The sequence below is a fragment of the Syngnathus scovelli genome, chromosome 7, assembly GCF_024217435.2.
Source record: "Syngnathus scovelli strain Florida chromosome 7, RoL_Ssco_1.2, whole genome shotgun sequence".
Classification (NCBI taxonomy): Eukaryota; Metazoa; Chordata; class Actinopteri; order Syngnathiformes; family Syngnathidae; genus Syngnathus; species Syngnathus scovelli.
This window is the reverse complement of record NC_090853.1, coordinates 12,426,188-12,492,500: the sequence shown is the minus strand read 5'-3', so window position 1 is coordinate 12,492,500 and position 66,313 is coordinate 12,426,188. Positions and strand designations below refer to the sequence as shown.

Genomic DNA, 66,313 nt, shown 5'->3' with positions numbered 1-66,313 from the left:
CCCACCTCCCACAGTCCGCGGAGGCGGAGGGGGCGCAGGATCTGGCACCAACGGACTGTCCACCACCGGCTTGACCTTCCCAACGTGAAAGGTGGGGTGGACTGCAAGGGACCTGGGCAAGCGGAGACGCACCGCGGCCGGGTGCACGACCTTGGCGATGGGGAACGGACCCACGAAGCGAGGCGCCAGTTTCCTGGAGTCCCCCCGGTGGGGAAGATCCTTGGCGGATAGCCAGACACGTTGACCTCGCTGGTACACGGGCGCCGGACGTCTCCTCCGGTCAGCCATCCGCTTGACCCGGTCCCCCTGTCGGACCAGCGTGGCCCGAGCCGCCGACCAGACGCGACGACAGCGGCGCACCAAGGCGTGGGCTGAAGACACCGTCACCTCCGGCTCACTGTCAGGGAAGACAGGGGGCTGGTAGCCATACACACACTTGAAGGGGGACATACCTGTAGCCGTGGTGGGCAGGGAGTTGTGGGCATACTCCACCCAGGAGAGGTTCTTGCTCCACGAGGAGGGGTTCTGGGAGACCAGGCAGCGGAGACTTGTCTCCAACTGCTGGTTAATACGTTCCGTCTGTCCGTTTGCCTCCGGGTGATAGCCTGACGTGAGACTCACGGTTGCCCCTATGAGCCTGCAAAACTCCCGCCAAAACCTGGATACGAATTGGGGCCCTCTATCGGAAACAATGTCTTTCGGGAACCCATGAACCCGGAATATGTGGTCCATCATCACGGTGGCCGTTCGTTTAGCGGACGGGAGCTTGGGCAAGGCGATAAAGTGAGCCATCTTTGAAAATCTGTCCACCACTGTGAATATGGTGGTTCGCCCATGCGAGGTCGGAAGCCCGGTGACGAAGTCCATGGATATCTCCGCCCATGGGCGCGAAGGAATGGGTAGGGGATGCAGCAACCCCATACGGGCGCCGTGGGAGTTCTTATTCCGGGCGCAGACGGGACAGGCTGCAACGTATTCATTGACGTCTGCCCTCATGGAGGGCCACCAGAATCGCTGCTGGATTACAAACAGCGTTCGGCGCATGCCCGGATGGCAGGAGAGTCTGGAGGTGTGAGCCCAATGGATGACTTGGGATCGTAATTGAGCAGGGACAAATAGTCGGTTCTCAGGGCAACCACTAGGGGGTGGCTTGTTACCATTGGCCCGCTGTACCCGGCCTTCGATAGGCCAGGTCACTGCTCTAACCAGGCAATGAGGAGGCAAGGATGGTTTCGGGCTTCTTAATTTCTGGATCCGAGTTGAAAACACGGGAGAGGGCGTCAGGCTTGGTGTTCTTGGTTCCCGGTCTGTAGGACAGAGTGAAGTTAAAACGATTGAAAAAAAGTGACCAGCGGGCTTGGCGTGAATTCAGTCTCTTAGCTGACTTTATGTATTCTAAATTTTTATGGTCTGTCCAGACCAAAAAAGGCTGCTGTGCTCCCTCTAACCAATGTCTCCATTCTTCCAATGCCAGCTTTATTGCCAACAGTTCGCGATCCCCCACATCATAATTCTGTTCGGCTGGCGTCAGCCGTCGAGACAGGAACGCGCACGGATGGAGCTTGTTGTCGCTCTTGGCTCTCTGTGAAAGGATGGCGCCTACTCCTTGATTGGAGGCGTCCACCTCCACCACAAACTGCCGCGACGAATCAGGAAGCGTGAGGATGGGAGCGGTGCTGAAGCGGTTCTTTAGCTCCTGGAAGGCCGCCTCCGCCTCCGCCGACCAGTGGAAGGGAACCTTAGGAGACGTGAGCGCGTGCAAGGGAGCCGCTGTGGCACTGAAGCCCTTGATGAACCGCCGATAAAAATTGGCAAAGCCCAGGAATTGCTGCACCTTCCTGCGTGAGTCAGGGGTAGGCCATTCCGTTACCGCGCTTACTTTCGCCGGGTCCATCTCAACCTTGCCCGGGGCTACGATGAAGCCGAGAAAAGAAACAGTGCTCTTGTGGAATTCACTTTTCTCGGCCTTTACGTATAGTTGGTGTTCAAGGAGTCGTTGCAACACCGTCTCGACGTGAACCCTATGGGTCTTCAGATCTGGGGAATAAATCAAAATATCGTCCAAATATACGTACACAAACCGGTCCAAACAGTCTCTCAAAACATCGTTTATCATGGCCTGAAACACAGCGGGAGCATTGGTGAGGCCAAATGGCATGACGAGGTATTCAAAATGTCCTCGATGGGTGTTGAACCCTGTCTTCCATTCGTCCCCTTCCCGGATGCGCACCAGATGGTAGGCGTTGCGCAGATCTAACTTTGTGAACACCCGGGCTTGCTGTAATTGGTCGAACACGGTCGACATCAGTGGGAGCGGATACCGATTCTTGATGGTGATCTGATTGAGGGGGACTATAATCAATGCAGGGACGTAGGGTGCCGTCCTTCTTGCCCACGAAAAAGAACCCCGCCCCCGCAGGCGACGACGATGGTCGAATCAGTCCTGCTTGCAGGGAGGAGTCTATATATTCATTCAAGGTTTGCTTCTCAGGTCCCGAAAGAGAATAAAGCCTCCCCTTGGGTATAGTTGAACCCGGCAGGAGGTCAATGGCGCAATCATACGGACGGTGGGGAGGCAGAGAGGTAGCCTTGGCCTTGCTGAATACCTCGGCCCATTGGTGGTAACACGCAGGGACCCCGGTTAAGTCTGGGGTTGGCGCGTCTGGAGCAGGAGGCACAGGGCGCGGGTTAGACTTGATACAGGAATCATGACAGTCGGACCCCCATCCCGTTATTTCCCCTGATCCCCAGTCTATAGCGGGGTTGTGGCGTTGAAGCCATGGATACCCGAGAATGAGAGGGTTCATTGGGGAGGTCACGACATGTAGCCGTATGTTCTCCTGGTGGGGACCAATTGACAGCGAGACTGGTTCTGTTATGTGAGTTATCTCAAAGAGTGCCTGTCCATTGAGTGCCTTAGCTTTCACGGGAGTGTTCAGTAGCTCAGTCTTTACCCCCCACCGGCGAGCAAATGCCCAGTCTATCAAGCTTTCGTCTGCTCCTGAGTCTATTAATACTTCGAGTTCTATTTCTCTTCCCAACTGTGTGATCCTGCCCTTGGGGAGCACTCGCCCCGGGGACAGAGCCGCCGAGAAGGCGCTTACCTTCAGGGTCCTCCTCACTGGACAGGAGAGAAGGAGGTGTCCGAGCTCACCGCAGTAGTAGCATCTTCCCTCTCGGCGCCGCCGTAACTTCTCCTCCTCCGTTAACTTAGCTCTGCCCAACTGCATCGGTTCTGGCTCCTGGCGCTGCCGATCCCCGTACAGCCTGGAGTGGTGAACGTCAGGGCCGGCTACTGGGACGAAGGCGGGGGCGTTGCTGCTTCGGTGCTTCCTCCACTCTTGCAGCCGATTGTCAGTGCGGATAGCCAGAGCGATGAGGGCGTCGAGGTCGGTGGGAAGGTCTAAGGGGATTAGCTGATCCTGTATGGGTCCAGACAGGCCCCGGAGGAAGATGTCATATAGTGCCGCCGCGTTCCAACCGCACACCGCGGCCAGCGTGCGGAACCGGATGGCGTAGTCTCCGACGGTGTCTTGTCCCTGGACTATCTGACAGAGTTGGCGAGCCTTGTCTCGGTCAGCGGAGATTGGATCGAACACCGTTCGCAGGGCCTGGATGAAAGCGGGGAGAGAGCGACAGGAGGTGGAATCCCTGGCCCATTCCGCGGTGGCCCACGTGCGGGCCCTTCCCGTCAGGTATGATACCATGTAGGCCACCTTGGAGCGCTCGGTGGGGAAATCTGCTGGGGAACTCTCAAAATGCATCTCGCATTCTGTAATAAAGGCCCGGCTAAGGCCGGGTTCTCCGGAGTAGCGCTCTGGAGGAGCCAGTCTGGCACCGCCAGTCATGGGAGCTATTGCAAGGGGAGTAACGGGGGAAGCAACGGGTGTACTGGAGGTCGCTGCTGGTCCCGCGTTTAAGAACGAGAGCACTTCCTGCATTTGCTGACCCAGCTTTGCTACTTGGGTGGCGACCGCTCCTCTGAAATCTTCTTGATTCTTAGCGAGTCCTCGGATCTCTTCTCCCAAGTCGCCCACTTCCCTCTGGTGCTGGGCGAGCAGTGAGGCATGGGAGCGCACTGCGGCGCACAGGTGCTCCGACTCTGCCGAGTCCATGTCTGGCCAGTGTGTACTGTCAGGCAGGGGACAAGGCGAAGGACTCGGATGCAGAGTCGTTTCTTTCTTGGATTTATTCCAGCAAGCACACTGATCAAAAGTACAAAGTAAAACGCCTCTTGCGAGGGAAAACGCGTGGCAAAAAGTACAAACAGAAGGCGTCGCACTGAGGCGAGAAAAAAGGCTAAAAGTACAAATCAAAACGCCTCTTACGAGGGATAACACGCGGCAAAAAGTACAAACAAAAGCGTCGCTCGGTGGCGAGACAGAGAGGAGGGGTCTTACTGAGAACTTGGACATCAAGGAATCGCTGGTGGTCGGGACGAGGCAAGACACACTGGCACAGGAAAAGGGGAAGACACGGACTAAATACACACAAAAGGGCGTGGACACAGGTGCTGACCATTATTGTCAATTACACAGGTGCACACAATCGGAATCAGGGAAGACAAGACAACCAACACCGAGGAAGGAAACACAAACTGAAACGGAAGGGACGACAAAATAAAACCGGAAGTAAAATTACGACATCGACGAGACAGAAACCCGGAAAAATAAACGCGACCGCATGACAGTATTTACATATTTTATTACTGTTATTTGAGTTATGTTTTAAAATGTTAATAGAATTTTGTTAAGCAGGGCTCCATGATCCAGTATTATAAAGGTCTCTGCTTTCAGAAATTATCTTTAAACATGTACTGTATAATGTATTTTGAAAGAATTATATGAATTCACTTTACATCTACCTGGAGTGAAATACCCTTTCATTCACGCTTTATTTTCATGTAAATATGCAATGCCAGCATACGGGGATGATTTGTTGTTTTATAGGTGAGGTGCTCCAGCCTCTTTGGAAAGCGTTAAAAAGTTAGGAACTAGGCAGATTGAGGGATGCTTGTGCGACATCAGACGCACATGTAGGGAAAGCGCACTGATGCAAGAATTTAATCAAAAAGCAGTGTGTGCAGAGGAGTGACATATAAACCCCTTGACGGGAGTAAAACGTGAGTGAGGGAAGGAGGAAAAATAAAGTTGTGCGCTCGCTTGTTGTTTTTACAATAACACTATGTACACAACTAATGTGCACGCAAGTCTATTAGCTTACTTACCAAATCCGAATTTACAAAAACCTCCACAGTGCAAAGTAAAAGAGACGTTGTGTAAAGGTGATGAGTCACCCTATTCGAGCACATGGTTACGACTGTGACTAAAAACAAAATGCTTGCATTCTTCAATGGGCGCGCTAATCTCTAAAATATTACACTTCAGCATTGGGGAAACGTGTCTCTTGTGTCTGACCTAATCAGCTTTTAGCATAAATCAATAGGGTAATTTGCTGCTCGCCTGCTTACCGAAGTTTTTTCACCCTTAACCAAATCACAATAGACAACTATTAGTCCCTTATGGTTGCACATCACATTAAATCTACACCCAAGCCATTGTTTGTAAATATGACTAAGTATATCTGCACCATTGATTGATGGAGAGAACTAAAATTATAAAAAGAATAAACAGTTTATATTTACACATATAATTTAGTCTTTAAAATACCATGCATGAAGTTTTTGTAATGTAGGGGAAACAGTTGTTAAACTCATTCCCGTTAAGCATGTCGTAGTAACAGATGTACGCCTGCGCAGTGGTGATGGTCACATGACGGCAAAATCGAAACCAAAGATCGACAGAAACAAAGAACATTTTAGAAGCAAGATAAGTACTTCCTTACTCGCAACATCTGTAGTTGCTGCAACATAGCTCGCGACGCTAAAAAATGACATAATGAAGAAGACCCGACAAACTATAAGCGGATCACTTGTAAATATTCGTTATTTGACGATAGACGATAAACTCTTGTTTAATGACACATTTGGTGGCTCGTTGCTAGCTACTTCCGCGCACACAAACAGATTAAAATCTTGACCAACTATCTTTGTTTCGTAAAAAAAAAAAAAAAAGTTTTACCATACTAAAATTAGGTCGTGCTGTAAAAGAGGAATGGGAAAGAGAAGTTAACTTGCTCAACTTTGCATGCGTGTCACCTTGTCAAGATGAAGCTGAGTGGCGTCTTGGCGTGTGTGTTTGCGATTTGTTTTGGGGTGTGTTGGGCGGACACCCCGGCCAACTGCACCTACGAGGACCTGTTGGGGACATGGGTGTTCCAGGTTTCCCGTGGGGGCCACGACAAGACCATCAACTGCTCCGCTGAAGGTAAACTACAAAGGTTCTCAAAATTAGGGCCAAAGTCTTGACAGCACATCGGAGTTAGAACTATTTGACGTGCTTATTTTCAGCTTGAAGTAGCACGTTCATATAATCACTGTGATGAAATGCGTGCCGTAAGACGACACTGTTCATATTTTACTTGTTTCCTAGTTTATTTTGCTTTAAATATGGCATCATCAAGTATTGCCATACTTTAGAACGCACTCTTGCCCATGTCAGGTTTCATATTCTTTCTTTGAGAAGCAAGAAAAAAGACATTTACAGCAGCAGACGCTGGCAAATGCAACCAGCCCCATCCTCCACAAACATTATAAGTAGTTGCATACTGTACAAAAAGTGTGAAGGAGCTCGACGAGCTGGGCCTCAGTACCTCCCTCTGCAACTGGCTACTGGACTTCCTTTGTCAGAGGCCTCAGGTGGTGCGTGTTGGCGACAAAATCTCCGCCAGCATCACGCTGAGCACGGGGGCCCCCCAGGGCTGCGTGCTCAGTCCATTGCTCTTCACCCTGCTGACGCATGACTGCACTGCGACCTACAGCGACAACCGCATAGTGAAGTTTGCTGACGACACGACTCTGGTGGGTCTCATCACGAAGGTCGACGAGACTCGGTACAGGTCGGAAGTTGACCTTCTGACCACGTGGTGCAGGGACAACAACCTCCTGCTGAACGTCAATAAGACCAAGGAAATCATTGTTGGCTTCCGGAAGGGTCACACAACACACCTGCCGCTGATCATCGACGGTGCTGTGGTGGAGAGGGTGAGCTGCACCAAGTTCCTGGGGGTGCACATCAGTGAGGACCTCTCCTGGTCCGCAAACACCTCGTCACTGGCAAAGAAAGCTCAGCGCCGCCTGTACTTCCTGCGGAAGCTCAGGCGTGCATGTGCTCCTCAGGCAGTCCTGTCTACATTCTACCGTGGCACCATTGAGAGCGTCCTCACCAGTTGCATCGCTGTCTGGGGTGGTAACTGCACTGAACAGAACTTGAAGGCCCTGCAGCGCATAGTGAATACGGCTGGTAAGATTATTGGTGCTTCGCTCCCCTCCCTGAAGGACATTTACACCTCCCATCTCGCCCGCAAGGCAACCTCGATTGCCAGAGATGTGAGTCACCCGGCTCACTCTTTGTTTGACCTTCTGCCCTCTGGGAAGAGGTACAGGAGCCTGCGCTCCCGCACCACCAGACTCGCCAACAGCTTCTTTCTCCAGGCTGTTAGGGCCCTGAACTCGCTACCCCCTTCTGCGTAGCGTGCGGCACTGTTGCGCTATTTTCGGGAATGTCTGCTGTACGCGCACTTGCTCCTTTTTTTTCTGCTCCTCTTATTTATTTATTTATTGTTGTGTTATTTATTCATTATTTATTCAGCACGCTTTTGTTATACTTTCTTACTTGTTTGTCTGTTGTGAGCCATGTCTTGTCACCGTGGGATAGGGGGGAACGAAATTTCGGTTTCTTTGTGTGTCTTTGGCATGTGGAGAAATTGACAATAAAGCTGACTTTGACTTTGACTTTGACAAAAAAAGTATGTGCACGTATATATGCATGTGTAAACCATATTCTGAAAATATTAGAATGAAAGTGGCAATATTTTACGAAGAAACATAGGATGACTAAATTCTCAGATGAAAGATGAGAAAAAAAATCTTGAAGTTTCCAACCTTGTGCATTGATAGATTTCATAATAGACTAACTTTCCAAAATGGATGGATGAATGCCATAACGGAAGTCAGGATGGTGGTTTTGGCAAGCCATTTGACACCTTTCCCCCTTTTCAGGCACAGGTGAGAGCATGGTGACAGTGACCCTTGAGAAGCTGTCTGTGGCCAAAGACGAGCTGGGAAACAGCGGCTTCTTCACCCTAATCTACAACCAGGGTTTTGAAGTCATCATCAATGGCTACAAATGGTTTGCATTCTTCAAGGTAAAAGTAGCATTTGTGTTATTGTATTTGAATGTTTTCTTATAGTGTTGTTGAGTTTATGTTGATGGAGTCGAGCCAAATGTCCAGGTTGACCAAGGTTGAACCTGGTCTTCATCCAATATTTTGTTCATGAAATATGTTGGTCCTCATCATTCAGCAAGTTGACAACACCTTAGTGTTTCTGCTTTCTCTCACATGACACATGATGCATGTGTAGAGGAAGCAGTGTGCCCCTTTGGGCTTCAAAACCCATGTGATTCTGTAACGTCCTCATCTGCTATTTCTTTCCTTTGGACATTTTAAGACATTTTGCTCTTATCAATCTCTCCCAAATCTGCCTCGGGGAAATCACAAACGTTTTATTCTCTTTATTTTTTTTTAGTACACTGAAGAAGGCCCGAAGGTGACCAGCTATTGCGACCATACGCTACCAGGATGGGTGCATGATGTCCTGGGCAACAACTGGGGCTGTTTTGTTGGGAAGAAAATGAAACCAGTACCAGCACAGGTTTACAATAAACCAGTCTTGAGCTCCAGGTACTTTACCGAACTAAACCTGTGTCAACCTGCGTCAACATTATGACCACTAACTCGCAATACAGTGATATGCGATACAAATTCTGTATCCATTATTTTTAATACTCTTTTCTTTTTAAATGCGGCTTTACCACAAGAGGCAACAATCTTGAGAATCTGAATCCTTCAGCTCAATGTACAGTAATTAACTGCAGTATTATTCAAATAGAATTTTTTTTTTCCTTAGAAGTAGTTAGGTTCCTCCTTTGACTCGTGACAATTTTAAGAATTTATATCCTCCACCACATTAGTCAACGATACACAAATGGTCACTGTATTGTAAGACGCAGATCACGAGAATCAGAGGAAGCTTTATTCCTTACCAAATGTCAGTAAATATTTACGCTCATTGTTCAAGTACATTTGAAGTCTTCCGCGCAGCCTGGTGATGCAGCCCTCTGCATGATTAATGTAATATTTCCTTCGGCGACTGTGCGGCAGATCTGTAAAGATTTCATATAATCCTCTCTCCCATGCCTCACCATGCTGTTTATTGTTGTGTTTTTTTTGTGTACCAGATCAGTGGCCTAGTAGTAGAGTGTCTGCCCTGAGACTGGAAGGTTGTGGGTTCAAACCACAGCCGGGTCACACCAAAGACTATAAAAATGGGGCCCATTGCCTCCCTGCTTGGCACTCAGCATTAAGGGTTGGAATTCGGGGGTTAGATCACCAAATGATTCCCGAGCGTGGCACCGCTGCTGCTCACTGCTCCCCTCTCCCCCAGGGGATGGATCAAAATCACATGGGGATGGGTTAAATGCAGAGGACAAATTTCACCACACCCAGATGTGTGTGTGACAATGATCATTGGGACTTTAACTTTAGTACATCAAAACTACTTTTGTTTTTGTCAGAAGTGCATTGAGCGGAATATGGATCTTTTTGTCTCATGGGCCATTAGAGTTTGAGGAGGATTTGCATAAGAGTTATTTGCTGCTATATCAAAACTCTGCTTTCAATTTAAGATATGATCAAGACATAATCAAGCCTCAGATGACCGACCGGCTGCTACTTTGTTTCACATGAGAGCCGAGTGCTTGCAGCAGTACAGGCCCTGACAGTTGTTTCATCACCTTGGGCTCCTCAACAGGCCTTTTACACCGAACCACGGCGTCATTGAGTTCATTAACTCGGCCCAGAACTCTTGGAAGGCTGTCTCCTACCCAGAATATAAGATGTACTCGCTGCAGGAGCTGCACTACAGAGCAGGAGGACCCGCCTCCCGCATTCCTGTGTACGTTTTTAAAATGATGTACTTTGAAACTTTGCAGACACCCTGTATTTAAACTATATGTATTTTTTTTTCTGCCATGCTTCAGCCATGTTCGCCCGACACCCGTAACAGCCCAAGTAGCTAAGCTGGCAGCAGCTCTGCCAAAGCACTGGGACTGGAGGAACGTCGATGGCGTGAACTTTGTCAGCCCTGTGCGAAACCAAGGTGACATTCACTTTCTCTTGTTTCTTAATCGGGGGGGAGTCTAAACATATACATTATTCATCTTTGAAGAATGAAAAAAAATATATAATTTTTGGGAAAAATGAACTAGGAGAAGATACGTTTGACCGATGCAGGATGAAATCTTGCACATTGACGTGCGCAGCATGGCAAGCAGCAGACACTGAGCGGCAGCTTGCTTGCATCCCTCCTGGCAGGCCTGACTCGTCTGGTCGCTCTCTTGTGTTTCCGCACAGCCTGTTGTGTGAGTGGAAGGATTAAGCGTGCTGAGTAGTTGGAGTGTCTGAGAGCAACTCTGCAGGGCTGTGCTTTAGGATCTGGAGAGGGCTGGAGTGTTTGACTAGAAGCCCTTTAAGCTGCTGTTACACTGTGGCGCTCAAGCCTGTACAGTCAGGTGGAGGCCCATTGACACTTTGCTTCGATTCTCAAAGGAATATGAATGTTTCTGAACATCCTGTTTTTGGCGCTACGAGTCACTGCAGAGATTACTTTGATCGATTTTTTATTTTTTTTTCCTGCCAACTATTTTCTTATGGACAGCGAGCACGGGCACTGGTTTTATACTTTTACATTTCCCCTTTTTTCTAGCTTCATGCGGTAGCTGCTATTCCTTCGCCACCATGGGCATGTTAGAGGCTCGCATCCGAATCCTAACCAACAACAGTGAGGCACCCGTACTCAGCCCCCAACAAGTGGTCTCCTGCTCCGAATTTTCCCAAGGTATGGAAACTTTCACAAGCCGATTGAAAAACCGCGTTACCAAGGACCACTGGAGTAATATGTTCACTATTGGCAAATTGCAGTGTTGTTGACACAAACAAATGAAGTTATTTAATTTGGGATTGCTTTGGTAGGCTGTGTTCCAGTTTTGTATTACTTCTGGGCAGCTATTATTAAATGTCAAATTTTTGACCTAATTGTGATTTTAACTCTTTCTCCTTGTAGGTTGTGATGGTGGATTTCCATATCTGCTGGGAAAGTACGTCCAGGACTTTGGTATTGTGGATGAATCTTGTTTTCCATATGTTGGAAAGAACACTCCCTGCGGCCTCCCTAAAAACTGTGGTCGCACCTACGTAGCGGAGTACAGCTATGTGGGAGGATTTTATGGTGGCTGCAGTGAGGCTGCCATGATGCTGGAACTGGTCCAGAACGGCCCTATGGCGGTGTCCTTTGAGGTATAAACTACTGGTATTCGATCAAGTATAATATTCTTTAATTGAGCGCCAGATGATGTGGAATGGTACAATACTGTCTATAACTTTTCCTTTGCAGGTATACCCAGACTTCATGCATTACAAGGAGGGCATCTACCACCACATGGGCATCTCCGACTCCTTCAACCCTTTTGAGCTGACCAACCACGCCGTGCTGCTGGTTGGCTACGGCCGCTGTCACATGACTGGCCAGAAGTACTGGCTTGTTAAGAATAGCTGGGGCACCAGCTGGGGAGAGGGTGGCTACTTCCGAATCCGCCGGGGAAGCGATGAGTGTTCCATCGAAAGCATCGCGGTTGCAGCCAAGCCTATACCCAAACTCTAGAGGCCTTCTTTTTTTATTTTTTTAGGATGCACTGTAAGGGAGCTCTCATTTGATCTGCATTTTCAAACCCACACATTGTTTTTTAGTGCATGCGTGGGTTGACACTTTAATGACTTAACAGTATTCTAAAATGGTAATCACAAGTATGCTGGTTAGTTTCGGTTTCAGGTCCACTTGCAAAAAGCACCTTCACAAGTGGGTTATGATTTTAAAATTGCATGTGATGTTTTTAAAATGCAATTGATTTCTCCTCAGTGATTGACGATTTTTAGTGTAGGTTGTACCCACCGATTTGAAGCTGTACCTGTGTAAAAAGATTGGTCAGGTGAGATTAGTTTGTAAATTCTGCCTGTCAGGGTCTTGTTTGTCTCAGGGAAACCCAATGCATGTTCTTTTGTTAATGTGTCAGTTTGAAAACATTTACTGTACGTGTGCTTTTAATACTAGTAAAGGGAGACCATAATTGAAAGAAAAAGTCTGTGAAAAAAATATGCGCAATGCTTTGATGTGATGATGTGAACAATCAAACTGCTGTTAACAAATTACAGGAACACTTGGAAGCAGCCCACTCACACACACACACTTTGGTAAGAGTTACATTACATCTTTTTGTGGCTTCTTCTGACCTTAAAGCTAAACAGCTGACCAGGTTTTTACCCACTTTAAACTTGTGATTGTTTCATGCTTTCAAACATATCAAAATAACTTGGAAATGCGTGTTAAGTTGGGGGGGGCGGGTTAACAAAAGCAACAGTGTCAATATGCAAGTGTTTTTGCAAAAGCATGCTCAGTTTCGATTGACATTAGTGTGAAAGTAAAAGTTGTCGACAAAATGTTCAAGTACAGACTGAAATATCAGTACAGTAACAACGTTTTAAAACTTCATCATTTCTAGTGTATATGATCACCTGCGTGTTCCCATATGGGAACAAATTTTGATAGCATATAGGTTGTGCCAATTGCTTTGCGTTTATAAAATGTTTATTATTATTATTATTATTAAGTTTTTTTGTTTTTTGAATTTTTTATTTTAATCTATTAAGCATGTACTATCTAATAATTTTGTCTGACTTTTCTGTGCTGCAGCCCGCCTCTCCGCGTCAGTCACAAGGTCTAGTAAACCAACCCCCCCCCCCCCCCCCTCCACACACACACACACGCGCACACACGCACACACACACACACACACACACACACTCACAGTTGATCATTCCAAGTTCACCTCCCCTTTTCTCACAAGCTCACTCCCGGACTCTCCAGCTCAGTTCTTCGTCCCGCGGCCACTTCCACTCGAGTGGATTCATGCTCGGCCCTCACCCTATTTGCCCGCCATGCAGAACAACCACGCCAAAGAACACCTCTACAAAATCCTGGTCATTGGAGACCTGGGCGTGGGCAAGACCAGCATCATCAAGCGATATGTGCACCACAACTTCAGCCCAAACTACAGAGCCACCATCGGCGTGGACTTTGCCCTCAAAGTGCTCAACTTGGACCAGGAGACTGTGCGCCTCCAACTCTGGGACATTGCAGGTACCACTTTTTCAATTGGAGCTACTTTTCAACACACTCTGTCTGGGGACGGGGGCAACTGTTAGTGCTGTTAGAAATAATGTGGCTTATATACTGTAGCAATTTAACAGCTGATCAAGTGCTTTAAAATAAATTGATTTGCACATTGAGATAAAATGTATGTCCACAGAAAATAAAATAAGTAGATAATATAAATAGCGTGATGGGGGAATTTAATTTTTAATTTTATTTCAAATTAAATCTATGTTAACCCATAAGCAGTCTACTTGGAAATGGGATTTGGGGCACAAGGTGTATCCTTGATGATAGTGCAGCGGTACAGTATTTGCAAATGACATTACAGTATCCTGATGTATGCTGCACATGTGATGCCCAAGGGAGTGTGTGTGTGTGTGTGGGGGGGGGGGGGGGGGGGGGGGGCTATCAACATGTGACTGTCACCTTGCATGTTTACAGTTGTTTCACACATAAATGACATCTTTACTGTGGAAAATCAACAATTCTTGGCAGTTATCCCAATAAAACTAACATAGTGAGATGAAACTGTGAAACAGCGTTTGTCTGCCTTAATAATTGATTCAATCTTTTAATTTTCTTGTTTTAATCTTGCTTTGACCTCTTTTTTTTTATGCAGCAACTCTCCCTACAACTACAACAACACAAACAATTGACTAGTGAAGTCCTTAGTTCTTAACAAATGTTGAAGTTAGTTGTTCAGATAATGAATGATGGTTTGTGGCTGAGAGAGCAGAACCAAAAGTTCCGCTAGCAGGCCCATCTCATGTGAGTATCGGCTGAAGTTGACTTGCTGCTCACAGTCCTCTGTTGCACTTTCTCCAATAAGTACAAGCGGTCATGTGTCTCTACCTCATGTGAGCCAGATTTGAGGCCCAGCCCGTTTATAGCAAGAGTGTTTATTGTGGCCCTCTTAGAAAGAACTGTAAATGTTCTGCCAAGCCTTTTATCAGGTTATGCAATTAGTTGAGTAAGAACAAGTGGGAATGTTGCTGTGATAAGGTCCTTCGCTTTGGCGGGATCATCTTTTAGAACATAGGTGTTTACATTTTTACATCCAGATCCAAATAAAAAAAATGCAAGAGCTCCTTCATTTTCTTCAATTTTAATTGAATAAAAACGTTGAAACCAATCTATGCAGCAATTATGTTATTGTTTATTTTAAAGAACTGCGATATCACAACTTTCTGTACCTGCGGTGCTGTATCCCCATCAAAATGATTCACCCCCATACTGAGCAGCAATAAAATGACACCTCCACATTTAGAACCAGAAAAAGAGCAATCTGTAGTAAGAACAATCGTTAAATCAGTGTTTACGTGAGCTCAAAAAAGCGAAACGCTCACAATTAATAAAGTTGAGTCTAAGTCTAAGTCTAATATTGACTATTCATTATACGTTGAATCATTATAAAGATACATTTTGTAACCAATTTTGCCAGTTGTAAATAGTTCCTTTGTGTCTTTGCATATCTAGAAAAGATTTTTATGAATAAATTCACTTGATAGTGGTAGTTGTAGCATCACAACCATGGTTGAGTGTATGCGACACACTGTGTTAAGTGCATTCCACATTAAAGACATGGACTCAGTGAGGGAAATGCTTGACTAATGAGAATACAGCTAACTGGATTGTTCACGTTTCCACAGTTTTCTACATAAGTCAATTGTTTTAATGATTTTTTTAGATATGATTTGAATGAATGAGCCATTGATTACAGTATGTAAAATGGCGTCGGCCATTGATGACAATTCATCACTCTCTGACTGGCTGCTAACAAGTGAATCAGTGAGACAGAAGTAGGCAATGAAATACTAAGTAAAACTTGTTCCTGTTGTTAGGGTAAGTGTGTTGGGCTAGGTTCTGTATATGTGCGTGTTTTAGTCCATAAAATACTGACCATGGCTGCTATGATAAACAGCGAGTACTCAGTTACAGAGGTGGTTTCAAGGACACATTGCACATTTGTATATGGCCATCACTCACTGACGTGTTGTGTCACCCTGGCCACCCCACTGAAAAAAATCCTGGCGATGTCCCTGGAGCAATGAGTAGCAGTTGTTTCATGCAAATCCACATCTTGTGTCAGCATTATGTAACCTTATATGCATAGTCCAGTTGGGATGGATATGAATCTAAAAGGTGAAAAGAGCTGCTCGAGAATTAGTCGACCGGAGGTTCTTGCCACCTATGGCATGGGATGTTTTTCTTTTTCTCAATATTGGTGGTAATTGTTGTAATTAGTTTTTACGTATCTGGTCAAAATTTCAATTTGGTTGTTATGAGACTGCAAAATTCTGTCTGTGTGACTGTTATTTATAGGTCAAGAGAGATTTGGCAACATGACCCGCGTATATTACCGCGAGGCAATGGGTGCCTTCATTGTGTTCGACGTGACAAGGCCCGCCTCCTTCGAGGCAGTTACCAAATGGAAGGAAGACTTGGACTCCAAAGTGACACTAGCCAATGGGAAGCATGTGGCCACGGTGCTCCTGGCTAACAAATGTGACCAGGGCAGGGACGTACTCACCAATAATGGAATAAAGATGGAGCAGTTCTGCCAGGAGAATGGCTTTGTGGGATGGTTCGAGACATCTGCTAAGGTAAAACACAAACACTCAAGTATTGTGCACACACCTTTTATTTAGACACCACCGTATTTTCCGGACTATAAGGCGCACTGGACTATAAGGCGCGCTTTCAATGAATGGCTCATTTTAAAACTTTGTCCTTATATAAGGTGCACAATTAATGCATCGTGTCAGATTTTTAATCCAAATCAAATCATTCTCCATTTTATCTTTTTTATTTCAACTTCAGACGCAACAAATTACTTTATAATCACAAAATAATGATCCATATGTCACGATCGGGTGGAGCATGGCGCAGGACGACCAAGTGCAGCTTGGACCAGTGTTTTTTGAAGAACGCAAACTAACAGACTCGGCAACTGACATGACTTAACAAAACCTAACAACGTGACTGACCAAAAGACGTGAAACAAAAAGACAGGGTGACATTACCAATGACAGGAACAGGAACCACAACATAACATACAACATAAATCCAACACCGAACAACCAATGATCTGACAGGGAGTGAGGGGCAGACTTATATACACGACAGGTAACGAGGCAGGTGGGAATAATCACACTGATCATGGGCACACAGGAGGGGAGGGGCAAGCACACAGACAGAAACCAAGACAACAGACACATAGTGGAGCAGTTGGGGACAAGATGTGACACCATAGTCTTTTTGACTCATGATTCATAGTCTTCAGCGGGCCATTTGTGATTGATTTCATGACACAATGCTTCGGGCCAGTTTAAATTTAGGAATTTGGTCCATATATAAGGCGCACCGGCTTTTGAGAAAATTTTAGGTTTTTAGGTGTGCCTTATAGTCCGGAAAATACGGTATGTGTTTTAGATGTCTTCTCTTCAAACATCTCAGTAAGACTCTAGACAAAAATTGACTTGTGCGGCTTGTGCGACCTGAGCCGACACAATGACACAACCGCAAAGTCCCTGCATGTCATGAGTGATGTGCTGCAGGAATGTCACGGCCAGGTGGGAAGGGAGGAAAATAGAACAAGACGTGCACGAAGACACGCACACACTTTGACACCCACCGCCTACAGCAGTTGGCACACCTGCACAATCTAATGAGATCCAGTGCAACGGCTATAACACAAATGTACCAATTTTTTGTTGTGTTCAGAAAAAAAGCCCTTTAAGTGAAGCATGATAACACTTTGTCTAGTTCGTCTATATTCACCATGGTGCAAAATGACTCAATGGAACCTTGAATAGGCCAACAAATGTGAAGAAAATCAAGAACAATAGAGGGGAAAAATAATTTTATTTAGAGGAGCAACATTGTTTTTTGTGATTTAAAACATTTTTATTAGTTTTTCTTGGGAGTGGGAGGGTAAATATTTTTAAAAAGCTAAATAATCGTTGGATTGAATTAGGGTGAAATTTAATTATACAACAAATGGCTCTCTCTGACTGTATCCTTGTACAACCCCTTTGTGCTCTCATTCACACACATTAGAGGCTCTTATCAAGGCCACCAAAAAGGTGGTGGTGGTGGTGGTGGGGGGGGGGGGGGGGGGGGGGGGGTCTGTGCTTTCTACCACCTGAGCTAAGCCACAGTTGAAAAGTGACAGCTGTGTATTGTTGGCATGGAGACAAGTCCAGTCAAATCAAAACATACCGCCAAGTGAAGGGAAAAAATCCTTTATTTTGCATCAATATTTTGTTCCTTCTCCCTCTTTCTATGCTTAGGAAAACATCAACATTGACGAGGCGGCAAACTGCTTGGTGAAACATATAATTTCCAGTGAGAACGACATGCTCCAATCGGAAGTCCACGACACCATCACCCCCCACTTAGAGATGGACAAAGGCGGGACATGCTCCTCCTGCTTCAGATCACAGTAATGGCCCGTGACGCGTAGGCGTCCTTCTGTATGTCATTCCATGCAAAGTTGGTCCGTGTCCAGAGGCTGAGCTTGGTGATTTTTAGGGACAATGGTTTTTTTCCCCTCCGACAGCTCGCTTTGGCAGCGGAATGAGCGGTTGAAAGAAAAGGTTGCGAAAGAACAATAGACGAGCCTGCGCGTGCCTGTCAAAGACAAGGTCACTCGCATGTTTAGCACTTCTGTAACCATGGAAACGCAGTTACTCAATGAACGCATGCTCAGAGCGAGTGCAACAAATGAGAGAATATCTCTGCTAAAGGTTCAGATCTTCAATCCATGTTGGCTGTCACTCCTCATGACCTTTGCATCTCAGTCTCTCGCCCACACTTTGGTTTCTTTCACTCGATTGTTTTATTTTCGGTCTCCTTTCTGACTACAGAGTGTGTTCCTTATTGCCTTTGCAATGATCCAAAGAAGCCAACAGCAAAGTCATGACAGACTTTCATACACTACCCGGAAGAGCTGCTTGCCTAACAGGCACATTTCTTGCTCATTTGTACGGCCAAACATTACCACACACAGGCAAACACTTGCGGGTGTTGCTCCCGATGACATCGGGCTTCACATGACATAAGTATGCCTGCCATCTAATATGTACATACATACATCACGTGTTGCCACCATTCAAACATTCCTCTGACACGAGTACACGTGACAATATGATTCGATTTATTCTTAGTCAAATCTGTTTTTAACAGACCGTTAGCATCTCAATTGGAGTCGTCATCCATTCATGCAGAGTCCTAACGTAACTGCACTGCCCATGAAAATCAATTTTGATGGGCGGATATGTTAGAGGACTGTAATTTTCATGATTACTAAGTTCTTTATTAATAAATGGTCTTAGACGTTACGTTAGAGGACTGTAATTTTCATGATTACTAAGTACTTTATTTATAGATGCGCTTAGAGGATATGAAAACAATATTTGTATACTCTGGATAGATTTGAATATACTTCCAAAATTTAATAACAACTGTTTTAAAGATAAGCACAACAAATGTATTTTAGGCTTTGGTGGTTTCTGTCCTCGCTACAACATGCTTTGCATTTATTGAGGTGGTACTAGCCAAAGATCAGAATAGAAGACGAGATACACCCCGCTATGTGACATGCCTACGTAGGGGCCACATTAGTGGGGGCAATCCTATCATCAATGGCAAAGCATGGATAATAAAAATAATTCACATTTCTAATTGGAGTTTCATATTTTGGTTTGGTTTGCTTTGTGGCAAAAATGACAGAATGTGAGATCAAAACAGACCAAGTGAAAACAGACTAAAAATAAAATACCAATCTTACCAGTTCCCCCATTACCGTGCGACAATGTGTGCAAGAGTATCCAACACAATATATAATTGATCTACAGAGAAATCGGGCATAGGTTTCATTGTTTGGAATGCAAATAAATGCGAACATGTCTTAATGCTTTAATATACATATATATATACAGGGATTCCTCACTACTTCGCGGTTCGTTTATTGCGGCGTCACTGCATTGCAGAAGTTGTTGTAAGAGTTCTAAAAACATATTTGCAGTGTTCTACTTTGTCATAAAAGAAGTTGTTACAATAAAAGACTTCTGAAAACAGTATTGTACCTTGTTATAAAAAGTTGTTATAATAATAAAAGAGACCTAAAATCATATTTACAGTATGTATACTTTAGCTACATCGACATGTACATCTACAAAATGCGCATAGCACTGCTATGGTAACATGTGACCGCTAGAGGTTCCCTGTTTAACTAAGGTTAGCAACAGAACATTACATCGACATTTGTTACACACCCACACACGTATAAGATTTATATTTTCAATATTTGTGCAATATTTTCTGTATTTTATTCATACTATTATTATATTATATACTTGTTTGAAACTAGTATTTAATGTTCTAATAATAACATATGCACTTAAATGGTTTCATATACTACATTTATTAACACAAAAAAATGTACAGATGAGAGGGTGACCCTACTTCGCGGATTTCACTTATTGTGGGGTGGTTTTGGAACCAATTATCCGCGATAAACGAGGGATTACTGTATATATATATGTACATATATGTATTTATGTGTGTATATATATACCGTGTGTACACATATATATATATATATATATATATATATACCGTATCGCCCAAATATAAGACGACCCTGATTATAAGACGGCGTTTTTCAAGACTCAAGTTTGAAAAGACTTTTTGAACACCAAATTTAATTTTTATACAGAAAATAATTACAGTACTTCTGAAACAAATGATTATAACGATATATTCGAGAGAAAAAGCATGTTATTTTGCCTCATTCAAATCATGCAAAAACTGTCTATCACATCTTAATATCTAAACATTTAAATATGTAAACTAAAGTGTGATCACATTTGTAAATTAATGGCTTCTTGTTTTTGAAATGTAAATATACCAGTCTACTGTGATAAAACAACAAAATTGCAATAACTGCATTAACCATCAAAGTGAAGTCTAACTGTAACTGTAGTCTTGAAACAAATCTGAATAAGGAAAAACATTGCAATAAAATAATGCAAACTGGTTTAATCTTCGACCGACTTTTCTCCAGATTGTCGCTACGTTTCTCCATTTTCTGTTATCTCTTCTCTTATTTTCTTACTATACTCTTTCCTTTCTTACCGCTATTTTTTATTTTTCTTCTTCGTGCTACCGCTAGTTCAGCATTCGCTTTTAAGATATCTGGCGCCATCTAGCGTTGTGAATGGGTATAATGTCTAGATCTCGAATGTAAGACGATCAATACGGTATATATATATATATATATATATATATATATATATATATATATATATATATATATATATATATATATATATATATATATATATATATGTAATTGTGTAATTATTTGATGAATGAATACAATATTGACACAAACCCCTATGTACTGTCATACCAAAGATGTGTCCATTTCTTCACAAGAATAAACAACTTTCGTATCTGCCTGATTGTCTGTTTATTTTTAATAGATTTTAGTATTCATTTGATCACTATTCAAGCAATTGGACCTAAAAATAACTATACAAATATTGTTTTGTATGGCTAACGCCATAGCTATAAATTACAAAGCATGGTAAAAATAGGTATGATGACAAGCAATGTGGTAAATGGTTGGTGGGATTACTACTTACTGTCATTTATGAAAGTTATGTTACAATATGGTAAGCTTTGAAATTTTAATGCTTTACAGTTCTTCTGCAAAACGCTGGAATTATCCCAGCCAACTGTGCCTCAAGTGGAGTGAATGTGTGTTTCCTGGGTTCCATGTGCCTTTTTATTTTCCAGCTCAGTTCAGTGATGACTTTTGGACATTGCATGTGCTTATGGATTTAGTTTTTTCCTCTTCCTCTTGCCACTGTGAGTACATGTGACTCTTTTACATTGTTTGTTTCGTGGACTCCTTACGGGATCCTTTTGTCGGTCTGTCTAACCTTCTGTACATGCTCGCCTTTTGCGTGCGCCTTTTGTTATTTTTCACTTTTTTTTTTCATGCACCCTTGTTTAATTCAAGTATGTTCCAAATTGGATTAGCTTTAAAATTATAATGTATTACACTTGTCTGCTTCAGGATTCTATCAGCTGGCATTGCTGGTGCCCTTACACGTGACTACACCTAAACCACCAAAACCCTAAATGGGCAAACCCAAACTGGGCCTACATTGGTTGTATACAAAAACCCGCACAGGGACCATTCAGATTCCCAGTTAAAGCCCATATAGGCAAATATACAGGAGGAATAGGTAGTTCAGACATCAAATTTTGAAAGCCACCTAAGACCTAATCAGAAACCCATGTAAGACCATGTGGGCTAACATAGGATGGGATTTCACCACATAAACAGGTGAGATAAGCTGACCCGAAAAAGGCTGAACCCACAAAGTATTTCTAATTGAAATTCTAACCTTTAACCAAGTGCCTGATGGAGGCAACGTAAGATTGCAGAAAAGCAAGAGGGAGTGGCTTTCATTTGAGCTGTGATTGGAATTTTCTTCAGTATTATGTAAAAATCCAAACCCTCATATTTGTGCACACACACAGATACATGCACATTGTCAGAATATTTCACCGACTCATTTCTCTGTTCTCATCTGGTCTCCTGAGCAACAAAACTCAACAGACAGACAGAATACAGGCATCGTAACATGGAATCACAAGACTCCTTAAGCAGCATGTGATGTCATGCTTACATGAAGTCTTCCACGCGCAGGCTGTTTTTGAGATCCTTTGAAACATTATTGAAAGACTCGGCTGTCATTTGTTTTGCTCACAAACATTTGTCACCAGGGTTCAAAACAAATGAAAATATTATTTTCAAGTCCTATACTGCAATGGTATTTCCACTAGTAGTTACTCATTCAAATGGGGTAAAAAAATAAAAAATAAAAAAGGGAGGTATAGGATGTTCATCTCATAGTTGTTACCTATAAAATGCTATGAGGCGTACAGTGCGGAAGTGCCAAAGAGAAAATACACTCAGTGAGCTCAGAAGGCGAATGATGTGGTCGATAAAGTCAGTGGGAAATGGCGGCTTTGGCGGGTGTATTCTGGCTGCGAATTAAACACACACTAAATGAGAATCAATAGTCGGAGTCCAGGGATCTTCTGCTTGAATGAAAATAGCTACACCTCCTCCAACTTTGATCGATTGGTGTGTGAGGGTTTGTCTGTTTTATTTGCGTGCATATCAGGTGTTTTTAAATACTCGGGGGTACAGTGGCCGATAAGTATAAGATGAATTACAAAACAAATTTGTGTCAAACATTTTTACCAACTTGTGTGTCCTCATCTATCTACCTTTTCATTTTATATAACGCTTTTCCCAATCAAGGTTGTGTCTGAGCTGGCGTTGACGAGGTGAAAGGCAAGTTAGACCCTCAAATGGTCGCCATCAAATTGCAGGACATGTGTTTCACCTTTTGTCAATCAAATATCTTGATTGTAAACTCTATAATATAGAAAAATTTTAATTTTTCGAATTTATATATATATATATATATATATATATATATATATATATATATATATATGTATGTATATATACGTAGTATATATATATATATGATTCTTGTGAACATCAATGAAAGGAACAGCCCGTGGCAATGGAATGTTATGTAATAAAATTCATACAGTGCAGTGAAAAAAATACTTGGTTTGCCGATAAGGAAAGGAATTCACCAGGACAAATGCTAATGTATTTTGCAAAAGGGAAAGAAATTACTGTGGTGAAGACTTCTTTCTTTGGAGAGAGGGGAAATGCAGGATGACATATGGAAGCAGGCCTGCGAAAGATTGCAAACTGTCGGGTGTTGACAAGGAAGAGCACAGCCAGACCGCATCAGATGGTCGTGTGCAAGTTGACTGGAAGTGAGAAATAGCAAGATAGGAAAGGTAGAGCTGGAGATCAAATGGTGGGTGTCAAGAAAGAGGCAATGTTGTGGGGACTTTAAGAAGGAGCTGAGAAAAACTCTGGATTATCCCGAGCCACTGGCAGATAATTGGCTTGATACAGCAGCACTGATAAGAGAGACAGGTTGGAAGGTGTTACATGTATTTTATAGGCGGACAGAAAAAGTAGCGTCTGGTCCTCTGACTTGAGGCTGGTACAAAGCGGTGGAGGAGCTCAAAGAGGTGAGATGGGATTAGACCATTTCAAGATGTAAAGAGAAATGGAAAAAATATTACAATGAAGTCTAAAATGTACAAGGAGACAGAAAAGGGAGGCCAGAATTGGAGTTATGTCGTTTAGACATGCAAAGAATGTACATATATATTTCAAAGGATGCTGGGAAGTGCAAATGGTGCCAAGAAAACTAAAGAGAAGATTTATGGATGTGGTGAGGGAAAACTAGCAGATAGCTGAATTTAGAGCAGAAGATGCAGTGGACAGAAAGAGAAGAGATGGAAGAGGATGATTTGCCGTGGTGACTGCTGACAAGGGTTAAGCCCAAAAGGGAAAGAATAATCCATAACTCATAAATTGCAAGGATTTCTTGTCATCTTAATGGAAGAAACTGAGCCAGTTACCTAATTTGATGTCATCGCGTGATAGTTTGTCTTCTCTTTGAACTGAACCCTGAAGTTGTGAGGCAGCCCATGCATCAGTAAAATTTCAATTTGAAAGGGAAATGAATACAATAATTACAATATATAGACCACTCTAGGTTTTTCAGGGACCACAAGGAGTTCACAGAGCGCCCTTTGATGAGCACTGCTTAGCATTCCTGATAGTTGTGTGGTCAGCACCTTGGACAGCAACATTATCACCACGTTGGTGCTGTTCAGGGACGATATGAATCAGTACGTACAGTAATATTTATGTTTCTACTGTCTAATGCTGTTTCCCTGATCGTGTTACTGCTCCAAAATGTCCTCTGGTATAACATCTTGCTCATTTTATGTCATTGGAATTGCGTTATCTTACAATTTAGTAGCAGAAATGGAAAACTATGGCTTGCTTTGGCCCTTAGCAGTGAGTCTTTTGGGTCATGGCTGTGTGTGTGTTTGTTTTTGTGTGTGTGTGCTGTGTTCGCATAAAGTTTGCTGACTCTCTGGCTTGGTAGGCTAAAGGCTACATGGCATCATTCCCTTGTGTGCCAATCGCAGATGTGTACACAACAGTGTGTGAATGCAATTTGCATATCCATGTGACCTTGTGCTATTTGTTATATCGTTAAAGCCAATTAATTCCCACCGGGCATCTGTGATTTTGATTTCATTACATGCACAAGTAAAATGTGCATGCTTGGCCAAATCTAGACAGAAAAGGAGGAATATTTTAGAATTTAACACTAATAGCATACTGCATATGTAAATGCTTTGTATGGGAACATGTCACATAAATATGTCAAATAAACATGAATCAAAAGACGAGGGACTGTGGAAAGAGCAAGAGAAAGTGGGTGGCTGGACAAGAGGTAAGTTGCCAGGCAGTGTGGGAGTTTCAACACGTCTCTCTATTTTGTGCATGTGTGTGAGGGGTGGGGTGGGGGCGGGGGGGGGGGGGGGGGGGGGCGGCATTAGTGAACAGAGCATGAGACCCAGCGAACGCTTGCATGGAGGCAGTTGTCATGGCAACAGAGGATGTCGTCTTTTCTGCAAGAGCTCTCTCGGCTGTCCCAGAATCTTACATCTCTCTTTCGCTCTACTGTGTCCTTGTGAGTCTGTATCAATAGTTCTGTTTTTTTTTTCTTGGGAGAGGGGAGGGACTAAAAGCAAACCAAACAAACCATCAACCACACCTGCCAGTGTCGTCTGCTTTTCAATCCTTTTTAGAACAGAACGATATTCATCAACTATATAGCACCACACAGTAGAAATTTGATTTCCCCTAGCCAACCAGCAAAGAAAGGCCTTGAGATAAAAAGTGGATTTAGATGTATTAAAAAAAAGGCATATTGTTATTATAAATGTGATGATAAAAATAATGTGTGTGAGACTAATGTGTGTATAATATACTATAACTCACCATACTTTCCTTTTGCATAGGCAATACATGCATACACAGGGCATTAATCTCTGCATAACAGATTAGGAATCAAAACACTTAGGCTGCTTAGCCCTCTCAGGTATTTAGATTTTTCAAAGACTAATTCCCAGAAACCAAAAAAACAAACAAAAAACAACAACACTTAAAAAGCCACAGAACACCAAAATAAATTCCCTATAGTTCATCTAGTCTAAAAGTATCAATTTAGTCCCCATCTAATGCTGAAGGCAGCTATCTCGAAAGAAATGGCAAAGATTAACCATGAGAAGCACAGGGAGGAGATTATGGCCATATGATCAATGCAACACGTCACATGCAAGTTCAAGGAATGTGACCCACATCACTGAAAACATCTAAATCTCTTCCATTGAGGAACAGTCTGGCGCCAGGTTTACATGCACAACATGCACGTTCAAGAACACGCTGAAGAAATGAAGACAATTATATTTTGTGCAAGTAAGGCCTCTGGAAGTGCCTGTCCTGGTTTAATGATACATGTAGCCCAGTGACCATGTTGTCATGATGATATTGTGAAAATGACCAAATGATGCCATCACAACCCCATTCCACAATGCATGGAAAGAAAGATGATAACTGGCTCACGCAATAAGCCAAGCAGGAATCCAAGCGAAATCCTCTTATTCATATGCTAAAATAAAGGTTATTAGTTGAATTAAATTTATGAATTGATTTAATACTATTCTTTGTTAATTGGCATCTTTTCATTTGCAGCTCCAAAATTACATCTGTTGTGTAATGTAATTTGCTCATTTTCCTGGTTAAAGAGCATTAACATGGGATTGGGTTAATATTTCTGTAAACAATGGCACTGGAATTGAAGCTTTATTTGGGTCACCTTTACCATCTGTTCCTTCATCTTTTATGTTCTTCTGCAACTCTAAAGGTCTTTCTCAATCTCACACACGCACACACACACACACACACACACACACACACACACACACACACACACACACACACACGCACGCACGCACGCACGCACGCACGCACGCACGCACACACGCACACACACACACACACACACACACACACACACACACACACACACACACACACACACACACACGCATACACTTGATTTCCAGTTGTGTTGCCAAAGGCGGAGAAGCTTAAAAAAAGTCATCACCTTTCACTATAGTCATTTAAGTTTATTTGGCATAAGACAGAGCTCCAACATAAGAGTTAGTTCACAATGCTCCCATTAAAGGGCTAGAGACACCGGTATATGTATAAATCGGTTTTAGTTAGCTTATGGGCTTATAAATATAAATTGACGAAAAGGAAGCTGTTGCTCTGAAAAATATCATTTAAATTTGCCGCACAGACGAGTTTGACTGCACCGAGCCGCCAGCCGGAAGTGACGTCTCATGACGTCTCAAGTTGTACGCGTTTAGCTTCAGTGAATGTAAACAAAAAGAGAAGAGGGGCCAGCGCGGAGACGTCGGGCCAGGTTTGCGGCCAACCCAGCTCGCCTAGCCGTGCCTTCCATTATCCTGGCGTACGTTCGTTCGCGGGACGACAAGATGGGTTGAGTTCGCCTGATAGGATCCACGAACCAGACAGTGCGTGCCTGCTGTGTGCTCGTGTTCACAGTGGCCTGGTTGGCTGTCATCTTTCCGGACTCTGCTGTGCATCGGGAGCGGCTAGCGTGCTATCACTCTTATTGTTCATCTTCTTGTTTTATTTTTCCTGTGTTGTTTACTTGTATGTGCGTTGTGAACTCTGTCTTATCTTTCCGGACTCTGCTGTGCATCGGGAGCGGCTAGCGGGCTATCACTCTTATTGTTCATCTTCTTGTTTTATTTTTCCTGTGTTGTTTACTTGTATGTGCGTTGTGAACGCTGTCTTGTCACCCTGGGATAGTGAGAAACGTAATTTCGATCTCTTTGTGTGTCTTGACATGCGGAAGAATTGACAATAAAGGAGACTTTGAGACTTTGACTTTGAAAAGTATGTCGAAGCGTGACGGGAGGGGCACAATTCAGAAAACGTGCTCAGCTCGTCGAAAAAATGCGATTTAAGAAATAAAGTAAAAAAATGCGCCTAAAACCTAAACCAAACGCTGCAGATGTTTATTTCTTCATTCGCAGTGGTCAACTCGGCATTCTACTCTTTTTACTATGCCAACCTAACCACAGTGACGGGAGAGGCACAATTCAGAAAACGTGCTCAGCTCGTCGAGAAAATGCGATTTAAGCAATAAAATTAAAAATGCTTATAAAACCTAAACCAAACGTTGCAGGTGGTCATGTCTTCATGTGCCGAGATCAACTCGGCACTCTAAAGCCCCCAAGAGCACTTTTTACTTTTTACTATGCCAACCTAACCAGAGTGACGGGAGGGGCACAATTCACAAAATGTGCTCAGCTCAGCCCAAGTGAACTGCTAGATTCATCATATTCTGCGTCAAAAGAGGTTTCTGAATCGGATAAAATAATGCTAATATTGCCGCTAGAAACGGAGCTGTCGCTATCATCTGCCATGTTGTTTGGGTTTGTTGACATCCAGATGTACAACTTGTGACATCACAGTAATGGCGCCGCCAGTTTGGCTTCGTGCGGGACCCGATCGATAAACTGGCATTTCATTTCAGCTTTATTCTTAGTAATCGGTGTCCATTTTTAATTTCCAATGCGGCAAATGTGTTCACTTTATACATTCTATCAAATTCCGTTCTAATTGAAAAAAAAAAAAAGGATGTCTCTAGCACTTTAATCCGCACTAACTGGACTAATGAGAACAGGTGTAGTGGCAGGCAAGGGGCGTCGGCACACCCATTCAGTGCAGAGGAAGAAGTGCAGACATTGTTGGTGAGTTATGTTTCATTTCCAATACATTCAAACAAGTGTAGCAATGATCTGTACCAATTTGAGAGAGCATTCTGGAGGAAGTTGCAAGCATATAAATCCACCTGACCTGCACTTATCTATCCTCATTTACCAGAATGTAGATAGCTGAATGTTTCTTTGTTGATATATCAGTAAGAAAGAAGTACTTTTAGGAAGGTTGAACCTAATTAATTCAAGGATGCAGTTTGATCTTTGATTTGATTTTTCACTTAAAAAATTAGGTGGTGAGCCAGATCTGGCCCCCAGATGTATGGCCTCCAAAACATTTGCGTTAAAATCCAGTCTTTCGCCCTTTTCTCCCAATGCAAATAGATTGTGGAGGCACAGCTTGTGTGTTCAGCGACGCTGTCTTTTCTGTAAATGGCAGCGCTGGTGGTCAGATGGTGGATTTTGGAATGCTGTGAGGTGCCAGAGTTTGAGCATTCCCCCCCCCCCCTTTTTTTTTTTAAAGTGTTGATGTTGAGGAGATGGTGATTAGGGTGAAGGAGGAAAGAGAATATCATTAAGGGAAAAGTGGGACCCTCACATGCCTTTGGAGCCTCACTACACACGTCTGCTAGTCCCCTTGAGGGGTTGAGGCTATACTGCAATAGCTGACGCAACAGGACGTGTTGCCGCTCACCTCTCCCCTCCCCAGAGAACATCTGGCTCCCTACACCAGCCATATGCCTTGTAACATGAACCCCCCGCTCATCTCACTTTCATGTCTTTCTCTCTTACTGTCCTCGTCTCGTTGCCTTTGATGGAGTGCCAGAGGCTGGCAGATGCTCTTGCTGCACGACTTCATATGCCCGCAGCCTCCTTCTGCAACCACCCTTTACAAACTGCACACGAGCACACACACATACATTTATGGTCATGAAGTATCACAGCTCATGGTGCCCTTGAACTACCAAAACTTGCCGCATTGCTGATGCTATATGGTCACTTGTAAGAGCACGGGTGTGTTGATAAATTATACATATATGAATGCTGATACACATTCCGATGATGCTGATGCTATGAATTGTCCCTGGCGAAGAAGGGCAGCATCTCATTATGGTTCACAACAATGCTGTTATTCCAGAAGGCAAGAGATATCAAAGATACTGAAGAAGGAATATTTTTTGTTCCTGTTTGTATAATTACTCACTCTTTCTTCCAGATTTTAGAATACCAATATAGTTTACTGTCTGAAAATAATTTGTCCAACTGACACTAGCATTTGGAGTTTGACAATCTGAGTGCTTTTTAATGTTTTTTTGTGCTTATAGTTGTGTGCTCCAGTTCAATTAGCTGCTTGGATTAAAAAATATGACCCTACATCACACATTTAGAATGGCTCTTTTTGTCCTATTTAGGTTTGTTGCAATTATTTGGACTGTGCACATTGTGTGTGCTATGCTGACTCGTCTGACATTTTGCATTGACTTTGAGGACCAGATTGCCATAAAGCAAATTGATCGGGTGCCTGAGTGAATGTGAGGCTGCTTATACCTGTGTAAAAGTCATTGTGTCTTGTTAGAGAGTATCTTGTTAGCTGTGCAGAGATTTGCGTGAATGACGTGACAAATATTCACATTAATATCGTATACACTCAAGAAAGTAAGGAGTCATATATATTGCCAATATTGCGCTCCTCAATTTGGACTATGTTCAGTATCCGGGCTTTGACTCAGAGGATTCAACCTCAATAAAAGCATGAAATGTGTGCATCATTTCTCAGCACAAACCCTTATTGCTTCTGACATATTGTACTTTTACTGCAAGCACATCGAAGACAGGAAATCATGGACAGGAAATAAATGATACAGCAGTGATAGCATAGCATCACAAGAAAGCTACTGGCTTTCTCCACTGCGATCCCTACATTGCTCAAGCAGTGGTGTAGTGTAGACAACACCATGAGATTTGCTGTTTCAGCAATGCTTTAAAAGTTGATGAAGATAATCGAAGAGCAGAACTAGAGCGCAGACCTTCACTAAGTCTGAATTGTTAATTAACGTAAAAGCAATTCACACACTGTGTTTGTTTGTCCATCTGTTTGTTGATTAGATGGCTATTTCCTGGTTCATAAAGTAAACAGATGGGAGTTGCCATTATGATTTGATTGGGTTGACGGGCTCCAATGACCATAGCAAAGAACCATAATGACCCAAATGGTAAAATTGCGGGGTGTGCACCCTTATGCTGATCCTTAACAACATATAAAATATATCATCTTTTTTTTTTTGTATAATTATGTGTGTTTAACGTAAAATTGTTTGTTGTGAAAATGGAAAATACAAACAAAGCTGTTGGGGGGCCGACGACTTACAAAATATTGTACTACAAATCAATCCATTTGTCCTCATCAGGGAGGTGAGCTGGAGCCTTTCCCAGCAAACTTTGGCCGAGAGGCGGGGTACATCCTGGACTGATCACCAGCCAATTTAAGGATGCTACAACCAAAATTATAGTCCCTGGTTTGATGCTCAGAAACATCTGTCAACATAGATTACAGCATTTCTGAGGACTTTCTAAAGTGTATCGCTGAAATAACTACACACAGGCCTTAATTTCTGTTTACTAAGCATCGTCACAATTTCCAAAATTGCGCTACAAATTGATATTTGATCGACTACATTAAATGCAATCAAATTGTATGAGGATAATCTAACTTTTGCAACATCAGTAAATCACAAATGCTTGCAGGACGGATGGACAATGGCAGAATGACATCTGGACAATAGCTGTGTCCCTGATCAGTCCAAACAGAACAAAGCTATAAGTGGACCACAGTGAGTCATCACAGAAGGATGTTTTCCATCCCGCGTTATTGCTTTGGAGCTCAATGCTATCTCCCGTTTGACAGCCACATCACTGATGAATAACGGCATCTTTATATCTGTGGCCTTGTTAGGTCTATAACGTTGTCCGTGTGTATGTGTGCGTGTGCGTGTGCAAGTGCGTGTGCGTATATATAGATGCATATATATATATATATATATATATATATATATATATATATATATATATATATACGTATGTATATATATTATCAGTTTGGCTTCATATCTGATCGATTTGACAAGGTAAATCATAACATTAAATTTGCATGATGTCAAAACAGAAGTTTCCTGAGTTCAATACCGAGTAAGCTGTATCATGCGGAACCATCAATCTGTACTGATTATCTGATACAGGGTCACTTGGATTCAATTGTGGGTGGGTGGGGTGTTTGCAGTGTACAGCTCACCAGTACACACATGCTAGTGTAGTTACATTTGGGTTTTTGTGTGTGCCAATATTTGTGTCATTAGGGATAAGGGATGTGATCATAACCTGACAAATGGAAAATGAGCTGCCTCATCAATCACTTGCTTTACAGCAGCTCACTCAAGCCCCAATCTCTCATCTTGCCTTCTATGTACTCATGAAGCTTGAAACTTTTACTTAAAATTCCATACTGTGGACGCAACGATGAAAAGTTCTCTACACGGCTACAGATTTTCTGCAATGCAGTATCGCAGTGTGGTATTCTAACAGCTCTCTTTTATTCCATCAGTCATATACAGCACATCCACCCAGACTAAATCGAAGATAAATATATATAGTGCTCAAATGTCAAGGTCAGTTTAACTTCACTGTTCAGGGGCCGACATTCTGAGATCAAATTTGATGGTTACGCAGCCAAAGGATATTTTATTAATCACTTAAAGGTCTGGGTGACACAGAATGACACAAACCCTTTTATTGATAGAGTACCAGATTGTTAGTGGAGGAAAGTGCAACTGCCAGGTCGCCATTCCACAGCTGGCCATTGGGCTTTGCCAGGAGAACTTTAAAAGTCCCATTAAAGTGAAACTAATTGGCTGCAAGTATAATTTCCATCTAAAAGCTGTAGCAGAACCAAACATACTTTATCTTCATAATTATCTTAACAGGTCCCAGATGAAGGGACCGCTTCTCTTCACATCTAGCTTGGTGTGTCCTTTTCTTGCTCACCTGTTGTTAACTTGAGATATTAGCCCAGTAAAGCAGCTCAAGAGACATGCAAGTGGTTTAGCTGCATGCTAGCTGACTGGGCTGGCGGCCTTAAGACTAAAAGCTAAGTGGTAGCGCATATTGAAGAATAATGTCTGGAAAGGAGTGGTTAGGAAAAAATCTAATCTCATCAATATTGTTCCAACAAGCTTTTTTGATGCTTCTTACGGGTTCTAGTTCTAAAGTCAGGCCTGTATATTGCTCATAAAATCATGCAACTATAATTTGCAGAGTGAGATGTTGAAATCTTGTGTTATGGTTACATTAAAAAGAAAAATCAAGCAATAGGCTACGACCAATTACACCAAATAAAATAGTAGAAGGAAAGGGAACCACTACCACTACACAGATATGATGGGAGACAAGCACAAAAAGCAACATGTAGTAAGGCTGAAAAAACTGTTGAACCAGGTTACGCAACCCTTTATCCTGGCTCGAGGCTGACATCTAGTGGCTTGTGTCAAAACCTTGAATCGTGACTTTCATGCGATTATATCGCGCTACCTATACGTGCGTGAGTTTGTGTGCGCGTGCACCTGTTTGCGTGCGTCCGTTGTTTAAGTGTGTGTGCGCGCCTACGAGCCTGGCTATATATGTTGCTCTTTCTTTTCTGTTTTACTTTGAACATATATTTGAACATTATATTTTTTCTTTTGAACCATTGAGCGTCAATATCCATTTATTTCCAGTCAATTTGATCAAATTCTCATCCATTTATGTATGATCTTACACGTTTCAAGCGTTTCAAATATAAATGTCTTATCATTCTACCAGGCACAAAAATGTGACCGTAGAATGATTTTACTATCACATTTTTGATGACTTTGGTTCTCTAAATATCCAAGAATGACCCTCTGGATTCAGATATGGAGTTTAAGGTGGAAAATTAGCATTGAGCTCGTGATGTGGCTTACTGCGAGTAGGAGTTAGTTAGTTTGAATGTGTGAATTGAAGCTGATTCAACTGTTTCATATTAATCCGAAAAATTCCTCGACATAATGTGTTTGTTTGAACATGCTTTACTTGCTTGTGGTTGTGTGTAAGAGCGGAGCCACATCTGGAAACAATAGACCAGTAGATGCTGTCACTTTGCTCTTACCTCAGGATTTTGAGGGAGCCCTTAAACAAACACTCATTCAGTCACAGTAAATTACAGGAAGGTAATCCTAGCTACAGATCCAGATATTTGGAAACCCTCGCCAGTACTTTGCCTGCACTCCCACATCTCATACACACACACTTAGGAGCTAATTTAGTGCATAGCTGGGTTATAGCTAAATGTCATGCCAAACAAAGTCAAACTCTGCACTGGTGCAGTGTGAATGATAAAACATCAATTTAAAAAACACATCAAAAAAGCAGTATCTATTTTGGTTGTTTTATGATGATGATAACAATAAAATAATAATTAATAAAAACTAAGCCAAACACTGATTATATTATTGTTTATGTGGCCAATTTGAACAGATTGCCAGGGAGGTGTGTAAGAAAAATATATATACATTATCAAAATACAGGGCGGCTCGGTGGCGCACTGGGTAGCACGTCCGCCTCACAGTTAGGAGGGTGCGGGTTCGATTCCACCTCCGGCCCTCCCTGTGTGGAGTTTGCATGTTCTCCCCGGGCCCGCGTGGGTTTTCTCCGGGCACTCCGGTTTCCTCCCACATTCCAAAAACATGCTTGGTAGGCCGATTGAAGACTCCAAATTGTCCCTAGGTGTGAGTGTGAGTGCGATTGGTTGTCTGTCTCTGTGTGCCCTGCGATTGGCTGGCAACCAGTTCAGGGTGTCCCCCGCCTACTGCCCGATGACGGCTGGGATAGACTCCAGCACGCCCGCGACCCCCGTGGGGACTAAGCGGTTCAGAAAATGGATGGATGGATCAAAATACAATTTAGGCCATTATTTAAGAAGGTGACTATCTTACTTACTGCACTCACTTTTTTTTTCAGCATTTTAACTGTATGACAGCCCTAAAATTTGGAGACTCTTAATTTCTAATTAGGACAGCAAACTTCCAAACACTGCAGAGGATGGAATAAATATTTTAATTTGTAATAAAAGTAGGCTATCGTTAAACTTTCAGAATTTCTTGGTGTCTTATCAGACAGGAGGTGGCAGCATTGTTTAACAGGGCACAACTTCTATGACAAAACTCTGGTGGCTTGTACATAAAATGATGCTGTCATAAAGCGGTATCATTAACCCAGTGGTTCTTAACCTGGGTTCGATCGAACCCTAGGGGTTCGGTGAGTCGGTCTCAGGGGTTCGACAGAGCCCCCACTGAGGAGGTCCGAACAAACCTGTTTTATCGTGTAGTTTCTGATTTGCCAGTATGTAATTTGTTGCGATTTCATGCATTGTGTTGGTTTTGTTCTTTGAACAAGGTGACGTTCATGCACAGCTCATTTTGTGCATTAGTAAAAAACATCTATATCTTGAATTTAAAAAAAGAAAAAAAATCACCAACGAGGAGTTTGGTGAAGGCGCATATGAAACTAGTGGGGTTCGGTACCTCCAACAAGGTTAAAAACCACTGCATTAACACAATGATTTTTTTTTTATACTGTAAATTTGTTGCTACGCACATTTAAACAAACACAGAGACGCAAACACCAAACATTTCAGTAACCAAAGCTTTTTATTCATCTTATACAAAAATGTCATTTAAATAACAAACAACTTCTTAAAATTCTGTCACTTTTTACAAGGATAAATTATCATTTTCCTATAATACACTAATCACCTCTCCAGATTTTTTAGGCTAAAACCAGCAATGGTGAACTAAACCCAACATTGATTTCTATCTGGGGATTTATTTTTCTCAAAAATCGTGGCCTGTGTCAAAGTAACTTAACTATTGTCTAACTGTTTCAAACATGATGGGAGGCATAGTGCGGTCATACAGGAGGTGGCCGCCAAAGTTATTAAAAAAGGCAGACTTCATTAGTTCAGGCGGATGGTGGTCAGTGCTTTGCTTAATTCACTTTAGCTCAATGTAATGTTTGTTTAACTTTGGAAATGTAATCAGCGCGCCAAGGTATGCTGCGCCGGGGACCACTGGTGGCTGCTCCGAGCTTCTCAGGTTCACCACAATATTTAGAATTATCTACAACAAGGTCTCATTTCCCTTGGTAGGCAGAGACACAACCCAAGTCTGTAAACTGATATCCTCGACTATCTCTGTAGATTGACCTCAAAATACATGTGACAGTATTACAGCAAGGCACTATCTGATTTCACATGACATCAATGCTTGTATCATAAGTCCTTGTGCAGTTGAATTCCCCACGTTGGACTCTAGCTTGCACGAGAACTAAATGTGACACACATTACAAATATAATACATTCCAACACTCACTGAAACGCAAGCGCTTTGTTCGATTGTCGTGCAAACACACGTGTACATTGATGAATGCTGCACTAAGACATGGTGAGTGAGATACTTGTGAATTGATGATTTCCCAATTCTCAAATACATTGAAGGATATTATTTCTGGGAGTAGTTTAATTGTCTAGCCACAATGCAGTCCAGACACGCGTCACACATGTTTCTCTTTGTGGAACTTGGATGATTTCATTGACTGTGAAAAGTCAAACTGGAACTGATATTTCCCCAGAAGTGAGATCACTATACAGTCATAGATATTCTATGGGGAGTGGATTTGATTTGTTCTTTATGTGTTTAAAAAGATAGTTGCATGAGGGCATGTTTTTGCAACTGCTATTTAGTATTGAATGTTGTGTCTTTTGGCAAGTGATTGTCCAATAACATTGGATTTTGGCTCATGTTTGGAAAGGGCAGCTTTAATTTCCTGGACTGCCCATTAACCTGTGAGCATGTACAGTCCCCGGTTCCCAGGCGACTGCACACATAATTGAAAAAAAAATAGGGTCTATAAAGATAACAGAGCCTTCTAGTCGAAGAGGTCGAGCTTCTCCCAAGTGAATTGCTCCTATAAGCAACTTCAGATTTCAGGTTCGCAATTTAGTAAAATATAATTTGATAGTCTTGCCCTCCTTGACAGTTCTCAGACAGAAGGCCAGAAAACAATGACAACTGGTTATTCTGTTTACATACAGTAGTTGTCCCTGATTTACTCAAGTCTTCAAATAATTGATGCTCGATGGAGTCATTATTGCAGCATCCAAGTAACAAGTGGATTTCTGTGCTTTTGACTTTTCATGCACCAGTCTGCTGTTCAAATTAATGCACTTGTGGCAGGCACAAACACTTCATGTTTTTCATCATAGTGCATTCCAGGTTGAAGCCGCTGCCCCCCCCCAATTTACAAACATCTGCATTGATCAAATAGTGTCAGCAAAAAAACGTTGCTACTACATTATAGGAACGTACGGCCGTTTGACACGTGATTCTAACTCTTGGTCTGGTATGTCTTTTCCATTTCCCATTCCATTTAAAAGAGAAAGACACGAGGCGCTTTGGGAAACTTCAGCCTGTATCTGAATACCATCTGGACATGGAGTGATCAATGGCCTTCACAGGCCTTTAAGGTAGAGGGATTATTGTACCCAGCAGGTTCAGTCCCTGCTGCTGAGTAGAAAATTGAGGCAGAGGTAGACGTGGCACTACTAAGCTTATTTTGTTTCCAATTTTCACGGTAATGCTTCAATGCTACCTGCTTTGTCTGTGTTCTTTCTCTTCCATCTCTCCGGGTTAGAAAAAGTCTTTAGAGAGTTCAAGGGGCTACCATTGCTACTAGTCTTTGAACATGTCTACCCTTTTTTCACCGCCTTTCACATCCAGTGGTTTCTAGTACATCCTCTTTTTGTCAGGGTGAGTGTCTGTGAGATAAAGAACCAAGTTCAGTCTTATCCATTCTTTTTCCTCACACCACTGTCTCATTGCCTGTCCCCGGTTTAATCCAACCCTTGCCCGGTCCTCGCTTTCCCGCTCGACCTACTCTGCTGTCCTTGAGTAGACGGGTGGAGCAGCGTTGCCACGTGTGGAGGGTCTTGGCTGACCAGATCCACATACCTGAGGTGATGCCCACCAGCAGCGACATGAAGATTCGAAGCATCTCTGATGCAACGTACGAGTCTTGCGTGGTGGCTTTGAAATCTCCCCAGTGAGAAAGTTGGTAGAGGTAACAGCCAATCACAGTGGACGCAGGAACTGTGTAAAGCACGGAAAAAACTCCGATCTTCACCATTAAACGCTCAAGCTTGTCTGTCTTGGCGCCATCCTTCTGCAAATTGGAGCGGATCTTGAAAAGTGCGACGAGGCCAGCACAGATGAATAGGGTCCCTACAGTTCAACATAAAACACATTAAATTAAATAATTATATGTAAATAACGTTTGATGCCCTGAAATTCTACAAATATTTTTTTGGATAAAACATTAAACAACACTGCAGGTATATTACAATTTATGTTAAGTAAAACTGGAGCTAAAAAGGAATTTATTGGGGCCTTCTCACACTTTTACTTACCTATAAGAAGGTAGGTTGCTAGCGGTGCTACTACAAAGCCCGTGAGCGCCTCCTGCTGGAGGTTGCCTACATAGCATAGCCCAGTCAGATCGTCAGCATCCACCAATCTCATTATAAGAATGACAATAGTTTTAACAGCTGGGATGGCCCAAGCCGCTATGTGGAAGTAGGAGCTGTGCATTTCAATAGCCTCATGGCCCCACTTTAATCCCGCAGCCAAGAACCACGTCAGGGTCAGGATCACCCACCTGAGAAGAAGAGAAAATCAAATGATGCATGATTGTATATGTCAACAGTGTAAATACAGATAGGGCCATTCTGTGTTATTCTTTATGGCGGCAGATAGTAAAGGGTTACACAACAGATGGCGGTGTCATATTTTAGGCCAGAATTAAGTCCTTTGTGTTTACTTTTCCTGGAAAGGGGAAATCAAGGACAAAGACCAAAAGGAAGACTTTGTGCTGTGTTTTTCCAAGAGATGCCCAACAAGATTGTGCAAAGTGGCCTCGTTCCACTGGTGGTGTTTATACGTGTGAATTTATCCATTAAGTGCAGGCGTTATGGGACAGGATTTTAAAACAGGATGCTCGTCTCGTGTTCCAATTGTTGTTCAACATGAGATGGTTTGCGCGTGTGCACTAACCAAAGAGAGGAGGCCATGCCAAAGAAGTAGAGCAGGAGGAAGACGATGGCACAGCCGGTGCTCTTTAGTCCTTCCTGCACTAGAATAGGAACTTCGGTGGCATCCAGGTCACATGACACACGTTCCCTACCCAGAGTCAACCGGACCTGAGGTGGAGATAAAAATACATGATTAAACCGGAAAGCAATTGCAAAACAATTTTTTTCATTCTTGACCTTTCTACAGTTATGGCAAAACAAGACCACGGAATTTTATGTTCATGGAAAGAGCACATTGGAGAAAAACATTAAGTAAATAAGTCTTTGACAGTGGCTGTGTGTGACTAAAAGAGGGAATTGTTTAATCTTAATGACTGATTATCCACATGGATACCAATGCGAGGTACAGCTGCCCGGCCAGTTGTTTTAAATACACTGCCTTCCTAAATGAACTAAATGTACTCTGTAAGCACTGACCTCTGCCAAGGCTGAACAATAATACGAGATATGGTAAATTCCTCCCTTCAAGCCCGGTGGCTACTGAGACGTCATATGGAGGAGAAATGGAACGATTGAAAGAGGGAATTGTTTTTCTGTTTCATTGCACACATTCTTTTCCCACTAACACTTTTCATATGTTACATTCAATTGTGTCCCGTTACTGTATACTGGGTCTTAATGCAAATTTACAGTCGCATGCATCTGCCAACATTGTTCATCATGGTAACTCTGGGCCATTCTTCCACATACTTGTATGAGAATTTATTGCATTTTTGAATCATGCAGGTGCCAAGTATTTTTAGTGAAATAAAATTTCTGGGGAAATTGTGTGCGAATGCTGGAAAAAAAATTGGAATCATGTGGTATGATACTAAATCAAATGAAATCAAGTTCAATGATGTTGAATGATATGAAATGACATAGCGTGAAATAGAGTGATAAAAAGTACATGTTAGTGGAAAATGTGACATGATATAGAATTACATTGATAACTATGGAATGAGTGGAATGGTATTGAAAGATAAGGAATGATGTGCATTTATTTGGAATGATTTTGCTAAAGTAAAGAAGTCAACCTATATCTACGCACACACACAGAGAAATTACTCACCAGGTATGCAACACTGTACAAATTGCAGCACATGGACAGGAAGATGATGGGCCTCTCAGGGTAGGAGAATCGTTGGGAATCCAACAGAAAGGTCAGGACTGTTAAAGTGGTGGACAGAAAGCACAACACAGCCCAAACTGCCATCCAGGCATCCGTGAACACTTTGGCCCCACGCCTGTAGAGCCCGCTGTCGTAGCCGCATTGGAGTGCACAGCTGTCTGTCTGCTTCAGCCAGGTGTACTGGTCAGCCGCAGATCCCAAGGCCTGGCACTCCTCCTGGTGCGGAGGATGGCGGTAATATGGCGGATCATCATCCGCTGGGCCCTCCATGCACATGTGATTGTGGTCATTCTGAGGCGGGAATTGGCTGCAGTTGAGCGCCTGCTTAGGGAACAAAATGAAAAATACATATCATGATTAGGCTCCTACTGACTTACTTTCTTAAGCACTGTGATTGATATATTTGCAGTATATGTGAAGGCTGTTGACTTACATCGGGCCACTTGAAACCAAACTCCTGAAGCACTGGCTCGCATTTTCTCTTGACAGATAAACACATGCTGCCACATGGTCCGATAGGAATTGGCACTTTGTCCGTGCACATTGGCACATAGACCGAGCACAGGAAGAACTAAAGAAAAAAACAAAAAACAAATTGCTAGTTACTGTTGGAGATTGGGTATAAAAAAAATTCTCCCCAAAACTGATCCAAGGAATGCAGCAAAAAATTGTGCTAATTCCTTGCAAAAAAAGTGAATCTTATGACACCATGGATTTTTTTCTAATAAAGTCAATTCTGACTTTGACATAGAAATTAAATGTACTATTGCCATAGAAGGCCGTATGAACACAGGCTTGTTTTGATATCTGCTCTGTACCCCATTGCATCATCCAAAACCATTGCATCATGTCTATTCGTTGCAGGTCAACATTTCCACTTATAATAGCACAAACAACTTGGGTCAAGAAACCAGAGCCAGCATCAACCTGCTGCAAGGTTAGACACACAAATCTGCGTCTCCTAAAAACAACCCGAGGAGTAAACACAAGGGGCATGAGCCATGTAATCCTGCATAATCCCCCCCTTAATCCAAGGCTGAATTTTCTATGCCATGGCAACTGTTTTGAAATAGATCGATAAATCCGGGTTTCAAAGACATTTTCAAGAATGGAGTTGAAGTTGCATTTTATCGTTTCAGATGGTTATGATGTGACCTCGTTAAGCGGTCCAAAAGGTTAGCAATTAAGTTATTTTAAAGATTTTTCAGTTTCTTGTGAGGGAGTGAAATGTCACTTTAATTAAGTATACATGCTTGATGGTTTGGAAGTGATGGCTTTGACTGCCCAACTCAAATACATTGAGTGTTTGAACGCTACTGTATTAAAAATATTACATTTACATTTTAATAATTTGTGACTATATGCCTAACAGCTTGAATACAGTAATGACAGAGAAATGGTGAGGGTGTTTTCCATGAGCGTTGGTAAACTGAGCGCTGCCACTTCAGTGCCTAAAGCTGCCCTGGTTATTTGCCAGGAAGCCTCCCGTTCGAGCAAATGTTAGGGGATATGGTTTCCCTTTCACCTTTCCTCCCTCTTCTGTGTGTAGGAGGGGTGTCGGCTAATGTTACAGGGCGATTTTGAGCTGGAGCAGGGCAGGACTGTGGGGTTTGCAGTTCCTCTTTTCTCTGCCTGCCTCACACACTGAGCACAAATGTCTTTTGAAGAACTTTGCTGACTGTGGCACATTCAAAGCAGTTGCCCTATATTCAAGCATCAAGTAGCTAAAAAAAAACAAAAAAAACAACAGCACCTGTGGATAGGTCATGAGAAAAGATGCAATATATTGGCAAAAATGCATAAAATTAGGTGTGTGTGTGTGTGTGTAACTATATTACAAAAATTCTAATGTGGGGAATGCGCTCAAAAGATTCAAGATTCAAGAGTTTTTATTCGCCATGTTTGAGCGTGCCAAACAAGGAATTTGAATTTCACTAAAGCTGTTAAACGTATACTGCACAAATATAGGCAATTGTGCAGGGATCTGTGCCTGTTTGGTTACAATTTGATACTATTAAGGACAACTGGTACACACTGGTGCTTTCTACCATCTAATGAAAAAAACAACAACATTTAATTGTTCTGCTTGCCACTATACTACGTCAGTGACAGAAGTAGATGCAGTAATTGAGATTTGTGGACAAATCAAGTAAACTTAAATAATTTCCAGTACAGTGTAAATCACGCATGGAGTGAGGATGGTTGGCAGAGGATCGAGGCTAAACTGGCATTGTACTAGAGTCTAGTGACTAGACTGATATTAACTTTCCACTTGCAGTACTTCCTCGTCGAGGTGCCACCAACGTCAATACTTATGATGGCAACTCTTTGTTGGTATGCGCTCCCTTTCCTCCATCCGCGCAGGCACGCAGGCACGCACGCACGCACGCACATGCTTGCAGCAGACAGTCTGGACCCAGCATTGGCTATTTGAGTCTGTGTCCCCAAATGTGTGCGTGCTTGTGCGTAACAGCCACGGTTCTCACAAGCTGTTCTGTAGCGGTCTCCTTATAAATAAACACTCGACCCAGGGGTCGCATATGTGTGCCGTACCTTGAGCTGGCTGGAGCAGCCGTACTGTATGAGAGGGGTGAAAGTGTTCAGCTGCAATTCTGCGTCAGACTGGAGCACGTTACCGACGTGATTTGGCATTTTCGTGACGTTGTATCCCAAGCCCTGGCACATGCTGATCCGGATGGGGTCGCAGGTGATCTCCTCCACTTCATCGCCGAAGCCGCGCACCTCGCACGGCGCAGCGAGTAGACCGGACAGGAGCAGGAGGACTACCCGAGTGAGCGACACCATCATCCGCTGCATGCTCACTCCAAAACGCAGTCGACCACTTTTGCAATCTTATTCCTTTAAAAACCTCGCCTTGGGCAACAATACCAACTCTCCAACGTGCTCAGGCTTAGTCCCTTGTGGTCACCTTATCCTCCTATACGAAGGCGTTCAATAGATGCATATAAATCCAGAGAGAACGCTGGAACAAATATAAAAGACGGTTCTTGTAAAGACTGCGCATGTCGCTGCATGCCAAAACAAACCACACGTTTCTTCCTGGGAGATTCCATAAAAGTCCGCCAGTGAAGGGACAGCTCCAGTGACCAGCTTTTACGTCGCCAAGCTCCAGGCTACCGACCGGCTTCTTTATTGTGTCTGTGAGTGGGTAGAATTTTGGGTCCGTCCACGATACAGCCAACCAATCGTTGCGCCTCACTTTTCTTTCTCTGACCAACCCACGGCCGGGGGCGGGGTCCGGTAGACAAAAAAAAAAAAAAAAAAGAAGAGACTCCTTTACTCCTATCCTTGAGTTTCCCTCTCCAATTGTAACGTGATCAAGCACAACAAATTTTGACAGAATGATATCAAAAGCGAAATTTTAGAGATGAAGAGTAAAACTTAGGGGCTGATTTCACAGTTAAAATGATCCTTTGAAGGAGCTGTATCATGGAAAATTAACTTTTTTGCCATGTTGTAATGGCAATTCCTCATCACCACCCCCCTAAAGCGTTTTCCTTCATTCACTTATCTTGCAGCGTTGCTGCTCACTCCTCATTTCTAAGCACCAGCATGACCCGATCAAAGTAAAAAAAAAAAAAAAAAATGTCCTCACATTGCGATGTCACAAAGTGAGCTCCACCTCCCATGCCGCCCCGCCCCCTGCAGACGAACCTCACGCCCACTTTCTCAACAGCAGCTATCTGAAGTACTAATTATTGTTGGTGACTGTTTTCCTACATAACATTGAGATGTTCTGCGCACTCCGAGTCTACTGATGTGTGAGAATACAGCAGAGGCTGGGTTTGAGTGAACCAGGCGTCTTAATTACTTAACTCATATTTCATAAGAAAGTCGATTGCCATTGTACCGAAGATAATATAAAATCATATACATGCCTATAATTAACTGTGGAAAGTTTAAATAGCTTGAGACAGCTCATCTAAAGCTAAAACTGTATACATTGAGCTTCCATTCTCTAAAGGGTCAGCACCTCTAAATGGCCTTTGAACTTGGCATTGTAATTGAAAATAGTTGCTTAAGTGATGCTGAAGCACTGCAAATCTGTTTTGCATTGCAATGAATGCACATACTGGACAGGTTTTGTTTCATTGTGGCACCCTGGGAGAAGGCTTCACCTTTCCAGCATGAAAGAAGGAGTGAAGAGTGAGGGGACTTTAGAAAGAAACTGTAAAAACTCTTAGTTGGATTAGGTTTTTGTCTGTTTTGCACACTTCTGTCTCAGTCGATGCATATTCCAGATGTAATTGTACCTACCAGCTTGATTTGAGAAGTTAGGAACCTACAAATACCATTGCCCTCACCCCACCCCCTGCGCCCCAAGAAATGTTTTGGAACACGATTGGAACAAGCTTTGTGAAGTTACACAAAAGTGTTTTAAAACTGAGAAAAGCAACAATGGCATGAGAGAGAGACTTTTACTTAAAGTTGGAAAACCCTGCAGCTACAGCAATCTGGTTTTATGGTGCTGCTGTGCTGTGTTTTTATCACTGGCTAAATGGAGTGACGCGAGAATCTACTGTGACTATTGATTGGCATCAGCAATGACCACCCCGGCAAACCACCCTTCCCCCAACACACGCACACACCCATGATCACCATACCCCCTTTGTATAAATCAGAGGTCAAGACCAAAAGTAATTAGCACTGAGCCAAAACAATAGATTGTGCTGCCCCTGGAGTTGATGGTTATCAGTGGTGTGTGCGTGCGTGCGCGCGCGCGTGTGTGTGTGTGTGCGTGCGTGCGTGCGTGCGTGCGTGCGTGAGTGTGTTTTTGTATGGCTGTGAGAGATATGCACATGAATTTGAAAGCAGCCAGACTCTTTGCACTCTTTACTACACTAGAATGTCTTTTTGGATAGCTAGAATGAAGGTTTTAATTTACAAACAAACAAAAAGTATATGCATTAGAACAATACAGACAAAGGGAAAGTTCATGAGTCGCCAGTTTACTTTCCCAGTTTCTGTAAATGTGAATAGCAGCAGACAGCATGTTGAAGTGCAAGCAAATGAGCGTCACACTGAGTGGATAATGAGCAGCAAAAAACTATGAAGCTATTAAACAAGTTATCTAATTCAAATGTTTAACAAGACTTGCGCAAACTGTTTGGTCAGACTGAGTGAACTCAATAAACTGCATTGAAATTTTGAAAAGTTTTTACTATGGACATGTTTGCCTGCTTGTTAGGACATTTTGGTATATGTTTGTTTTGGTAAGTGGTTTTTTTCTTGACCATATTACTTTTGAGCACGAACACAGCAAACTAGCACTCAAATGATAGAGGGCATCAACATCGGTCTGATGACACTTGGCTCCTTGCGATACATCATAAATATTATGATTATGTTGACTTGGTAATTGATAGTGACTGCATGCAGTAGGCCACGAATTGCACTCTGTAAATATAGCGTCAAATTGTGTCAAACACTTCATGTGGGAAGAAGACGGGTTTCGGATTTTCCGCTGGGCACTTGAGGACACTGACGAATCCACTGATGGTAGGCTCACATGAACAGCATGCAATCTGTACTAAACACCTGTTATAACATCAGGTCCTGTTATTAATGAAGTGAAAGGGTAAACATTTCAAGCAGCGGAGTGGACAAGATGTCAGCTCTATGGACAGCATGCACTTTGAGGTTTGTTTTGCAGTCCTGGAAAGCTACTGTACTTTCCACTGCTTTGGCCCAAGTGAAAATGGCATGGATTTTCAAGTAATCTATCCCAAACTTTTCTCCAATAATAGTCATTTTTCTCTCTGTTTTGCCTAAGGTGTATGTTTTTATCAAACAACTTGCACATAAAACATAATTAAAATTAGTTGCTTCAATAAAATTGAATCTCACTAAGTGAAAGCCTTTTAATTAGGTGGTAATTCTTTCAATATTGTTTTTTTTACACTCAAGGAATAAATTATTTCTTTCAATGTGTCACTAAGTCTGTGGTCAACATGAAGTTTTAACAATTTGAAGTGAAATTACTTTAGAATCAGGGGTGTCAAACTCATTTTTGTTGCGGGCTGCATCATCGTCATCGCTTCCTTCTGAGGGCCATTATGACTATCAACCCAAATAAATGTATGAACGTCTCATATTATATACAGTAAAGGCTACACAACAAACTGATAACTAGTTTTGAAATCAGAGACTAGTAAGAACTGTTCCATTTTTTAAAAAGATGAATGTTAATAAAAGTGTCTGTTTTTAAAAGTGAAGACGATTTTCAATTTTAGTATTGACATAAAATCGATGCACAATTTGTCTTTGTGGGCCAACTATAATTACCCTGCGGGCCAAATTTGACCTGCGGGCCAGAGTTTGACACCCCTGCTTTAGATGTAGGGATGTTAACACTCCATCCTTTCAGTTTGAGAGCAAAAAAAAAAAAAAAAAAAATTGTGTATCAGACACCACATAGCATCTCATGGCTCATGGCCCAGGCCTTCAAGTGCGGTATTAATAGGCCTGCCAACTCCTTGGAATGGTGTCAGTATGTGTGAGTGACAGACCAGACCTGTCTATAAGAGTGCATGCACATTGCTTCATTTAAAATGTTTGTGTTAACGCTATTGTTTTGTGTATAGTGTACTGTATGTATACAGTATATGTATGTGCGAGTAACATGTTTTTGTTGGGAGTTTGACAGGAAAGCATTTTGCAGGTGTTCTGTCCCATGTGGGAGAGCAGGGTCAGGCTACCTTGCAAGCACATGTGCAAACTGTAAACCACACTGGAAAAAAACCCTACATAAATTTACACTAAGGTATCAATGAGAATGTTGCACTGGGAAGATGAGAACTGATGCCCGGATTGTCAACAACTTCATCTCGGTACTTATGAAGCAGTAAAGTGACAGCAGCGCCTCTAGGGCTTTCGATAAAGCAAATCCCCTCTCCTAAAACAAAGCTTTGTCATTAACATCATATTGTTGTGCACGAGTTTTGTGAATGAGAAACTCTGGTCCATACTTAGACTGCAGTTCTTCATATGAGAAAACGATCTGATTATTATGTAGTTTGTAAGCACGAGAAAATAATATGTGAGGAAGCAATGCAACAAAAACAATGTTTACTATTGAGTACGTACTTGTTGCTTCTATGAGCTCATAACCTTCTTGTCATTATCCAAACAGTAAAATGTAAATGTGGTTCCCTGATTCAGGTATCAGGTTCCTTGTTGCAATGCTGTTCAAATGCTGATAGGCTGTAATGGTCATGACACATCCAACCCCCAAAAGAATATCATTTCAATGTTGTTGTTTGTTAAATTGAAACTGGTCACATTTTGAAGTAGATCTCCTCATGTATTTTAATACTTTCCTTTTTGTCCTTGAAGGGAAATTTGATTTTCATTCCAGTTTCCAAGATGCAAATAAGACTGCTGACCATCTCTCGGGAAAGTGTTTCAGTTTCCATATTTTTGGTTTCTGCAGAACACCTTGCTGCATTTCTGTAGAATATGTGGATTTTCCTTTTATCAGTACTATAGTTGCAACCAACTGTCCCACTTGACATAATTTGTAATTTACTCTCTGGATACGTACTTCTATAAGTTCTTACCAATTAGTCTCAAATAGACCTTCCACCTAATACATGCTTCTCCCCATCTGCTGCTCAGTTAAGAAACTGTCCAGATCACATTTTCTCTGGTTTTTTTTTTTTTTTTATGTAAATCAATTATGGCAGAAATGGCAGTACACCAGCTGTGATCACTTTGTGCAAGCAAGCAATAAAATTGTGAGAGCTTGTTATGGGACTGCAAGTGTATGAGAAGGAACACATTTTTTGAGCACATCACGTGGACTAAATCCTATGCATCATAAAAAAATATTTTGGCACGCATAAGGATAGTCTATTCATTTCTAATTCTGGCTACATTTTGCAGCTTTAGCTTCAGCCCAAGGCGACTCCGTGTGGTGTCAGGCAGCAGACTGCTGATAGATGGTTCCTGTCCATGTCTGTAAATGGGCCTCTTGTTGGGGAGTTAACCCCTCTAACCCTGCTCGTCTGTAACTCCACACTGATCTCTTACTGCTTGGGGCAGATGATTTTTTGTTTCTCGAAAATCTGATGAGCAGGTGGTAGCGTCCCATTTGGGGACTGGACGGATGTGAATGCACAAAAAAAAAAAAGAGAGAGAGATAAATAAAACAATTCCCTTGCTGATTGGTTGTGTGGGTAAGAATCAGGCCCACTGAAGAGAAAATAAGATACATTTATCTTTATCCCTTCCTTTGTGCATCTGCACCACCAGCTGATGGCTGCTTCCTCTCATTATCGAAATGTCACAACGGCACTATTTAATGGCTGCTGAAGACAATTATGCAGGATACATGAGGTCAAAGGTCATCTAAGTAGGCTTGAAAAGATAAGTCTATTTACAGTTGGGAAATGTATCTAATTAAAAAAATAATAATAATTCAATTGTTAATCCAAACTGATTGCCAGATGGATGCATTACTACGCCTCTTGTCAGCATCTTTGCAATTTAGCAGACTGATTCAGTTCAAGTTACGCATTTCCAAACCTCATTTGCAAGGCCTGCTTTTTGGATATGAAAGTAAAGTACCCCCTTAAAACCATTTTTTTTCTAGATAAGCAACGTTGCACACAGTGTTTTTCCTTTAAAAGCTTATAGGTGGCAATAAATGATTTGTCAGCCATCTTATGGAATGCTAACACCGATACTAAATAACCATAAATCAACATAGGGTACTTTTCAATTTTCACAACTGTGTTAATTGTTATTGAGCAGCTAGTCACTAAACTCACCACCATCCATTTCTTCTTACAGATATCATATTCATAGTCTGTGCTAACTTCGTAGGCACCTGTCTCTTCCGCATCTTATTGCTCCACTCCCTGAAATAGATTCTCAAGTCTCTAGAGGAATAGTCAACACTGTCCATGCCGTGGGAATATTGAGCCCCACCATAACACACGCAAGCGTAATTTCATAGAAATATACTCATATTTCAGTTTGATACCATAGATATGTTCTGTGAGCTATCAGCAGCCACTGAACGACATGAAGCTGTCACAATATTTCATCTTCTGACACACAACTGTAAGAATAGGACCTCTCTGTTACGTTCAGTTACAGCTTATTAGAATGCTTGACTGATGGAATCCAAACCATGTGACACTTCCTTTTGTGCTAGGGTTTAAATATTCGAGTATGAAAAAAACAACGGAATTTGTCTTGCCCTGTGCTATAGTGCCGCAGAATAGCAGATACTTTGTGAACAACTATTGAGATGTCTCAGTTAAACAAATAAATCAAGAAATCAAGAAATAAAAATCTGCTTTCTAAAATTACTTGGCAAAATTGATTTCCATCCATCCATCCATCTTCTTCCGCTTATCCGGGGTCGGGTCGCGGGGGCAGCAGCTTTAGGAGGGACTCCCAGACTTCCCTCTCCCCAGCCACTTCATCCAGCTCATCCCGGGGGATCCCAAGGCGTTCCCAGGCCAGCTGAGAGACATAGTCTCTCCAGCGCGTCCTGGGTCGTCCCCGGGGTCTCCTACCGGTGGGACATGCCCGGAACACCTCCCCAGGGAGGCGTCCAGAAGGCATCCTGATAAGATGCCTGAGCCACCTCATCTGGCTCCTCTCAACGTGGAGGAGTAGCGACTCTACTCCGAGTCTCTCCTGGATGACCAAGCTTCTCACCCTATCTCTAAGGGAGAGCCTGGACATCCTGCGGAGAAAACTCATTTCGGCCGCTTGTATCCGGGATCTCGTTCTTTCGGTCACGACCCATAGCTCGTGACCATAGGTGAGGGTAGGAGCGTAATTCGACCGGTAAATTGAGAGCTTTGCCTTTTGGCTCAGCTCTCTCTTCACCACAACGGACCGGTACAGGGTCCGCATTACTGCCGACGCTGCACCGATCCGCCTGTCGATCTCGCGCTGCAAAATTGATTTTAAATGCTTAAAATTTCTTTAAAGATCTAAGGTGTGATGGGGGAGTGCAAATTGTTATCTTCGGATATTGTGTGGACCGGCAGCAAAATATTCTCACCATAAAACTTCTCAATCCACTTGTGCTTTGACTTGTGTGCATATGTGTCACCTTTGTGTCACGCAGTGGTTGACAGACAATGTACGTACCCACTGAATCTTTATCTCGCTCAACGTACACACATGCACAGACTGTTAAACATACAGACCTTACCGACACCCGGACAGCTGTGGACAAGGTGGTTTTTCTGTTTGAATGCTCCATCCAACCGCAAGCCACAATTACACTTGTCCTTGTCTGTCTGAATGCAGCTGAGATGCATGGAGCCTTTGGTTTTCATCGAGTTGGGAGCTTCAGCGTGGTCACGTGACCAGCAAGGTCTGCGTATAGTTGCATTAACAACTTTAAGAATAAAAAGTTATCACAAAGTTTGATTTCTGTTGATCACTATCTACTGAATGAGAATCATATTGAACTTCTGCCTTTTGCCTTATAAGTTGGTATTACACACAAAGAAGGCACCCTGATATGATCAATCTTTTACAGTCATGGTACAATTGACTTCTACTAGAATTTCTTGCAATAATTCATTTAAAAAAATATACTATATGTTTCAAACAAACCTGTGACTGGTACTTCATAGTTAAGAGTCAGCACACACTATATCCCTGGCAAGCCTGTGAATCACAAATCTTCTGGTTTGCTTATATTTGCTTGGGAACCTGAAAAGGAATGCAAAAAATGGAGATAGCTGTGGTGATTCATTTTTAGTAAAGCCTGGTTTTTAAAATTTACTACTCGAATTTGGAGCGCTGATATCTATAGTAACCTGAACTTAATCAGTAAATCTTGCTTTCAAAATAACTTCTAATTTATGTTGATTATTCACTTACCTAGCAATAGCAACAATAGCAAAATCCAAAGCAAAAATGACTGAACAGTCTCTTGGTCTACATCTCTGAGCTTTGCTTTCTCAAAGGAGAACACTAGTCAAATGATTTACAGAGCAGCTGGATACATAAAAAATGTCTACTTTCCCTTTAGTTCCCTAAGAGGTGGCTAAGAATGAAATTGAGCGTTTGCATTCTTGTATGTTTTCCTTTGCGAGGATTGTGATTTGGACAGTTGGGATGAGGATTTTTTTTTTTTTTTTGTTAAGTGGGATTTGGACTGGATAGCACTGATTGATATGCAGCAATGTGAGGCTTTGAAGATGGGTTATTTTTAATGTGCAATTTAATGACTGATTGGTTTAACATTTACACTATGTGCTCACTCACTGTTTAGCAAAGGGTCAAAGGTCACACATGTAAAAGTAATTGTGTCCTCCCCTGCGTCACTGGTTCTATCTTCATTCCTTTTATATTACTCTTCTGTCGTTTTTGCATTCCTTCTTGCTGTATTTTTTTCATGTTTTCTTTGTTCAATGTCTCCAGTTCTCTAAGGCCCAGTAGCAATGTGTACCTGGCAATATGTTTTAAAGCTCTACAGGGGCCAGGAGAGTAGTTTGAGCCACGAAAAGCAGTTCGGAATGAAAATAAAAGAGGCAGCAGATAGAGAAAGGGTACATTTATTGGAAAAAAAAAATCGCACTGGTAACAGCTATTATTTTCCCTTTCTTTCCACCCTCAATGCGGAGAGTGCATTACTGGCTTTAAATACTGTGACTGAATGCACATCTGCTAATCTCCTAGACTGAAATTTATACACCATTTGACTTACATGACTTTATACAGTTACCAGCATGCAAGATTTATGGTTACGTATTATGTTGTACACACAGTGCAGTCTGTGTGTGGTGGAGGATGTGGTGTGGTGTATTTGTTTGTCTTACTAAGTGTCACTACTACCACAGACCACAGTGTAGCCATTTTGCCCGTCTGTCATTTGGCAGGTAGCCTGTAGTTCACGTCAACATAAGATGTGTGTGTTTGTCTTTGTCAGACCCATTTTTAGTGGTTAGGGCAGTTTGAGGAAGTAAGACTCACTTTTACATACACCTACAAATAGCTGTAAGAGTCTAGAAAAGTTAAGACATTTTTTTTCATTGTATATATTTTTTATGTAAGTCCTCACATCTACGTTGGGTCATCTGAGCAGTCAAATATGTACAACACCAGACGTTGGCTTATACGAAAATTTATGTCAAAATACTGTTTACTTTTAAGTGAGTATCGTGTTAAGACACCATACAGCAACAGCAGCTTTGGAAAACTTGTGTTATTTGTAGAGTTGTCACTGTCACACATTGCGCTGAAAAACGAAACAACAAAACATCTCTCTGGGTTTGGGGGCAGAGCTGAATTGTACAGATTAATATAAAAATTAATACAAGAAAGTTGATTACGTAGCACTCACTGAAAAACCAATCTAATATTTTAAGTACGAGAATAGTTTTGAGTATCAAGAGGATCGGCCACTTAAGTGGGGAGGGGGACATCGGAGTGGACAGTGGATTGAATGTGAGACAAATATTTGTGTGGATATGTTTATAGTTCACATTCTTAGCTACAGTAACTAAAAAGCTTTTCGGGCCTCACAGGAAACCACCGTGCTAGAGACAGTTTGTTCATTGTTGTGATGTACAATGATGACACTGCAAATGTAAAGCTAAGGACCTTCCTTGATCCTATAATGACCCCTGACGATGATGGAAGTGGATGTGGTCTCTTCCAGGAACCACATGTACAATGGGATACCTGCAGGTCCAGTAAACAGCAAACTAGATTACCGGGTGTACATCTCAACTCTGCTATTTACAAGCCTCCTCGGTCCTTGGTACTTTGGCCATGAAGATATCAACTGTCTTCAATGCACATTTGAAAAGTGAGTAGCAAGGAGGCCCCATGGAGGAGCTATAATGCAGCCTTTTAGACTGACAGTCATCTTAAAGGGTCTATAAAAACAGATGTTATGTTCTCCCATGCATTTAGCAACAATAAGAAAATTAAAACAACTGAAACACAGTTTTGAGGATTTGACAGTTTTTTGTACAGTAAATAATTGATTTGTATTCATCTCAAAAATGGTTTCTATCAGTGGTGGCTGGAGGAGTTTTCACAGGGGTGAAGGGAACACACCACATATATATATATATATATATATATATATATATATATATATATATATATATATATATATATATAAAAATACAATATATATTTCAATTATATTTTTTCACTACGCACAACAAGAAAGAATAAAACACCACTTTGGTCCCTGATGGACTCCTCGATGTGATCTCGGGTGGGAGGAGCCAACGTAAATCAGAGCGAGACACGAGGAACAAGCGGGTTGCAAATAATGAAACGAGATGTACCCCGGATTTCAACTCAGTAGATCACACAAGAAATATTTTGATTGTGTCAGACCACAGTACACTCCTTCACAACCAACACCAAAAAAGGCAATCTACTTTCCAAGGAGAGTGTCCATCCCCCTTGTTCTCTTCCAGATATGTAGAATCTATTCCAAAGTACACTGAAATTGTTCTGGCATTTAGAAACATATTATGTTGGTTTTATCTGTCATTTCTCATTACTATACGGTAGTTGCAATGGGAGGGCAACATACTGCTCATACTTTCACAGTTTGAAATGTAATTTAGCTGCAGAAGACGAGATGCCCAATTACATACAGTGGATGTCATACAGTGAATATGGAAAAATAATTACAATCTATTTGAAAAGAGTAATTCATTTATTTTCAAGTATAAAAATAAATCCAATATGAACGTTTAAATCTTTTTAAGGAAACCAAGCACTCTGGTATTCAAACTGCAAGTCTCCATAATGAAGCAATTAAATATAGGAGCCAATGTTGCGGTGGAAAACTCTGCGTGGACCCACTGTGTTGTGCAGCCACCCAGGAGAGACAAAACCAGAAGTGCCTAGTAAAGATAGCTTTTTAAGAAAGGACATCTTTGTTTTTGCACACACTTGTTTTTTTTTTTTAATAGATGAAGTTAGACTTTTGTTTTTCATCACAGATAACAACAACATGTATATCTTTTTTTTAATAAAGGTTTATTTGTTCAGCCAGTTGCGTTTTATATTTTCGAGATTGCTCAAACATGACGACAGCTGTACTGCGTTCCTAACAATAAGGTCTTTGGCGCCTGGGCATCATGGTTCATCACGTCATATGGGCAGTGGGCAATTTTTAGCACTCACCATACTGTAATAGGGTAAATGCACTTTTAGTCTATGCATGTACTTTACATGATAACAATGTAACTTTTTGGGAGGATTTTCCAATTATAGTCTCCGTTTTTAAACTGCGGGTCTGTGAAATGTGAACAATTGTGGTCCAGCACATGGTGAATTAATTTGACGCCTGGGAGACTGTGTCTGTGGATGCGTTTTGGGAAATGCCACTGTAGGAGCCTGATGTTGCTGTAGATTATATTAAATATACACACACGCACACACATAGTTTGGCATAAATGGGCTCAATTATTATTTTTTTACTTTTCCATGTGTCAGTTAGTCTGTGCACTAAATATTATCCTTTACATATTATCCTTTTGGTGGCGTGTACGTGTGTGTGTGTTTGTGAAAAACTTTATGAGATCATTGAAAGCAATTAGCTGTGGCACTGCAGGCCTCGTTAGAAACTTGTTGATGGATCGGAAACATCCACTGCGTACTCACACTTAGTTGTAGTCTCCTCAAAAATCCTTGCTCTGGTCAACTCAAGTTTGTTGTCCATTCGTGCAAAAATATGTACATGCATACACGACAATGCAATGATGTTTTTTTCTTTTCGGGGGCAAGATTTTCTTGCAATCCCTCTGATGATAGCCACCTGTTATTTATCAGTGACACACACATATACCCATGTCGCGACTCTCATCTTGTACATACATCACTTCCAAGTAAAACTACCCATAAAGTGATAAACTCTCCACACATGCCAAGTGCTCAGTGGATGAACTGGCCCAGCTTATGAGCAGCCTGGTGTGGAAAGATGTTTGGCTTGAGTAGCGGCATTTGATGAAAACCCTATCATTTTCATCCTTGCTCTTGCATTTCTATTTCAATCACCTGATGTAATTTTGCAGCGGGGAATATGTTGGATGGCAATGTCCACTTGCGATCATGGCTATATTTCGCTCTTCGAAACCAGCTAACACCCAATCTAATCAGTGTACATTTTCTTAACATGACAATAAACCTCCTGGTGATTGTGTTAGGCAATAATCATTTTTATGAGTGTGTCCATGTGTGTTTTGCATTCGTGTGTGAATATGCGAGCAAGTGAGCCAGATATTGAGCATGTTATTTTTTCTCCAGCGCGCAAGTTTGTGTTAATGTGGTAGTAGCCACAATGTTGTACTCTCAAATTAGTATGTGGTTTTGGAAAAGAGTTTTTTTGAGCAGATGAAAGGGATTTGCTGGGATGGGGAGGACTGGGTACTGTATGTGTGGTGATGTTTGCGCGCATCTGTGCCTGATACATTTCTATGTTTTGTGAACGTGTTCATATTACTGGAATGTAATTATTTGTATTATAACATCACTACCTCTGAACCATATGCATTACAATACTGTATGTCTGTGTTGCTCTTGATTTACCGTCACCAAAACAACAGAGTTGTACTACTTTATGTACAAAAGTTACATCGCTAGAGAGTACCAATACTAGGTATTGGTACCGCTAACAGCCTTATGTCGAGGTATCGGTACTCATGACAGCGGCTGATACCAGTATTGGCTGCCTTCTTGTGGACATTTTATTTTCAGGAACAAGAAATTAGAAGTGACAAAAAAAATTCCATAAATGTCATGTAATTTTAAGGAAAAATACTAGATTGGAATATACTATGTACTACCTAAAAATTTGCGATTATTATTTTTGAGGGGAATTTTTATCAATAACAATTACTAGTGGTATCCATACTTGGTATTGGTATCAGTGACTGTCCAAGAATTGAGAACTCTGTATCAGTCTTAAAAAAAGTGTTATTGAACATCCCGAGTTTATTGCGTACAAAAAGTAATACATATATGACTAATTTAGGTAGTTGCTAAAAGCAGGGGGAGTCAGCATAAGAGCTCAAAACGATTCTGGATGGGTGGTTAGTGATAAAAGTTTCAAACCTTGCAAAGCACTCGGTAAACAAAACAAAGGATGAGCTCAGGGTCAATGTCCAAATGTAGATATCCTCACTGAGGTACTGTAGCTTAGTGCAGAAGCTGCCAAAAAGCAGCAGGACAAATATTGTCTTAAAGATGATAAAGGGCAGGTTAAGGGAAGGTCCTCATAAAGGAGAGACAAACAATGTTGTTGGAGACGAGTGGTGGAGGTCTTAAAAAATGACCTGGCTGCAGTTCAATGAGTCTGTCAGAGAAAGATGTGTCTGAAGGTGGACAAGGAAGGCCAGGAGGAGACAACACAGGCCTGCTAAGATTCCGCTCAACGTTAAACAAGTTGTGCATGTTTAACTTCCCCTGCAGTTCCTTTAGCTTTGGGTTTCAAGACATGACAGGGAATCAAATCATTCTCCATTTCATCTCAAAAACATTATCTGAAAGTTTATCTCTGTCCTTTTGCTGAGCATCACTCATCGCTTTCTTTCAACAACATGTAGTTTGTGTACTCCTGAGAGGGAAAATTAAAAAAGAGGGAGGAGGTGAAAAAACTGTGATGAGTGGAAAAACTGAGTGTTTAAATGTGTGTTACCAAGGCGCAAACATATTTGTGTAGTTTACAGCCCTATAACGAAGGAGGAGTGTTGCAGTTCCTGCTGTGGTTGCATGAATGAGGGATGAGGATTATAAAAACGAAGAGAGAATTGAGTTGTGGTCGCAGCTGTAGCCGAATCAAAGGAACGGGCTTGTGCTTCTGTGTGTCAACATGTGTTTCAGTTGTATCTCATGGCTGCTTCATCTGGTCCTCATTTAACTTAGTTTGGCTGCTCCTGTGTCGATCTACATGTGTGCCTGAACAAGTGCCTGTGTCTGCTTGCTGATAGCCAAACGAAAAGAAAAAAAAAAGGTTTTATTGTTTATTACTTGTGATAGTTTGGCATTGGTGAATATTTGGTAAGGTGGCAAAGAATCAAATCTGAGGTAGGAATTAAGAATAGCTACTTAGGGAGGGTTGTAAACTGTTTTCTTCCTAAAGCATCTCTCTTGGTGTGATTTACATCACTGACTTAACGTGCCACCAGTTAGCCATCGGTCAATGACGGGCTTCAAGTAAGTACGCTTGTGGCATGCCCCGCCCATTGCCATTTTTGGCCCTTGTTTTTGCCTTTCCTGGACAGTTCAGTACACTCCGTTGGCAGCATGGGTCAGCCGATAACCGCTGCATAAAAAACAACAACTTGACAGCTGCACCATGTTTGCGACATCCCAGCTGTTACTTGTTAGCAGACTTAGTTGTAATACTGTATTGAAGAATGCATTAGATTGTAAATGCCTAAATTGTGAAACACAGTTCAAATTCAACATACACATTTGCAGAACGCAGGTCTGGTTCTCAGGCTTTGCACTAATGTGGGGTCAGAGTTGGGGCCCCTCATCAATCACCACATCATTAGAGCTCTGTAATGACCCCCTCCTCCTTTCCTTTTACTTCTTTTTGTCCTTTCCTCATTGCCCCCCGCACCTATATTTCTCCAATCCTTGCTCCCATTATGTGAAAAAGTTCTTGTAGAACAGTGGTGTCAAGCTCATTTTTGTTGTGGGCTGTATCGTAATCATTTCTTTCGGAGGGCCATTATAACTGTCAACCCAAATAATTGTATGAACTTGTCATATTATATACAGTACAGGCTACACAACAAATTGATCAACAACTAGTTTTGAAATTGGAGACTAGTAAAAACTGTTCAATTAAAAAAAAGATGAATGGAAATAAAAATTGCTAGCAACATCTCTACTTTTTAAAAGTGAAGACAATTTGCAATTTTGGTATTGACACAAAGTTGATGCACAATTTGTCTTTGCAGGCTAAATACAATTACACTGTGGGCCAAATTTGGCCTGCGGGCCAGAGTTCAACACCCCTGTTCTAGAAAATTGTCACAGGCACTCAGACCCAAAGAAATTACATTTATATTAAATCGTAGAATCCAAACACTACTTATTGGTGATGCAACTTTGATTGTGTATGGTTGGGAACAAGCCAGCTGGGATAAGCTGCAGCAACACCCTAGTGAGGATAAGAACTACAGTAAATGGATGGATAGAAATGCAGAAAAGTTTTGAGTTGATGATCGACAATAAGGTCGAATTTATAGAACACTAAATAATAAATCTGGAATCATGTTTGAGTAATGTGGAAGATGTTAAATTCACTTTTCTTCAATATAGTTCTACTTCACTGTTTGATATTTTGAGAATACAATTTCCTATAGAAATTCGGTTTGCTTACAGCATATGTGTGTTTTGATTACATGACTGATAATAACTCAGTGTGGAAAGGCGAGCACCACATCTTCCCAGTGGAATCTACCCGTGGGACCTTTCCATAAATTCAAATAGTTTTCATGTTTTTTGTGTGTACCACCTCCCCTCTTGAAATAGCATTGTTATTCATTCTCCACTGTTATTTGTTCTGCTTCTTTTCTGAGTGGGAGACCAACTTGTCTGTTTAATGCAAGAAGAATTTGATTTAAAATAAAAAAGTAACACAGCCATATTGAGAGGTTTGTTGACTTAACATTCTTGTCCCATGACTTGCGTTTGGATAGTAGGATGGTACAAAAGTGACTGCCAAATTTGTGGTATTATTTGGCTCCACACGGTCTCCACAGTCAGTACTTTCTTTAAAGTTATTCTCTGCAGGTTTTAGTTTAAAGGCCCACAAGTCAAATGGCACCATTATTTATGGTTGAAGTGAGAATTGGCTGTTGAGGATGCCAAAAGAAATACCTGTCTGAGGCCCCTTTCAGAACCCATTACACACATAATCGGCTCTAGCAAACATTTAAGTGCCAGCCAGTGTGTCTTTTATGAAGAGAATCTAAATAAAACAGTGAAAAATAAGACAGAAAGTCATAATTTTCATAACTGCGTGTCCCCCACTGTGCCAATGTTTTTGAAGCCTTTTTTAATCAGCCTGCTCTGAGCGGGCCAATTCCGCACAGTGCCACCTACAAAACCTTGTAACCTTCTTGAATTCTCTCCATATTATTCACAAGTGTGATGAAAATAAAAGGCAATTAATAAAAAGTGGGAAAAACGCCTTGTGTTTGTGTATAAGCACTGTTTTTATTCTAGCAGCTGCCCTCCTCGCTCAGTGCCACATGTGGAAGTAATAGAAGACCAAATGTGTTCCTCATTATGGCAGCAGCAGCAGCGTGTATGGACATGGTCAGGATACACAGACAAATTAGCTCATTTCCCCTCACACACGCACACACCCATGCACACACACGCACACAAATACTGTACACGTATATGCAAACGACAACGCTCACAAGCTTAGACGGCCGTGTGTACATTTCTCGAAATTCGGATGCATAGTAGTTTGTTGGCGAGAAATTCACAGAAAATACTGTATGTGTATAAATAGCACTGCAAGAAGAAAATATGTCAATTCTCTGGAATTAATCTGTTTGCGTTTTTTTTTCTTGAACACAAAATGTAAAGGTCACAGTGTAGGGTGGGACAAGCAGCTTGGACCAGGGTTTATTGGTGAACTCAAAAAAGGCAAACTGACACGACGTAACCACAATAACATGAATGACTGACAGGAACGTGAAACCAGACGACAATCAGGACATGACGACAGCAAGACCGGATGACAACAGGAACCAAAAAGACCTCATGACAGGAACACACAACATAAATCCGACACCGAACAACCACAACCAATGATCCGATAAGGAGTGAGGGGCAGACAGGACTTATATACACGACAGGTAACGAGAGGCAGGTGGGAATAATCACACTGATCATGGGCACACAGGAGGGGAGGGGCGAGCACACAGACAGAAACCAAGACAACAGACACATAGTGGAGCAGTTGGGGACGAGACGTGACACTCTCAGCAATATCATCAACCAAAATGTTTCCTTCCTTCCTGCGCAACAGTCAGGCGGACTTTTGGACCATTCCACTTTAGAAAACTTTGAGTTCAGCAATTAAAACATCTTTAGGATAGTTGGTGAGAATGTTTTTCTTTGAGATTTGCTTTGCAATTAAAGCTATTGGTGAGTCGTAGAGGGGATGCTAGGCAGCGGTGGGTGCGGTGGCATGCAAAGCCTGGGGTGAATGGCCAGTTTCCACGTGCGTACACGAAGATTCTTGCATCTGGATTTTCTTTTGCATGAGGTGTATTTTGGATTTGATCATACGCCGTATTTTAGTTTGAAAGATTTGCAAGGCTTTGTATGTGAAGCCCCTGAACTTTTTCCATTTGTAGACAATCTGTTTTCCCATGGCTTGATGAACATCACGGCTTTCGTGACCCTTTACGGTTTAATGCAAGTTAACGATTCTTGATTGTTGCTATTCTGAGATCTCTTTCGTTCAATTCACAGTTCACTTCTGGACAATGCTTCTTGAGAATGGAAAACTTAAAACTACACAGTCTTTTTTTTTGTACGGCAGGGCGGCATTAAACAACTATTACAATCTCGTCACATTGATTGAACTCAAGATTGGCTGGCTCTCGACTCCGATTAGCGCTTACAGAAGTCATTAACCCAGGGGTTCACAAACATTACTTTTCCATCCTGCATTATGAATGTTTACATGTGTGTCCAATAAAAACATGAACCCATATTTGGGTGGTAATATCTTGAGATCAGATCATGTTTTGTGCCAATTCATGAAGTAATCCAGGTGGTTCCGAAAGGTCCACACAAACGTGGCCTTGTGACTGTATGTGCTTCATAATGTGTTTGTAATGTACACATATAGTGCTCATTCATGTTGGTGTCAAGCACAGATTTACTGCAATGCGAAATAGAAAAAAAACATAGTCATAAGTATCCTTATTTTTACTTTCTTATGTGTTTTTGAGTGAGCAAGATTTTACTTGTGAGTGTGTATCATGTCTTTAGCAAATGTGTGCACAACGGAAGGGTCTGGCTTCCTGCTTTCCGATTGGACAAAGTTGCAGGAAATTCACTCTAACCCCCACTCTAACCTTCAGACTTAATTTTTTTCAGTCATGTTGTAATTGTCCTTCATAGACCTGCTAATCAACATCATAAGATTTTTACCTTTGGGAGAGGAAATTCAAATGCGTATGAGGTGGTGGCAGAGCGACAGATGGTTAAGTCAGTGACGCAATGAATAACTTTTATTGGGCTGGAATTTGAGAGTCATACTATTTAACTTTGGTGGCGAATGGCATTGTTTTATGGCTTTCACATAGAATGGTTAAGTGTTGTAGCATATTTGTAGAAGACCAAACACATAAGATTGCACTTTTATAACACCTCAAATAGCCACACACCTGGTAAAGATAATTTGTTCTTTTGCTGAGCATTGACAGTCTAGTGAAAATTTTATTTCCGACTAGACTTCCTGGCTTGGAATTTTATTTCAGATTCTATTGCGACGATGTCTCGTTCGCATTCATTTCTTTCTATTCACTGCGGTGCATTGCTGTTTTGTTGGCAGGTCCCATTTTGAGGAGCACAAGTCCATTGGTGGTGAACAAAGCAATGGGCTGGTTGCTTCAGGTACTTGTGGTGCATGGAATTTGATCTTGAATGTCCACAAGAGTAACTGATCCATGAGATTGTTATTAGGTGTTAATTTATTGCACAGAATTAGTTCAAAGTAGATTAAAAAGGGGTTTTGCAACGATGGGGGAAATTAACATTTTTAGTTACATTCTTTCTAAAAATAGATAATTATTTTACAATATATTCTATATTTTCAACACATTTGTTTGCAAAGGGAGCCTATGAGAACACAATGGCTCTCGGAACTATCCTGTGTTTTTGACAAAAGTACAACCCAGTTGAGTGTGAGTCCAGCCTTTAATTGTGATGATCTGTTGTGGCAAATTACATTTAAGAAAATGGAACGTTTTTCTTTCTTTATCCTTTAATTTTTGTGTGTAAATATATGCATATATGTTTCGAAATACTTTTTCTCATCTGTGGACAAAGTACTGTTAAGTACACTGCTTACTGCGGCTCTGCTGCCATGCTTGTCAAAGAGATACGTCCTTCTACCTTTGGCGCTTTTGTGTCTATATAAAAGGCAATGGGAGAGGTGCATGTGTCTTGGACCCTTTGTATATGTGAGCTGGAACTAAGCTGATAAGAACTGTTAGGTGAAGAAGACGGACAGGTTTGTAAGCAAGATAAACTAAAAGGAAGGATAGTCGGACAAGTGATCTCTGTATTTGTGAATGGGTACATGAGTGGACGAAAGGAGGGGTGACAAAATTTACAGGCATGTCAAGTTAAGTGAGTTAATGATCAGACAGATGTCGAAGCTTCTCCTCTCCCTCTGTCTAACGAGGCAGGAGCACTCAGCCCAGACTAATGCAGCTTTTATCCTTTCTCCTTTGTAAACCCTGCTCCTTTTTATGAGCCGGTTTGCTGCTTAATTAGCGGTCACAGTGACGGACAGCTTGAAGCCAAGAAGGAGAGAAAAACGCTGCAGTGGTCAATAACAGACTGACGAGGACGATTAAACTTGCCTGCCTACTTCTCTTACTCCCATCCACCATCTCTGTTCTGTTCCTGTCCCCCAGTGACCTTTAACCTTTTAGTATTGAGCAGGCAGTGATAATATAGTTCAGTGACAATTGTTTATTTTATTGAAGCAACCTCCAAAACGACATAAGGTGACTTCACCTTATTCAAAAGCACATTTTTCATGGTGTTGTTGCATTTGTGCATGTGGACAGACGAATGACATAAGTTCTGTTCAATCTAGCCTATTCAGTGACTCATTCTCCATCCTCAAGTCTGTCAAGAGCAACTTTTCCGCTTAGCAGGACACCAATTGGCTGGACCACCTGTTGCTGTTGGCGACAGCACCCTGACAGGAGAATGTGATTGGACGGTGAGGTCGTTAACCTCTGCATAGAGAAGGAGGTGAACCCTGGCAGGGGGGGCGACAAGGACACACATCGTCTTGATGAGCACACATACACACCCATGCTTACACTTACAAATACCCCCACAACCCGCTTTTGTACCCCCGCCCCCATGCCCACACATTTAAGCACACTCTCCCCTTCGCCTGTCCTGCTCCTCCCCTCCTCCTCTGAGTGAACGTTTAGCAAAACAGCGAATGGATCTATTGAGGACCAGTCTCTTTTCTCTTCTTCTCTTTGTCCACAGCTGATTGGCAATTTGTCTGGAGACGAATTAGTTTGCTGGTTTCACAGGAGAGGATGAACAGCATAAAGGACCAAAAGCCAAAGAATTAGAGAGCTAGTTAAGAGAGGGTGAGAGACACACAAGCAAGAGGGTGAGCCCAAGAAAGACAGAGGCACAGATTGCGGGATGGCAATACTGAAAAGACTGAACGAGAGTGTTGATTGAAATGCTGGCTATGGTTGTCTGAAGGCTTTCAGCTTGGACAGAGTGCTTCAAGCAATTAAAAAGGCTTACTGCGCCTCTGCTGCCATTGTTGGAGGTGGAAGCATTTCACATACCTCAAAGCTTTAATGATACTTTGTGTGGCTCCTTAGTTCAATTTCACCCCACTTGAAGCTAATAATGTACCTAATAATATATTGGGGACGATTATAGCTACAACGTAATAATATGATGGTCAGAAAAGCACACATTATTGTGGAATTTAAAAAAATATATATGTTTTTGAGTTTTTAGTGTGACCCTCTACGGATCTATCAATTTGTAATCATCTATGTCAACATGTCTTGATAAAAAAAATATCTGACTTAAAACAGTGATACAAATCCACATTAGATGCACAGTTTTTAACAGATGACATTTGAATATGGACACATCTTGATAAAAAAATATCTGACTTAAAACAGTGATACAAATCCACATTAGATGCACAGTGTTTAACAGATGACATTTGAGTATGGACACGGTTGATAAAGAGAGCTGAAACAGAACAAAATTCCTCAACTTCACTTCGCAACGTAATCACATAACAACTAGAAATAAACAATTACACCATCTCACTCAACTATATTTATGGTCCTCCACCCTTCCTCCTCTATGTTGGAGCAGCTGCGGAGGAGTGTCCACTATCCAGGATTGCGGCCAGTGAAGGGCTTTAGGTCCGAGTCCACCTCTCAACTGCACCCAGGATGCTGGAAAGCTTCCCGTTGCTCCTTGGTTTCATAAATAATGTGTTCCTGCTGCGTTCAAGTCACATTTCATGGATGTGTTTACATGATAATAAAAGTCAAGGGAATCTATGCAAAGCTGAGCACATTCATCTGCAGTTAAGTGACTCAATATCAACAAATTCTGTTACGCACACATTCTTGGGGTGAGGTGAAATCTCTACCAGCGATAATGTGTCTATACTTTTCCGCTGGGACGTCCCTTATTGGGTATATTTGACGATACTAATCTCTCCGACAGACAATGGCTCTTCCTGAAAGGCTGTATATAAGATCCTCTGACTTGGTTTCATTGACATCTCCTTTCAGGATGCCTATTGTTCATTTTGTTTTGCAAACCTTTTTGAGCAGTGGCACTAATTGTGTGTATTGTGTTGTATGGTGTGTAAATTTTAACCTCATGTATCCTACGGAGACTATTTGGATGGAATTATCAAGTGAGGCGATGCAACAACTTGATGCGCTTGTTGGAGCTTTTCAACTGTTTGACATCAGAACAAAACAGTCCATCAACAGTTTAATCCAAGAGTATGTGTTATCCAATTAGTTTTGTTTAAATACATCCTTGTCTCTCTCAACCACACACGAAAACACACAATCCAAGCTGCCGCATCTCTCGCTGTGTTCTTGAGTGCCAAGTGTTGAAACTCTAAACACATGTTACGTTATTTCCTTTTCGACTCAATGCGTCTGTGACTACAAGCTGTTCTAATAATTGTCCAAGTGCATTTTTCAGATGTCTGCCGTTGGACCACCTCATTGAGGCTGTCAGCACGGGACAAAACAAGAAGCCAAACAATTAGATTTTTGAGGAGCCAAAGTAAAACATTCAAAAAAATAATAATATTCAGACAGACAGAGGAAGGGTATGAGAGACGTCTGCTAGCAACTGCTGGGAGAGAAAGAACAAGAGGTCGGGCTGTTAATGGAAATGCGCCTCTGTCATCAGAGCTCAAGTCTAAGATATATTGTACATGGCCTTCATTATATGTGGATTAAGCACGCACACAGGTGCCCACATGCACACAACCAAGGGAACATGGTCGAATTACAATGCTATGTCCCAGCCAACCTCATGTGCAAAGCAGGCTTGCTCTTAATATACTGAATAAGTTACAAACTCAAGAAATGGACCTGCTTCAGTCAGACCAATCAAGCATTTAAGCTTGCTATTTATTTGCAGCCCATGGCAATTAAATTTAAATAAACATCCAATCAGTGAGAAACACGTACAGTGAGGCAGCCAGGAAGTTGCCTCACTATTAAGCACAAGATGGAAGCGAAGCTATGTCACGTCACCACTTATAACACAGCAAAATTGAAACGCGTTTAATCTTGTAGGCATACATGCTGCCCGACTGTGTTTTTGTATTTACCCATAACTCGTTTTGACAAAGTGGGACTGAATGTGGAGCATGGTTTTAGGCAAGTTGGCCACCATGTACTGAGAGTATAAATGTTGGCATGAAGCCCAGGCTTCTACCACATGGCCTACACATTAAACTCCAAAGACTTAGTTTGCAGATGGAATACTGAGAGGTAGCTGGTCGCTACTCAAGTAACATTACATCAATGGAAAGAAAAGCAAGTGTACTTGAAACCTTTAGCACAGTAGTTTTCTCCTTATCTCTTAGTTAGCCTTTGTCATTTTTTGTCTAGTTTTACTTTGCTGTGTGAAGGGACATCAGGTAAAATGTTCTCTTTTTACTGGCTCTGTTTCAACCATCATCATCTATTATCTGTCCTCCCCCCTGATTCATTCTCTTGCATGATCCCCCCCGCCCCCCGTCTCACTTTTTGATAACCGATCGCCCTTTTCTGCAGCAAAGCAGTTCTTCGTCTTTGTTTCTCACGGCGGTGCCATTTACCATGTCACATCATTTTCCTGCTTATACTCTCTCACACTATGTTCACTCCCTCTCGCAAGTCAGGCAGAGACAATGCACAAGAATAGGTGTGTAGCTTGTGGAGGGAGGTGAAGTTGCATTTCAGTAATGTTAGAGACATCCTGTTACACGTACACACACATGCACACACGCACACACACACGAAGTACATGAACTCATTTACAAAGCGGATGTTGGCTGGACAATGGATAGCTCTCAAGAGTGTTTTGGAGGAAGGGGGCCCATCTATACCTCACCTTCCACTGCCTATACACTACTCCCTGTTTAATAGTTTACGACCCATGAAAACATATCCGACTTGGGAACTTTTACTTTTACGACAGCATTTGTCTTTGCAAGAAGATGGACTTCTTTTCACATTAGAGTATAGTTCCTCTCTATAGGCGGTGTCATGTATTTAAACTGTTGCGACAAAGCAAATTTGAATTTAACAACAGTGAGTGAAAGTGAAAGTTGAGCAATGGGAGGTACAGCAAAAGAGTGGTTCAATTAAGGCACTTTTTATACTCTAAGAAACTGCACACAAACTCAGAAACTATACTGTAAAGTGGAATCGGGACCGTAGCAAAGCCAACTTTGCTTTAAACCTGTCTCGATGCGAACACAGAATGCACAGCATTTTCATATAATTCTCTTCCATCCTTCCCCAGA

General features: G+C 42.0%; 3 protein-coding genes across 4 annotated transcripts; 2 read left to right on the top strand and 1 right to left on the bottom strand.

The window, feature by feature from the left end:
• Positions 1–5,787: 5,787 nt before the first annotated feature.
• On the top strand, positions 5,788–12,314 carry ctsc (cathepsin C). The gene is made up of 8 exons (XM_049725855.1): positions 5,788–6,326; positions 8,120–8,265; positions 8,648–8,802; positions 9,932–10,075; positions 10,161–10,279; positions 10,886–11,017; positions 11,243–11,475; positions 11,573–12,314. The coding sequence occupies exons 1-8, from the start codon at positions 6,167–6,169 to the stop codon at positions 11,837–11,839; spliced, it is 1,356 nt and encodes a 451-aa protein (XP_049581812.1). The 5' UTR covers positions 5,788–6,166; the 3' UTR covers positions 11,840–12,314.
• A 740-nt stretch (positions 12,315–13,054) lies between these two features.
• Positions 13,055–20,852, top strand: rab38a (RAB38a, member RAS oncogene family). The gene is made up of 3 exons (XM_049725947.2): positions 13,055–13,372; positions 15,710–15,990; positions 17,680–20,852. Exons 1-3 carry the CDS (start codon positions 13,171–13,173, stop codon positions 17,833–17,835), a joined length of 639 nt encoding a protein of 212 aa, XP_049581904.1. The 5' UTR covers positions 13,055–13,170; the 3' UTR covers positions 17,836–20,852.
• A 14,037-nt stretch (positions 20,853–34,889) lies between these two features.
• fzd4 (frizzled class receptor 4) lies at positions 34,890–42,684 on the bottom strand. Of its 2 annotated transcripts, none has more exons than XM_049725826.2 (6): positions 42,067–42,684; positions 39,947–40,084; positions 39,454–39,837; positions 38,365–38,510; positions 37,722–37,969; positions 34,890–37,536 (listed from the first exon to the last, which is right to left on the bottom strand). In XM_049725826.2, the coding sequence occupies exons 1-6, from the start codon at positions 42,328–42,330 to the stop codon at positions 37,118–37,120; spliced, it is 1,599 nt and encodes a 532-aa protein (XP_049581783.1). In that variant the 5' UTR covers positions 42,331–42,684; the 3' UTR covers positions 34,890–37,117. The 2 variants fall into 2 exon arrangements, with proteins under 2 accessions (XP_049581783.1, XP_049581784.1); XM_049725827.2 differs by having other exon boundaries at positions 39,454–39,834.
• Positions 42,685–66,313: the final 23,629 nt, after the last annotated feature.

What these genes read in the sequence shown, in the direction of transcription:
- fzd4 (XM_049725826.2), bottom strand. Translation starts at nt 42,330, where the DNA reads ATGCAGCGGATGATGGTGTCGCTCACTCGGGTAGTCCTCCTGCTCCTG. An exon ending in TTGGTTTCAAGTGGCCCGAT is followed by an intron (nt 39,838 to 39,946) that starts GTAAGTCAACAG and finishes TTGTTCCCTAAG; the next exon opens with CAGGCGCTCAACTGCAGCCA. An exon ending in GGCATGGCCTCCTCTCTTTG is followed by an intron (nt 37,970 to 38,364) that starts GTTAGTGCACAC and finishes TCTTCTTCTCAG; the next exon opens with GTGGGTGATCCTGACCCTGA.
- rab38a (XM_049725947.2), top strand. Translation starts at nt 13,171, where the DNA reads ATGCAGAACAACCACGCCAAAGAACACCTCTACAAAATCCTGGTCATT. An exon ending in CCAACTCTGGGACATTGCAG is followed by an intron (nt 13,373 to 15,709) that starts GTACCACTTTTT and finishes TGTTATTTATAG; the next exon opens with GTCAAGAGAGATTTGGCAAC. An exon ending in GGTTCGAGACATCTGCTAAG is followed by an intron (nt 15,991 to 17,679) that starts GTAAAACACAAA and finishes TTCTATGCTTAG; the next exon opens with GAAAACATCAACATTGACGA.
- ctsc (XM_049725855.1), top strand. Translation starts at nt 6,167, where the DNA reads ATGAAGCTGAGTGGCGTCTTGGCGTGTGTGTTTGCGATTTGTTTTGGG. An exon ending in CCCGCCTCCCGCATTCCTGT is followed by an intron (nt 10,076 to 10,160) that starts GTACGTTTTTAA and finishes GCCATGCTTCAG; the next exon opens with CCATGTTCGCCCGACACCCG. An exon ending in CTGCTCCGAATTTTCCCAAG is followed by an intron (nt 11,018 to 11,242) that starts GTATGGAAACTT and finishes TTCTCCTTGTAG; the next exon opens with GTTGTGATGGTGGATTTCCA.